The 69,682-nt window shown below is 49.7% G+C and overlaps 4 protein-coding genes across 7 annotated transcripts in view; all 4 read right to left on the reverse strand.

Moving 5' to 3' along the window:
• Positions 1 to 2,915, reverse strand: part of TMEM275 (transmembrane protein 275) — a 9,352-nt gene extending 6,437 nt beyond the window's left edge. The window contains exon 1 of the mRNA XM_058551972.1: positions 2,781 to 2,915. The gene's annotated coding sequence lies outside the window, so the exon portion shown is untranslated. The remainder of the gene's footprint in view (positions 1 to 2,780) is intronic.
• A 4,585-nt stretch (positions 2,916 to 7,500) lies between these two features.
• Positions 7,501 to 10,487, reverse strand: KNCN (kinocilin). The gene is made up of 4 exons (XM_058551973.1): positions 10,337 to 10,487; positions 9,168 to 9,236; positions 8,421 to 8,495; positions 7,501 to 7,580 (listed from the first exon to the last, which is right to left on the reverse strand). Exons 1-4 carry the CDS (start codon positions 10,485 to 10,487, stop codon positions 7,501 to 7,503), a joined length of 375 nt encoding a protein of 124 aa, XP_058407956.1.
• A 6,013-nt stretch (positions 10,488 to 16,500) lies between these two features.
• On the reverse strand, positions 16,501 to 59,156 carry MKNK1 (MAPK interacting serine/threonine kinase 1). 4 transcript variants are annotated; one of them, XM_058552324.1, is made up of 13 exons: positions 59,059 to 59,141; positions 58,439 to 58,657; positions 40,221 to 40,322; positions 37,962 to 38,059; positions 34,851 to 34,930; positions 33,203 to 33,276; positions 30,406 to 30,510; positions 27,082 to 27,137; positions 23,377 to 23,472; positions 21,347 to 21,541; positions 20,500 to 20,664; positions 19,212 to 19,255; positions 16,501 to 17,862 (listed from the first exon to the last, which is right to left on the reverse strand). In XM_058552324.1, exons 3-13 carry the CDS (start codon positions 40,318 to 40,320, stop codon positions 17,628 to 17,630), a joined length of 1,248 nt encoding a protein of 415 aa, XP_058408307.1. In that variant the 5' UTR covers positions 40,321 to 40,322; positions 58,439 to 58,657; positions 59,059 to 59,141; the 3' UTR covers positions 16,501 to 17,627. The 4 variants fall into 4 exon arrangements, with proteins under 4 accessions (XP_058408307.1, XP_058408306.1, XP_058408309.1 ...); XM_058552323.1 differs by having other exon boundaries at positions 58,439 to 58,654; positions 59,059 to 59,112; XM_058552326.1 differs by lacking the exon at positions 58,439 to 58,657 and having other exon boundaries at positions 59,059 to 59,156.
• A 2,948-nt stretch (positions 59,157 to 62,104) lies between these two features.
• MOB3C (MOB kinase activator 3C) overlaps positions 62,105 to 69,682 on the reverse strand; it is an 8,769-nt gene continuing 1,191 nt past the window's right edge. Inside the window, exons 2-4 of the mRNA XM_058552327.1 lie at positions 66,922 to 67,393; positions 64,449 to 64,651; positions 62,105 to 64,129 (exon numbers count right to left, since the gene is read on the reverse strand). Of these exons, the coding sequence (XP_058408310.1) occupies positions 64,100 to 64,129; positions 64,449 to 64,651; positions 66,922 to 67,339 (651 nt within the window). The 5' untranslated portion in view covers positions 67,340 to 67,393 and the 3' untranslated portion in view covers positions 62,105 to 64,099. The remainder of the gene's footprint in view (positions 64,130 to 64,448; positions 64,652 to 66,921; positions 67,394 to 69,682) is intronic.

A 69,682-nucleotide genomic window follows, 5' to 3' on the forward strand; every position in this document is an offset into this window, starting at 1 on the left:
GGCAAGGGGACTGGGGCTTTGGTCCAGATGTCAGCCACTGGTCCCAGCCCCCCACCCTCCATATGAGACTGAGTCCCTCATTTGCTCAGTCCGAGCTCTTTACCCCTCACTGTGAACCCCTCTGTTCCCCTTAGTCTTAGCCCTATGGTTCCTCTTCAGTCCCTGAAAGTCTAGGCCAGCCCCCTCCCCTGGCTGCCCCCGGGCCTAGCGCTCTATCCCCAACCTCCTCCCCTCCACTACACCCCCACCCTCAGGGAACCTCCCACGTCACCATTACTCATAGCCGGCTATTCACTACCCTGGAAGCTCTCAGCTTCTGCAGACTGAATTTTGCCTCCCCGGAGCTCCAGAGAGCTGCCACCACCCCACCCCCGCCAGCCACACACACACACTCACATGGATTCCCCAAGCTGGAAACAAGGTTTAAGAATGAAGTCTGAAGGTGTGGCTTCCCAGCTCCTGTGTCTGACACCTGGGCCCCATGATCCTCATCCCTGAGTGTATGTACACACACATACACACACACACATGTACATTCAGTGACCAGACACATCCAGACATACAAACACAGATACATTAAACACTGACAGTTGCAGACACAAGCCAACACGTAGCCAGGCAGACAGACACTCGCTCAACTGCTTGCCTATCTGGTGGAGATGAGCTTCTGCAGCAGGTGCCTCTGGAGACTTCCTTTTGCCTGGGACTGCGGAGGTGGAGGGAGGTAATTTGGTGGTGAGGAGAGCTGGAGCCCCTGGGAGGGGTGATGAGGGTAGGGGTTCCGTTCCAGCTGCTCTGCTGGTGCCCTCCCATTTACAATGGGCCCCACGCCTGCAACAGGCGAGCACTCGCAGTTCCCCGCACTGGGGCGCAGTTTTCTATGGGTAAAGAGGGAGTTTGGTCTAGCTGGTCTCTGTAGGCCCTGCAGGTTCTGGGTTCCAGCACAGCTGAGGGACCCGGTGACATGGGACTCTGCAGCAATCAAGGCTCTGTGTTCTCCTGCCGTCAGCCAGGAGAAGGTGACCCCGGTTGCCCCGGGCCTCCTGCTCTCTTCTGGTCCTGCCTGGCGCTCTCAGACTTGCCCACCAGCCTCCTTGGGCCACAGCCCCCAGCAGGGCCATGTCTATGGCCAGACTTGGTTCTCCAGCCTCAGCCTGGGCCTCTGCCTCCACTCCACCCATCTCAGCTGCCTGGAGCCAGAGGGAGGGCTGGAAGTCAGGGACTGGAGACTGGCTGGGGTGGAACTGCCCTTCCTGCCCACCTTCTTCCGAGGCTTTGGGACGAGCTCTCTCCCTCCAGCCCTAGTCCTACCCTCCCTGAGGGACTTTAGCATCCTTTGCACAAGTGCAGCACCCTGTGCCCTCCTTGGCTCCTCATCGCCAATGCCCAATTCTTCCATTCTACTTCAGCTTCCCTCCTCCCCCTACCGTCACTCCGGGACTTCATCACTCTCGTCATCAGCCTGAACCATTCAACCTCTGAGAAGCCTAGACATCCTGCTCTCGACAATAACCCCATTGCTACCACTGCAGAAACACTTGTACAGCGCTCCTGTGTGCCAAACACTGCGCTAAGCCCTTTATATTACTAACTCATTTAGGCCCTGTGACAACTCTATAGCTAGATGCTACTGCCACCTCTATTTTCAGATGGTGACACAGAGGCTCAGAAAGGTTGCATCACTTGCCCAAGGTCACAGACAAGGTGATAATATGTGGCAGAGCTGGGATTCAAACATAGGCTGTGTATCTTCTAAATCTGTGCTCTGCACCACGACTCCGCAGCGCCTGCTGTAACTGTTCTCTGATCTGCTGTGATCCTGGAACTCCACTAGCCTCTTGCCTCTGCTTCTTTCGGCCTCCATCTGGGAACCCGCACTGCCTTACTTCAGCTATTCTCTTGCAATTTACCTTGTCTGGCAACTTAACTTGTTCCTTTGTCCTTCTGCCAAAGCTGCCCAGGAAAGTGCCAACCCTGCCCCAGTCCAGCTTTCTGCCTCCTCCAAGTTTGTGCCCAAACTGCTAAGCCTCGTAGGTGAAAAGAAAACCAGCAGCTGGGCAGCATCAGCCCTCTGTGCATCCCCGTCTCTGGCCGGCCTTAGGCCCACAGGGCTCCCAGGAAAGCTCCTCCTTCCTAGTCAGTGCTCAACAACCCTCCCCACCGTGCAGGCACCTCCTCCTGGAGGCACTTCAGCCTCTCCCTCTTACAACAAAAAAAACCCCTCCTTCAACCCCACGCCTGCCTCCGTTTAACACTCTCTCCCCTTCTTGAAAGCACTGTCTACACTCCCTACTTTACCTCCTTCTCAAGAGTCAATCCACTCCAATCTGGTTTCTGCCCCGTTACGCTCCAACTCTGCTCTCTCCAGGGCCACCAGCTGCCTCCTTGTTGCTGAATTCAATGGCCACTGTTTAGTCCTTAGCTAACTTGACCTCTCCATAGCTTGGGCCCCACTGAACCCTTGCTCCTGGAAACAGGCTCCTTAAACTTCATCTTTTCCCGCAAACCCCAGACTCCCAGCCAGAAACCCCGGCTTCATCCTTGCTCCTCCTTCTCCCTCAGGCTTTCCTCTACACACTTCCAATCCCATTCATCACCCAGCCCTGCAGAGTCTTCCCTCCAGATTCTCTAGAATCCATCCCTTCCTCTCTAGCCTCGCTGCTAACCCACTCCTCTCCTTCCCCCATCTCTCCCTACTGGTTAAAATCCCTCCTGGGCTGTCCAAGCCCTGGCTCCCTCAGGTGGCCCTCTGGATTTTGCTGGAGTGGAGCTGAACTCACCAGATGTGGTTGGGTGAATACTTTCCCTTCACCTGGCTAACTCCAGGTCATCCATCAGACTGCTGCTGGGACCGCACTTCCTTCAGGAAGCCTTCCTTAATTCCCCAAATCAGCACAGTGATTGGTGACGCCTGTGTCCAGGTCTGCATCCTGCAATGGTCTTCCTTAAGGACCAGGATTATACCCACCTCGTTTGCTGCCACATCCACCTGGAGTGCCTGAGTCTCCCCAGGTGCCCAGGGGATAGTGGTGACACAGACGGTGAAGGAGGAATTGTCACAGGGGCCACTGATGTGTCTCCTGCCTTCCTCGCTTCATCTGTCTCTTGGATTTGAAGTCGCTGGTGCCCACTTCTCTCTGATTGCCTCCTCACTTTGGGCCTTGGGCGGTGCAGTGGGCATCTGGGTGGGGACTGGAGGTGGATTCTAGAGCACATTCTTTGTGAGTTAAAGAGGGAAAAGGGATCAGGAGCCACTCCCTGCTGTGTGTCTCCCCTTTTCCTGTTTCCCTGTCTGTCTTTCTCATCTCTTTTCGGAGACTCTGTCTCAAGGCTACAGGTTCCTGACCCCTTGTCTCGGCACCCTGGGGTTTACAGCTGGATGGCTGGATGGAGTATCCCCTCCATTCCTTAAAGCATCCCCTCCTCGCCTGCCCCCTCCCGTCTCCTCTCATCCCCCTGCCCTCCCTCCAGCCTCTCCCAGCCCGTGTAGCTTTCACTTGCCTGAGCCGCTCCGTGGACACTTCTCTGCCGGTCCTGCCCGGCTGCCCCCTGAGCCCCCAGGGCCAGCAGGCGGGAAGGATCCGGAGAGGGCGGGGATCCGACTTGGCGGGCGGGTGGGGCAGCCGGTAGGCTGGTCCCCCTCGCTCACCCGCCTGGCGGCTTGAGATCCCGGGGCGCAGTGGGCGGGCCCAGGAGGCGCGCGAGGGTAGAGCCCGCGGCTCTGGCGCCCCGGAGACCCCGGCGGGTCCCCGCCCCTGGCGGGCGCGGGGGGAGGGGCCGAGCGCCGGCGGCGGGCGGCGGCCGGGCCTCCTCTCGGGGGCGCGGGATTGCGGCCTCTGGGCTCGTCTGACCCGGCAGGCGGTGGCTCCCACGAGGTGTCCTCCTCCCTCCCGCTCCGCGCGGCCTTCTCCCTTTCCCTCCTCCAGGTTTCGCGGGTTTCAAGCACCTGGCAGTGAACTCCCCGCCCGCTCACACCGTCTCCAGGCTGGACTTTTCCGGGGCGGATGCACAGCCACTCACTCTAGAGCGAGGGGCGCAGGTCGCACTGGCTCTGTCTTCAGTCTCACGCGGATTCCCCACCCTCTCTGGAAGGGGAGACGAGCTGTGGGGGCAGGGAGATTTTTCCAGGGATGGGGCTCGTTTTCAGCACCCCTTCCCCAGTCACCTTCCACCAACCCTGCACCCTAGAAAGAGGTGTGGCCACGAGCCCCTTCTACAGATGACTGCAGGTCCTGGGGGGATTTGTAAGGGCCTGGGGGTGAGGGATGGGGAGGGAGCGCTAGGCTCAAGGCCCCCCTCCAGGCTGGGATGTGTCAGAGAGGGGCCTGGCTGACTTCTCAGAACCTGGAGGAGTTCAGCTGGAAGAACATCTCCTCCAGCCTTGCTCTTCCTTCGCTCACTCATCCATTTATGAACTCGAGGTCAGGTGGACGCGTGCCAGGCAACCTTCATCCTGGCAGTGTTCTGAGGGGGACCTCCCATTTTCCATTTGCAGGTGATGAAATGAGGCTCAAGGCCCACAGCCTTTTGCCCAGTCCCTGGGGGCAGAACCAGGATGTGAGTCTTATCCCTAGACTCCAGCTCCAGCCTGCTCAGTCCTCCAGGTTGGCCAGCAGGGATGGGACTTCCAGGGGGCTACCTGGACCAAGCGCTCCCAGCCTTCTGTGTGTTCTCAGCGCCCAGCCGCTGCCGGCGGGGTACAGCCGCAGTCAAGGTCAGAACAGGGCTATTGGACAGAACTGATTTCACTTATGGAGCAGACTCTGGAGGAACTGGGTCCAGTGACCTGTTCCTGTCTGCATGCCCTCCCGTGCCAAAATATTGGAGGGTTCTGGAGCTGCTCAGAGGTGAGACGGCACTTCCTCCTATACTCCCCAGCCCTCCACCCCACCAGCTTGGCCCAACCTCACCTTCTTCCAAAGCATGGACGGGGAGAGGGTAGGTGTCTCCACATGGACCGCTGCTAGGACCAGGTTGAGGGGGTGGGGGGTGGGTAGAGATATACTTAGGGAGGAAGTATCTGGACATTCACCTGGACTGGGGGAAGGAGGTCTCAGGAAGCCCATGGCAGGGGAAAGAGGAAAGAGGCCCAGGCCTGGAGGATTCCCATAGTTTCAAGGGTTCTTTGCACCCCCACCCAGTTCTTCCCCAATGTACATAGCCCTTGCCTTTTTATGTGTTTATTCCTTAATTTATTCCACTCTGTTCCCTAGTAGCACTCTGTGCCTGGCCCTGCCAGGCATCAGGGATACCACAGCCCTGCCTTGGGGAGATCATGGCTAGGAAGTGTTGATGGTGGGCAAGGGGGTGGGGGACCACTCTCCCTACAGCTCAGGCTCCACTTTCCCCCTCCCACTCCCTCCAGCCTTGGCCATCTCTTTGGGGTGCTGCAAGTGAGGACTGAAGATGGATAGGAGGAAGGGTTTCCTTATTGATCAAGGAGGGGCCACTATGCCCGAGTTATTGTTGATGATAATGATGTTGAGAGAAAAGAGAAGGGGCAGGGAGCAGGCAGGAGGGAGGTAGAGAGGAGGGAAATGCAACGAGAGGGGAAGTTGACTTCTCTCAGGCTGGAGGAACCAAAGGCTCCACGACTGGCCAGCATTTGTGAAACGGAGCCCCTTCATGAAAGTCTGTCCCACTGTGGTCAGGGAGCTTGTCCCTGTGGCATGTGCAGAGGACAGCAGAGGGTTGAGCCTTGGATGCAGAGAGAGAGGAGAGCTGGATGCAAGGCTTGGCTCCACGACCTCTCACTGTGGGACTCGATGAGGCCTTTCCTGCTTTCCCATCTGTACGATGAGATGGTCTTTCCCACTTTTTTTTTTTTTTTTAAAGATTTTATTTATTTTATTTTTTCCCCCCAAAGCCCCAGTGGATAGTTGTGTGTCGTAGCTGCACATCCTTTTAGTTGCTGTATGTGGGACTCGGCCTCAGGATGAACGGAGAAGTGGTGCCTCGATGCGCACCCGGGATCCGAACCCTGGGCCACCAGCATCGCAGCGCGCGCACTTAACCACCAAGCCACAGGGCCGGCCCGTCTTTCCCACTTTTGATTGGGTTTTCCAACATCCACTGGGTACCTTCTGTGTGCCTGGCCCACTGCCCCCCACTCTCGAGAGGAAGAACTAGACAAGGGCCACTCAGAGAGATGTGGGCTATCATGGAGGGAAGCCCTGGGGCTGTGGGAGAACAGTGAAGTCAAGGGAGGTTTCTGAGAGGAGGTGTCATCTGTACTGATCCTTGGAGAATAAGACTCTCCCTTGCTTGTCTTCTGCTCACCAAACCAGGATAGAGGCCAATGGAACATATGTTTCCATAGAGGTCAAATAACTCTGCTTCATCTTGAGGGTGCGAGTGTGTGAGGAGTGGTGTGAAGGAGAATGTTTTCTGCACAGCCGCACACAACTTGGCCAGGTTTTCCTGACCCTAAACCCTGTGCATACATTGGGCCTTGAAGTGGCTCTCAAGGGAAAGCCAAGGGAATTGTTTTTTCCATTAAATTTAAGCCATTAACATTTATTGAGCACCTACTGTGTGCCCTGATGGTGACTGGAAAAGGGTCACATAGAGTAGGTTTAAATAGGATTAATAATTGTTTTGTGAAAAAGAAGACTGCAACCTGCCTGGAGGGTGTTGAGAGAGGGAGACACAGGTTGGTGGAAGAGGACGAGGAGGGCATCGTGGTTGTGGGGATTCTTGGAACTGGGCCTTTAAAGGTGGGGGTTTTGATAGGGAGTCGGGTGGGGAGGGGCCCCCAGGGGCACACAAGCCAAGGCTTGGAGGCCAGAATGTGTTCAGATTGCTCAGGAGCGGTGAGAGGGTCGGGGAGAAGAGGGAAGGCTAGAGGTCTTGTCTGGAGGCAGATCACGAAAAGCCTTGAATGGTGAAGTCAAACAGAGTCTCAGCTCAAGAGCCACCTCCTCCTGGAAGCCTCCAGGCCCGTGCCTCACCTTGCTTCTGTCATGGCAGTGACCACCTTGTTTGTCTAGGGTATGCCTCCGTCTGGTTCACTGCTGCTCAGGGCCTGTCTCTGAGTTGCCTGGAATTTTTAACATTCTGGAAAGATTCTGGTCCAGTCCCTCTGTCCAGCCAGTGAGCTCTAGAGACCCAGGGCCAGGCCTTGGGGGCTGAGGGGCTCAGCCAGGACCCCATTTGTGGCTCCTGTAGACCTGTGGTTCACTTCTGTGGCCAGGCTGGTATCCCTGGGCCCCAAATTCCAGAGAAATCAGTCAGTAGATCAAAAAGGGAAAGAAGCTGAGCTACAGTCCAGAGAGAAAATCCAGGCAAGAGCCTGAAACAAAGGCCCCCAAGGTGGCGGGGACCTCCAGGGACTCCTTGCTTCAGGCCCCACCCTGCCACATGGAATCCATTTCCAATAGTCTTGGCCCAGGAATGCAGGTCTGGCGTCTCCAGGGCCTGGTTCACCTCTGGTTTGGCCCTAGGAGGGTTCTGAGATCAGGGTAGCGGGCAGGAAGGGAGGTCAGGGCGGGGGGCAGCCCCTCAGCCCTCCCCAGCCCCCCGGGCCCCTGGCTTCAGCTTCTCCAAGGTCCTGCTCACGGTGGACAGGCTGCTGCGGGCTCCTGGGGGAGAGACCAGGACAGGGCTGCCTGAGTAGACAGCCCCAGGTCAGAGTAACCCAGAGGGACCCAGGGGCAGAGGGGGATGGAATGGGGAGAGAGGGGAGTCCCAGGGGGCAGTTTCAGCTGAGTTTAAAGAGGCACAGATGGTCAACAGGGCCCTTCAAGAGGATGGCAGCACAGTGTTGGGGTGAGAGGCAGGACTCCGGGGCTGATTGCCTGGTGTTGGTTCTGGACCCACCACTTCCCTGCTGCATGACTTAATCTCCCTGTGCCTCAGTTGCCCCATATATAAAGTGAGCTGTTTCTAGTACGTCCCTTGTACGGTTGTTCTGAGAAAGGAGCAAGTTAATATATGTAAGGTGCTTGGGACAGTGTCTGGAACGGGACCTTTTGCTGAGTATTAGGTATCCTGGTGGCAGACACTGTGGGCTGGGCCATCTTTGAGGGACTCCTGCCCTGGAATTTTCCAGTGTGTGGGGCGGGGGAGGAGGAAGATTCCCAGTTTCAGGTACAAGCTCTGAGAGTTGGATTCCGCAATGGGAGAAGAGAGTGAGAAAATACTCTTGGCCACGGGACCCAGGGGAGAGGAAGGGGCAGCGTGGTGTCCTCTGTCCATGCAGGGCACGACAGAGAAGCCCTGAGGATAAACAGGAGCTCAGCTCAGCTTGGAGCAAGAAGGGTTTTGACTGAGCTCATGGAAGAACTCCCAGCTCTACTGGCTCCCTGTGACTGGGGAAGCCCCTTCTGTGTGTCTCTTCTCAAGGCTTCTCCTGGGTTACACAGAGCTGCTTACTCAGAGAGGGAAGAGGGAAGAGGGATTCTAGAATTTCTGGAACTTACCCTCTTTATTGCCATTGGCACTGGATCTTCTCTCCCCATGGTCTGGCCCTGGGTGGGGGTGGATTCTCAGGCTCCCTGTAGGATGAGACCACCCCAATCCCCTGGTTACTAAGCCATTCTCAAGTCAATCCAGCTTTGGGAAGAGAAGTCCTTGCTGCTGCCCAATCTCCATCCCTGCTGCTGTCTGTACTCCACTGCAGTCCTTTAGGTCTCCCACATGATCTGGGCTGATTTCAGAAGAGGGTGGGGGTGGAAGAAATGGACCCTTGAAAGAGAAGATGGCAGGTTTTTAAGGAGGTGGGAGTTCTGGGGAGAGCTAGGGTCCTGTGTGTAAAGCCCCACAGGATTGATGGAGGTGGGAGCATGAATGTGGGAAGCTGAGATGAGGTGGGAGCTGTACAAGAGTCCTAAGGTCTTTATGGGGGCTCAGGGATAAAGTGGGGTGATCTGGAGATCTTGGAGGCTTTGGGGGAGACGGAAAATCCCTCGGGGGAGATAGGAGTTCTCGGTGCTCTGAGCTGGCTCAGGCACTTTTGCCGCAGGCTGGAGTCTGCTGCACTGTAGTCATGGCAACCTCTGTACGAGGCACACACACGCACTCACATGCAGCAACTCCAACACACATAGCCAGGAGCAGTCACACATGTGGGCTCAGCTCCGCCGCACAGGGGGCCACAGACTTACACGCAAAGAGTCTCACACAGTCCTGAGCAGAGAGGTCCTCTGGGGGTGGGGGAGAGGACTCACCTATCGTAGGCAGGATGTGGTCCAGGTTGAACCGAGCCTTCAGGAAGGGGTAGGCCAAGATGAGGAGCCCTGAGAAGAGAGACACAGAGGGGTTCTGTGATGGAGAGGGGGCCTGGTTAGTTTGAGCTGCATGGAGCTGTGGATGGGCTGTGAGCCTGGGGGGTGGTTTATGAAGGTTGTATGGATGTGCATGGGAGGAGCATGAGTGGGCAGAGTTTGGACTATGGGTGTGTAAATGAGCCTGTGAGTGTGTGCGTGGGGCAGCTTCCCAACACTCAGCCCCAGGAGGGGGCAGGGAGCAGTGCCTTTCTGGGCAAGGGGCTGCAGGCTGTGAAGGCCCAGGCTCCTGACTCCACCCTGCCCAGGTGATGAGCAGGTTGGCTTCCTTACTTCTCCACTGGCTGGAAATGGGCCCAGCTGATACCACCACCACCAACTCTCCCCTGCCTCACCCTTCCCTAGAACCCCCAGGGCAGGACTGGGTGGCTCCTCAGCATATTTCTTTCTACTCAGACCTGGGAAGGGAGGTTCAGAAGAGCAGGTCCTGCGCTGCCCACTCCCACTTCATCCCCAGACCAAGTGTCAGTGGCCCTTGGCTGGAGTTCACAGGTACAGGTGCCCAGAGCCCACCAGCCCCATGCTTCTGGTTCTGCTTTGGCCCAGGGTAGTGGAGTGGGGTAAGGGATGGTACTCAGTATCACTGTGGGGATGTCAGCAGGACTAGCCCAGATAGAGAGATGGACAGATACCTGAACAGACAGATCTGCTGCTGAGACATACAGGAAAAGGAAAGGAAACCCTTTGAGCTGTCTTGGCTCAAAGAGGGTCCTGCTGGGAACTCTGTTCTCTTTCACCTGCCATCCATCAACCCACCCCCAACAGGCTTATGAATCCCACCACAAACCCACGAGCCTGGGGCTTGGGACTAGAGAGCCAGAGGGGTAGCAGCCAGAGAGGAGTGTGACAGCCAACTCCCTCTTCCATGTCTCCTTGCGCCCAGCAGTCCACAGAGGGAACATCGCCCCAACCTTCCTCTCCCTCCCTGTACACCCATGGCTGCCTTGCTCACACCTCCTCCCCAACCAATTCCTGTTGAGCCAGCCGTTCCCTCCATTTCTCGTTCACCTGGCCATGCCCCTGCCCCCTCTCTGAGCCCAGCATCTGCTCACCCAGACCAGCAGCGCCAATAAAGATACCACCCACGGCAGCTGCAGCTTTGGACACGGAGACACCGATGATGATGCTGCCGGCCACCAGGCCGAGGGCCACACAGGCCAGCTGCAGGCAGCGGAAGTCTCTGCTGCTGATGGGGATGTCCATGCAGGCCTACCCAGGGCACTGCCTCCAGCCAGTGGGGCCTGTCTCCAGAAAAGCCCTGGAGGTCTCGATCCTCTTGGATGTCTCCTTTTTGGAGCTCCACCTTCAGGGAAGGAGTTTCTGGGCAGTAAGGTTCTGGGCTGGTAACCCTTAGATTTATCTGCAACCCTATCCCACAGCTTCCTAGGGGCCCCTGCCCCACCTTCACCTAGGATCTCTGCCAGGTCACCCCAGCTTACTCTTCCTCCTCTACAGGCCGCTGAAGCTGGAGATCACTTTCAGGACTCCTGCCTGGCCACATCCTGCCCTGGCTGCCAGAGCTCTGGAGAGCTGGGCCTGCCCCACGGGGTCCTCCCCTGCCAGCCTCCTCTTGGGAAAGCTCAGCCCGAGCTCCCCTGCTCAGGACATCCTGCCCCACTCCCTGGAGCCAGTTCAGCTGCCACTGAGACTCAGCCTATTAAAGTTTAAAGCACTGAGGAGGCTGGTCCAGGGGACACGGTTCCTTGGAGATGTAGGCAGCAGGGAGGTGCTGAGTTATTCATGAGGTTGCAATGTGAGCTGCTGCCTGGGTCCCAGAGGCCCACTAGGGCACTCAGCCGAGCTTCCACTGTTGGTCCCTGAGGGGGCAGGATGAGCCGGGGGTTAAGCAGCCAGGGATGTGAGAAGACTCTTTGGCCACGTGCTCAGGGTCCACTCTGCTGTCCCTTTGGCTTGGAGGTGCACCTGGGGCCTCTGCTTGGGGACTCGGGGACGAAAGCATGGAAGGAGACCTTGACGAGGCTCAAGAGACTCAAGGAACAGCGACTGGGACAGGAGGAGCAGAGGGCGAGGTGTCCCTCCAAGTCCACTCTGTGCCGCTGTCGCTCCCTCCCCTCCCCGCACCGTCCCATCAACTCTGGGCTCCCAGGCAGGGCTGAGGGGTCCTAGTTTGAGGCCGATTTCAGGGGACCCCCTTTTCCTCAGGTAGGCTTGGTGCCCACCCCCCTTTTAGTTGCCAGTGGGCTGAGAGGGTGAGTCTTTCCCACCGCCCTGGGATCCCTGGGGGGGGGCTGACAGGGAAGAGTGGTGGTGGGGGCATGGGCAGGAGGAAACGCATGTGGGCTAGGGTTGGGAAGAGGAATCAGCAGGGGCTGGGTGGGCGGCCAGTGTCAAGAGACTGGGACATGGCTGGCGCCTCCTGACCTCTGGACTGAGCTCCTCTGCCCAGCCTGTCTGACCTACTTGTGGGATCCATCAACTCATGGCCAGACGGTGGTAACCCAGCCCAGCCCAGCCCTGTCCCACCCCCAGTTCTAGCCCTCATCACTAGTTGCTTTCTCTGGCCCTTTAGGGATCAGGGCCTCTCTGATCCCAGAATATGGCCTTGGCCCTAGCCCTGCACCTAGGCCGCTGGCACAGTTTTCAGGATCCCATCGCTGGCCCCACTGGCCTGTCTTTGGATCACCCTCGTCTCTTCCCACCACATTAGCAGTCCAACATAGCCAGGCCCAAGGTCCCCTGCCTCCATCTGCCTTCCCAGCTGCCCCCTGCTCCTTGCCCCTCCCCTTCTCTGCTGCCCTTCTGCTGAGTGTCTGCCTGGCCTCTACCATGTGGAGAATGCCTCCTCATCCTGCAGGAGCCTGCTCAGCCACCCCGACTCTGTGAAACCATTCCTGATGGTGGGTGAGTTGGTGGGCTGCCTACCACTGCTGCCGTGTCCCCGCTCCGAAGTGCCTACCGTGTGTCCTTGTTCTCTCTGTCTCCCCTGCAAACTCCCCTTGAGGGCAGGTTCAGGGAGTGAGCGCCACAGAGTGCTGTGGCTGGAGGGACCTGGGCTAGGCTTCTGGACACAGGACAGAGTTCAGGGAGGCCTTGGGCCTGCACGACCACCTCGGGCCGGCAGAGGAGGCCCAGCCGCCATGGACTTCTGTCTCTAACAGAGGCTTTCCTTGGTTGGGAATGAGGGCCTAGGAAGGCCAGGGTCACCTGACTGAACTTCAGCTGAGGGAAGGCACTGCCAGGAAGCTGGAGAGAGGCCTGGGTGGGAACAGGTGTGAACTCAAAGGTGTGTAGAGAGGAGAAGTGACTGCAGAGCACTGAAGGGCTCCTGGGCCGTGTTCCTGGCCCCTATAAGAGGAAGCCCTGGAGGTAGGCATTCCCCAGCCACAGCCACTGCTGCCAGGATCCCCTGTGCCTTTCGCCAGGATGAGGTCTGATTATTCCTCTAATTAGGCATCAAATGACAGCCGATGTCTCTGTCACACGTAATTGATCCCCCACTGACTAGTTTTAGAAGGAGCCGTCAAAATAATTCTCCATGGAAACATGTTCCCAAGATGTCGAGCTTTGGGAATCTGAACACCCTCCACAATGCCCCCCTCCCCCGTTCAGTGTTTGCATAACTCTGGACAGGCAGAGCGTGTGCCGCTCCTCTCATGGTGGAAGGCTGAGGGTGGCACTCCCACTATCAGCAAGACAGGGACTCCCGGGCCACATCTCCCACCTCACACTGTGGGACGTGAATCCGCCACTCTACCTCCCTGAGCCTCACTTTGCTCATCTGGTGAATGGGGATAGGGATGACAGTGGCTGGAGTCAGGGATGCCTGTGCATTGTGAGTTTCAGATTCCAGAAGAACACTCTGACCTCTAAAAACTGGAGACCAAATTCTAAATTGGAGTTTTTCTTTGACATTGTAAATCCCTCAGGGCATAGAGTTAGAGGGGGAAATATGGAGGAGAGACACATGAAGCCATTCTCAGCTACAAGATGAGAGAACCACAGAACCATCCCAGCTCCTTTCTAGAACAGATGGAGAAACCGAGACACAGGGAAGTGGAAGGATTGCCCCAGAGTCCTTGATAGAACCCGAGTGTCCATATTCCCTGCTCAGCTGGGAAGTACTCGAGCATATCTCTGCCCCTGGATTTCTAAAGCGTCTTCTTTGAGGAGGGAAGAATTGGCAACCCCACCATCAGAGGGAGACATTGTGTTCAAAAGAATCAGTCAAGGCTCACATCTCTTCTCTCATGACAGGAGAGTGTCATTAAAGGCCACTCGAAACTTGTGTGATGCCCGCTCCTCCGCTGATTACAGATGTGGAGAGGGAGACTTGCCAGTTCTTTCCTCAATGTAGGCTTATCATCTCTGCAGAAGACAACACGTGCTTGTCCTTGGGGGCTATGCGCACTATAATGGGTAAATAAGATGCACGGCCAAGGTGCTAGAGCCCAGCACCCCACCCGTCCCCACCCCACGCGCAGCGGAGCACTCCTCGCTGAGGCCTGGGTCCTCCAGCCCGGACTCAGGGTGTGGCTAGGCCATGGTCACTGCTGAGCTCCCTCACAAAATCTCTCCTCTTTGTCTCCTGGGCTGGGGGGGTGCCTGCCTGTGCTCTTTCCTTCCCAGAGGCGCCAAGTGCAAGGGTGGCGTGGGGTTGGGAGGAAAAGTGGGCGAAAAGGCCTCAGCTTGGTTTCGTTCTGTTTATTTTCCTGGAGGGGTGAGGACCCTGGAAAAGAGCATGATTAATTCATGGATCCCCTGGGGGATGGGCAGCTTTCCTGGACTGTTTGGAAGCTGAAATCGCAGAAGCAGCTTCCAAGGCAACTGCTACCATGGCAACATGAGTGCCAGCTGGGGGGACCTTGCTCCTCACTTCCCTCCAGACCTAAGCAGCTGGAGCAGCTGGCACAAGACCAGGGCACTGCTGTTCACGGAGCTGGGTCTGGGGAGGGCAGTCGTCCAGGAGGGAGGAGGGACCCCCAGAGCTCAGGCAGGTGGACACTGGAGGGAGAAAGACTTGAGCCCTGTGTCCCGGTCCCTAGATGGGGCTCAGACAGGGGTCCTCAGGGTCCACTTGAACCAGACGAGCTGGGGCCGAGGCCTGTTAACTGGATTTGAGGCAAGAGGCCTGAGGTCCAGGACCCTCTGGCTGGCTGGAACCAGTTCTCACCTGAGGCTCAGCCCAGGCATGAGGCCCAGAGCTGGGGACCTGGCTGCCACAGTTCCAGGTCCCAGAGCCTCCCTCAGTGTGTCTCTCGTATCTGCCTCGGCCCAGCAGAGCCAGGCACACGGCCTGGTCCTCAGAAAGGGCAAGGGGCTTCCCAAGGTCACCTAGTGAACAGTGGCAGACGAAGGACTAGAACCCAGGGCCCCTGGCCCCCAACCTCAGACTCTTCCCCTGGTACCACAGCTGCCCCTCGGGGACAGGGACCCCAGGCCAGAGAGGCAGAGCAGTGTGTCAGAAGAAGGATCCCGCAAAGGGCCAGAGGCCAGGCCCATCTGGAAAGGCCAGATCCATCTCCACCCACACAAGCCCAGGAAAGGGAGAAAGCTCATCTCCATCACTGGGACCCAGTGAGTAATTCCACCCCAGGAGACAATACAAATAATTACAATTATCATAGCTAACGTTAATGAGCACTGTGTGTGCCTGGAACTGCTCTAAACACTTTACATTTATTAGTTTGTAACTTTCACAATAGCACCGGGAGGTAAGCACTGGCGTCCCTAATTTTTGGTTGAAGAAACTGAGACCCTTGGAGGTAAAATAAGTTGCCCAAGGCCCAAAGCTGGGAAGTGGCAGAGCTGGCATTTAAACTCGGGCAGCACACCTCTGGGTCCTGAGTCTCTTTGGGAAGAATTCAGTTCCACTTTCCCAGCTGTACAGCCCCAGGCAAGCTATTTTTTCCTTTCTCTCCTTGGTTTTTCATGTTAAGTGGGATAAAATAATAGTACCTTACCTCATCTGACTGCTGTGAGAATTAAATAACGCCTGTAAACTTCTCAGACAGTACCTGTTAGTAAGTGCACAATAATGCCAGCAAAACCAAAGTAGGCACAGTAGCGTTTGAGCAGAGCCGCGGAGGAAGAGAGGGGCCTTGCCGGGTGGACTAGGGTGGGGAGGCAGGGTGGTAGGGGGCACAGCCTAAGCAAAGGCACAGGGGGAGGAGAGCCGGCTGGAGCCGCATGGAGGTCAGGGAGAGTTGGGGTGGGGAGCGGGGAGTGCTTGATCCGGGAAATCCTTGGAAGTCACATCCCTGCTGGGCCAACCTGGAGGACTGACCAGGCTGGGGCTAGAGTCAGAGACAAAACTCATACCCTGCTTTCAAGTCCCCACGGACTGGGAGACTTTGGGCCAAAAGGCTCAGATTCTGCAGGCCTGTTTTCCCAGCCCATCCCACTCCAGGTGGATGAAGAAGGGATGTGAGGGTGGTAAGGGTTACTGCAAAGGGAAGACCACTGTCAACAGAAGTCATCAACATGGAGGCATGCATGGTGCAGGACAGCTGGTAGTCTGGCCATTACCTGCCCCCACAGAGAAGAGCCCCTGATCCCACCTCCTCTCTGCTGACCCCAGGGAGAAAAGCCACCAGCAGCACCCAGCGTACTGCCCTGATGCTCAGACCTCCCTCTTACCACCTCTTGGGAACTTATAAAGGCCCTCCCCCTGCCCCCTAGTCCTCTCCAGTTCCGTTCTGAGGATTACACAGGACAACGCACATTAAGCCCCCTGCATGATACACACGAGGGCTGCGGAGGTGAGGCACCACTGTTCTTTGTTGCCAACTCTGGCAGGACCAGCCCAGCACTGGGCACACAATGGAGCCTCAAGAAAGGTGAAGTACTGCTTCAGACACAGGGGAGCTTTGTTCCCACTGGGCGGGTGGGCTGGCCTGGGGACAGGGCACACCTATGAAAGCACTGTTTGAAGCCAGCTTGTGTGATGGCCACCGACACTCCCTCTTCCACTAGATGGGGAGATCCTAAAAGGCAGAGGCTGTTTCTCACTCATTTCTGGGTCCTGGCACATAATAGGAGATTGACAATGGTTGATGAATTTCGTTTCCTCACCTGAAAAAGAAAAGCGATGATGTCTCCTTCGCCTTGTTTCATGGATCCAATGAGTTGCTATATTTGAAGGTCCTGACAAGGGGCACTTTCTCCTCCCCACCCTGGCTGGACTCAGCCCCTCTCCAGAAGGCCTGTTGCCTCCTCAGGCTTGCAGGTGAAGAAAGGACCACCAGGAAGGCCACAGTGAAAATTTAAAAGTTTTATTAAAACAAGCACAATGTATAATAGCGTGGTGTTGTAGAAACGTCTGTCTGACATACGCAAATCGATTTTCTTTAGGTAACTCAGCAGCTCAGCGTATCTGACACTGGATGTTCCTCTGTGCTCGCGACAGCAGTACCACATGGCTCAGACCAAGGCGGCCAGGCCGCCTCCAATCCGGCTCCACATCAGGCACAGAGCTCCTTCTAACTGCCCTCACACCAGGCCAGAGGGACCAGCAGACATGGGCTCTAAGTAGCTCATCATCCGAACAGCTTAAAACCAGTTAGAATAAAAGGAAACAGCTGATTAAAACCTTTCAAATGCACGGACATTCAGGAGAGAAGAACGAGCCCTTACAGCTCTGAAAGTCCATGGGCTTCCAGTGGGAGTTTCAAGTCCCATCTTTGCTGGAAGAGCATGGTTAAAAAAACAAACATTTTTTTTTAAAAGAAATAATACTGACTTTAGCAGCAATCTCAAACAAGGAAGAAGATGATAAATGAGGGACACACTTCGGTCATGGCAAAGAAAGATTAAATGCTTCTCTGTGCTACAGACTGGAAGACTGATCTGGCTTCCCGAATGCAGAAGGCTCCCTGCCCTTCCCTGAATTGAGGGGACGGCTTTGCTCAGCCGAGGGGAAGGATGTCCAGAGGACACAGGAAGGTGGAAGGACTGCCAGAGAGGGGTGACAGTGCAGAGAGGGAAGAGCTTCTGTCAACTGACACTTCTCAAGGCTGGCTCCCTGAAGGCTGCAGCCCCAGCCCCACCGCTGCCTGCCCATGAGAGCAGGCTGGATCCTGGATCCGCAGGCGAGTGAGCAGGTGGGCAGGAGACCAGCAAAGAGATGTCCCTGCCGCAGGCGATTATGCAAAGTGACGAGTGATTGCTTTCCTTTTCAAAGACAACCATTTCGGAAAAAGCTTTTTCCTTGAGGACTCTGGGGATGGGGGGTTAGGTGGGAACCCAGGGTCTTCATGGATGAAAAGGCCTGCATGGAGCCGCAGAGCAGGTCCCTCTGCCTGCTCTGCAGACTTTGGCCTCACAGGTTTCCAGGGGGGCAATGCCCGGACAGGCCTAGGGCCTGGAGGGTGTGACTGGAGTGGGTCAGCGTGCTGTGGGTGTCGGGCATGGTCCTGCATCTCCACTGCGGCCTGCCTGAGCCAGGGCCCTCCGGCGAGCCAGGCGCGACTTGGAGGGAGGAGAAAGCCTCACAGAGCAGAGGCCCTCGGCCAGTGCCTCTGACTCCTTTGCCAGTTCATTCTCCTCGTGCTGAGACAGCTGGCGGTTAAGGGCGATGGCTTCGGCTGCGAAGAGGGTCAGGTCCATTGTGCTGCTATTTCTGCAGGGATAGGGGAAAGAACGGAAAAGAGGGAGGCAGGGCTCAGTGGGGTCAGCCGGGCCAGCTCCTCGACACCCCCACCAGTTGCTTGGTTCTATACTCCCACTGGGTGTTTCTGAGCCGGCGTTTTCCCAGCCCAAAGCAGTTCTTGCATGAGTTTGGAATCTGACTTCACTGAGGCTGGAATGGCTTTGAGCCTCAAGTACAGTCCCTGGATGTAAGAATCGGGACAAACGCCCCCTTCTATTCAGAGCTCCCTCCTCTGAGCTGGGCACACAGCTCTACCAGAGGAGCCGCAGCACAGGAAACTCACCCATGTGTATCCCTTTTCCCTGTCAGAGCAGGGGGCTCCAAAAGCAGGAGCCCTGCCTTTATGTCTGTGTCCCCAGAACCCAGCTCAGGGCTAGCACATAAGGGGCACTTTGGGTTTGCTGAATAAATCTTCTAAGGTGGATCTGAAGTTTGGAGCCTCAAGATATCTGGATGCAGCTCTAGAGAATCAGGTAGGAACCCAAGCTGGGCAGCAGCATTCTGGATCAAATGAATGAGACTATAAAGGAGTAAGACTTCCCTGTGCAACTCTGAGAAACTGACTATGAGGTTGGTTCCCACAGTGCTTTGGCCCTGGCCCTTTAGGAACAGGGCGGTGCTCACTAGGAATGGGATCTAGTGTTAAAAGGCACCAGAGTCAAACAGATCAGGTTCAAAATCCAACTTCCAAGGCTACTGTGTGGCCTTGAGTAAGTTAACTTGATCTCTCTATTGCTCAGTTTTCTTATCCATAAAATGGGGTAATAGGAACACTCTCTTTTAAATTTATCGTAAAGATTATGGATATAATATATGTAAAGCCCTTAGCACCAGATCTGGCAGTGGCCATTATGATTACCATTTGTCTAGTAGTACATGTGACAACTGGTTCCACTGCCTTACAGTGCCCTGATTCCTGCCACTATCAGCAACCCACAGCAGCAGAAGGAAACTTGGTGAGAATAACCCATAGAAAAGGTCTCTCTCTGGGCTGTAAATGGTGATTTCTAGTTAGGATTCAAGTGGATATGCAAAACAGGCTTTTCTCCTGCAAACAGCACAAGGAGGGGCCTTCAAGGTGCTGGAGGGCAGGGGAAGCCCTCCAGGTGGAGGAAGAGACAGAGGGAGATGGACCTACTGTAGAGGGCAAGAGAAGAAGAGAAGTGGGGAGAAGGGCCAGGGAGCCCCTTCAGGAGGAGGACACTTGAGCCTAGAGATGGGCTCCCCAACCCCACCTCCACCCCAGTGGGGCTGAGAGCTTGAGGGAAAGTCAAAGCCAAAGAAGGGAGGGCGCTGGGTGTGGTCGAGAGAGCATTTACCTCTGGAGGACTTGCGGCGTGGGGAGTCCCCTTTCTGGAGCTTGCTAGAACGGGAAGGACAGACGTGTGGGTAAGTGCTGCCCCTCCTTCAAGAGCTAGCCCCACCGATGCCAGCACTGAGTGGACAGGTTACCACAGGCTCTGGCCCAGCACAGGGACTTGGCCATGCTTGCCTGCAGGGTCAGACCTTCCAAGGAGAGAGCAAGCGAAGTATGGCCCCTCCCCCGCTGCCTCTGCGTGGAGAGCCTTCTGTCTGAAAAAGTCCTAATCATCCTCCAAGAGCCAGCTCTAGGGTCACTGCCCCTGTGAGACATTCCCCTGCCCTGCCATGTCTCAATCCCATCTCAAGCAGAGGTGGGTGCTTGTCCTTCAGTGTCCTTAGCACTTTTGATACGCATTTGTCACAATCTCCTGTCATTTATTCCCTTGTCTCCGTCTCCCCATTAGAACACGCAGACAGGGACTGGGTCTCACTCATCCCACTACTGCCAGGGTCTGGCACATGGCAGGCACTCAGGAAAGAGCACAACTCTTGTGTGGCTGTGAATTAGCCACTCAGAGACTCTTGGATTGGGTCTCGCCCTGTACCATGGGGGTGGCAATGCTTGCTTCCTTCCACTGTCAGGGTCACTGAGGCTGGCTAGGGCCTGGCAGACCAAGGATAGACAGTAAATCACAGGAGATCTGGCATACCCCTTGGAGGGGCAGAGGTCAGGAATGGTGACTAACTGAGGAGGATGATTAAAAATGTTTCCTAGAGAAGATGTGGATCCTTAGTTTGGGGCAAATACCACCATCTGCCTTCCAGGCAAGCTGCACACAGACGCCCAGGACCACAAGGAGAACCAATGTGCCCCAATGGAGCCACACAGCACGCAGGGCAGCAAGGTCCCACTTATGGGTGCTCTCAGCTAATGAAATTTTTGCATGAGGGGATGGTAGTACAGGTCTGAACGCCAATACTCGGCTGCTTCCTGGGCTGTGTGCCTCTGTGTGCCTCTGCCAATAGTGGGATGCGTGTGCTGAATCCCCCAGAGGCCTCTGTCCCTTCCAGAGAGGCATGCGTCAGGTAGGGGCTTAGTTTGTGGCCAAGGTTAGAGCCAAGTCTGTGATCAGTAAGGGGCTCAGTCTGGGGTTAGGTTAGGAGTCAATTCACTCTACGTGCACAGGGACTGAAGCTCCATACGATCTCCCTCCAGCTGAGGTCAGCCACCTGGGTATGAGAGCTTCCTCACGGCCATGCTGCAGGCCTGAAGAGGAGGAATGCCACCCCTCCCAGTTCACTCACCCCCTGTACCCATGGGTGCTGCAGAACTTGGGCAGCGCTCAGTCTCTGCTTTGCATCTCGAACCAGGAGCTTGGAGATGAGGTCTTTGGCCTCACTGGAGATGTGTGCCCAGTCCTTGTCAGGAAACTCATACTTGCCTTCCTGGATGCTCTCGAACAGCTTGTTCTAGGTAAAGAAGATTCCTTCTGAGGCCACACTGGCCAGGGGATGGGCAGGATGTGCCTGCCATTGATCTGATCGCCCTGGGTCTAATCAACCTCAGCTGAAGCTGTAGCTCATGGCTTGGGTATGCCACAGACCAGGGACCCTTCCCAAACCACCCCCCGTCCCCTAACTCATCCAGCCACACAGAAAACCCTTGGCAGGCTGGGATGGCTATCAAGGAACATCAACTAGAGAACAAAACCCATGTTCCCCGGCCCTTCACACAAGGCCCTTCATGAACAGGCTCCCAGCAACCTCTCAGGTCTCATCTACCCCCACAGTCAGCCTTATACTCCACTCTTCTTCCCTCGACACAAGTAGCTGCTTCAAACCTCCATGTCCTTGCTTGTGCTGTTCCTCCTACTTGTATTTCTTGCCCCTCTTCCCCTGGGGCAAGACTCATCCTTTAAGACTCAGCTCAGGGATGATGTTCTGTAACCATCCTACCCTGAACTCCTCGCTAGGCTGAGTGCCTGATTAGCATTATCTCACCTTGTGGCTGCCCTTGGACAGAAGAGGGAGGGGGCACTATAAACCCCCTTCCAGATCAGGAACAATCCCCAAGCCCAGCCCTGCTTGGCATCCCACAACCACACTGAACCCCCAGCAGGCCCCATGCAGTGGGTCCTGGGGCTGTGCTCACCTGGCACACCCTGCAGACCTCTCCCCGGTCCCAGCCACAGTCGGCCCCACAGTGACCTACAAAGGGGGGGTAGCCACTCAGCATGATGTAGAGGACCACGCCCAGGCTCCACAGGTCACAGCGCTTGTCGTAAAATGTGGCCTCGTCCGTGAAGACCTCCACCACCTCGGGGGCCATGTATTCTGCCGAACCGCACTGTGGGGGCCAGGGTTGGGGAGGGGGAAATGGCAGAGAAGGGAGAAGCTTAGTCACAGGGAGAGGGGATGGCAAAGAGCAAGAGGATGGAGTTGCAGAGCAAGAAGCTGGCAGGAAAGCCAGCTAGAGAGCTCGCCTGATGCCACCAAGGCACTGAGGAAAGCCGGGCCAAGTGAACATTTGTAAACTGAATCCTACCATTCCCCACGACCCACATGACCATTCCAGGTCACCTTCTTATCTTTTCAGGTCCTTCTCCAGTAGGCAGAGACCCTTGGTCAGAAGCTCCAGGACTCTCTCCCTGCCTCAGCGCTCTGTAAACAGTCACTTTATGTACAGGTACTTCCATGTACCAGGAACATGGCTCTGGGAGGGAGATCTGTGGAGATCTAATTCCATAAAGCAAGGATTTCTTTTTTTTTTTTTTTTTTTTTGTGAGGAGATCAGCCCTGTGCTAACATCCGCCAATCCTCCTCTTTTTTTTTTTTTTGCTGAGGAAGACGGCCCTGGGCTAACATCTGTGCCCATCTTCCTCCACTTTATATGGGACGCCGCCACAGCATGGCTTGCCAAGCAGTGCGTCGGTGCACGCCCGGGATCCGAACCAGCGAACCCCGGGCCGCCGCAGCGGAGCGCGCGCACTTAACCGCTTGCGCCACCGGGCCGGCCCCATGGATTTCTTAATCCTTAAAGTGAAGTCCTGCCAAGCTTCCCTGCTAGCTTAGAGCAAGGAAGTATAATAATTTAGAATTAAGAGACCATCAAAGCTAGGAGAGCTCTTAGAACAAACCCAATCTCCTAGCTTCTCCCATTTACAGTTGGGAAAACCAAGGACTAGACTGGGACAAGGATCTGTTCAAGCACATCAGTGGCAAACCCAGGACAAGAATTCAGGATTCCTTCCTGCTGTCCTTGCACAGAAAACTGCTGACAAAAACAAAAATTCTTTTTGCTCTCCTCTTCATTGTTTCAGGCTCCCCAAGAGACAACCTCCCCCCACAACACACAACTAATTTGATGGGAAGATGGTAAGTGGAGAAACAACATTTTCTGTGTTATTGGCAATTAGAGTTAATGACTTTGAGAACAAGGTAGCTCAGTGTAGTAGAAGCTAATACAGAAACATTTCTAATAATGTTGCTCAGAATAAGACATAAGCATATTTAAATGCATGCCTTAAAAGAAGGTTATTAGGAAAATTCACTTATGAAGCATGTAAATCTCAAAAGAATCGTAATAATTATAGTATACTGAGTATGTATAAGAGATGTCTTAGGAAGAAGCAGCTGCCAGCAGCACCATCTGGGCATGAAATGTGGAGTGAGGGAAGCAACAGAATAATTTAGCCAGTAATCCTACGTGCAGAGAGCCCGGGACCTCTTGGTTCCCGCCACAGAGACCACACTCCCCGTCCTCCATCACAAGGTGGATGCGCCATGACCCGGGCAGTGGGAATGGGACTCACAGAGCTCTCCACGTGCTCATACGCAAAAGCGCTGGCCTGGGAGTAGTCTCTACCTTTACCTGGGTCAAAAGTTAGAGTTCAGCCTGTTCTTATAGAAACAGTTTGTCTGGTTATTGGCAGAGGACCCAACCCAAACTAAAAGCTCTAATGTCAGTTTCATTAGCAACTAAGCACTAGGGGTAGAGGGATGGGGGCAGTTATCAACACAAAGCAGTGAGTCAAATGACAACTCAGGGGCAGGAAGTGGTGTTGCTACACTCAGTCGTCCTTCCTTAGCCCTCTGTTCTGGATTCCAGAGCTTTGGGTCAGGTGCACACCAAATGTACAGGAGCTCAGAAGGAGGTGGCACAGGGTGCCCGGCCACACGTACTGGAGTAGTCAGCTCTGGTGTGCTTATAGGAGTGCAGGAGTTGTTCACTTTCACCCCACTGCCCAAGTCAAAGTCACAGATTTTCACTGGAGACACCTGAAAAGAAAAGCAGAAAGCAAAGGTTACAAATCTAAGAAAACAAGGGCGTGAGGAGCCCAACACGACTATGGGTGCACAGCTGTGCGGCCGCCACATTGAAGCCCAGCTTTATCTGTCAGGTCACGTTCACTCTCCTTGGGTTAACTAGAAATCACCTGAGGGTTTATCCTAAGGTGTCTTCTTCCGCATGCTCTCTCCTATTTCCTGACTAAGAGAAAAGGTGTGCATTCCATGGTGTCAGACCGTTGTGAACTTAGTACAAAACAAGTAGCAAACCTACAGAACTCTTGCTGACAAATGATGGTGTAGGTTGCAACACAGAAGTTAGAGAAGTTAGCATGCATTCCTGAAAGACTCTTTGCAGCCCATTCAGTGGAGGGAAAAGGAGTTTTGAGTAAAACCCTTGACCCCCTCAGGTGGCTGAGGGTGACCAACCTGACTTTGCTTGCTTGGGACTTTGTTGGTTTAAGCACTGAAAATCCTGTGTTCTGGGAAACCCCTCAGGCCTGAGCAAACTGGGATGGCTGGTCACTCTAGGTGGCATTGACACAGCAGCCAAGCCCCCCAGAAGTGGATGCTTCACCTGAGACCAGAAACAGCATGGGTCACCTCTGGAGCCAACCAGGAGGGCAGTTTGTATGCACGCATGAGAACGGCCTGCGTGGTGGAAGCAGCACGGTAAGCAAGTCAAAAAGGCTGGTTCTGTTAGTCCCAGCTCAGCCATTTACCTGCTGGGGAAGCCTGGACAAGTCTCTCAACTGCTTTTTCTTTCTTTCCTTCTTTCCTCCCTCCCCTCCTACCTCCCTCCCTTTTTCTCTCTCGGACAGTCTATGTTTCTTCTTTTTTTTCGCTGGGGAAGATTCGCCCTGAGCTAACATCTGTTGCCAATCTTCCTCTCTCTTTTTTTTTTCCGTCCCCAAAGCCCCAGTACATAGTTGTATATTCTAGCTGTAAGTCCTTCTAGTTCTTCTATGTGAGCTGCCGCCACAGCATGGCTACTGACAGACGAGTGGTGGGGTTCTGTGCCGAGGAACGAAACCTGGGCTGCTGAAGCAGAGCGCGCCGAACTTTAACCTCTAGGCCATCAGGGCTGGCTCTCTCTTTCTTCTTTTCTTTTTCACTTAGCCTCTTTTTTTTTATTGTGGTAAAATATACATAACATAAAATATGCCTCTTTTTTTTTTTTGTGAGGAAGACCGGCCCTGAGCTAACATCTATTGCCTATCCTCTTCCTTTTTTTCCCTTTTTCTCCCCAAAGCCCCAGTAGATAGTTGTATGTTGTAGTTGCACATCCTTCTAGTTGCTGTATGTGGGACGCCGCCTCAGCATGGCCGGAGAAGCGGTGCATCAGTGCGCACCCAGGATCCGAACCCGGGCTGCCAGTAGCGGAGCGTGCTCACTTAACCGCTAAGCCACGGGGTTGGCCCCTAAAATATGCCATTTTAACCATTTTTAAGTGTACAATTCAGTGACATTAATTACATTCACACTGTTGTACAACCATTACCAGTATCTGTTTCCAAAACTGTTCCATCATCCCAAACAGAAATTCTGTACTCATTAAGCAATAACTCCCCATTTCCCCCCTCCCAGCCCCAGTAACATCAATCTACTTTCCATCTCTATGAATTTGTCTATTCTAGATATTTCATATAAGTGGAATCACATAATATTTGTCCTTTTGTGTCTGGCTTATTTCACTTAGCATACTGTTTTTAAGGTTCATCCATATTCTAGCATGTATCAGAATTCCATTCTGTTTTATGGCTGAACAATATTCCACTGTGTGTATATACCACGTTTATCCATTCACCTGCTGATGGACACTTGGGTTGTTTCCAGCTTGTGCTTATTGTGAATAATAGTGCAATGAACATTGGCATTCAAGTTCAAGTCTCTGTTTTCAATTCTTTTGGGTATATACATAGGTGTGGAATTGCTGAGTGGTATGGTAATTCTATGTTTAGCTTTTTGAGGAACTGCCAAACTGTCTTCCACAGTGGCTGCACCATTTTTACATTGCCACCAGCAATGTACAAGGGTTCCAATTTCTCCACATCCTCATCAACACTTGTTATTTTCCGTTTTTGTTTTGTTTTTTATAACCATCCCAGTAGATGTGAGGTGGTATCTCATCGTGGTTTTGACTTGCATTTCCCTAATGACTAAGAATGTTGAGCATCTTTTCATGTGCTTATTGGCCATTTGTATACCTCCTTTGGAGAAATGTCTATTCAAGTCCTTTGCCTATTTTTTAACTGAGTTGACATTCTGATGTTGAGTTTTAGAAGTTCTTTATATATTTTGGATATTAAACCCTGATCAAATATATGATTTGTAAATATTTTCTCCCATTCTATGGGTTGTCTTTTCATTTTCTTGGTAATGTCTTTTGACACTCAGCCTCTCTTAATTTTAGTTTTTCAACCATAAAAAAGGGTCAACAAACCTGTGCCATGAAGATCACATGAAACAAAGGACATGAAAGTACACTGTAAACCAGAGACAGTATAACAGAGTAGTTCAGAGCACCCATGGAGTTCTGGGGTCAGACTACCTTAGTTTTAATCTATACTCTACCACATATCAACCAAGTGACTTTGGGCAAGTTTCTTAACCTAAGCTTCAGTTCCTCATCCATAAGATGAAGATCATACTAGTATCTACCTCATGAGATTTTATAAGTACTAAATAAAATAAGAGCCTGGCACAATGTAAGCACTCAAGAAATGTTAACTATAATTATGATAACAATGATAAATTATAAAGTTTTATGCCAGATAGGAAGTCACAAGATCTTATTTGAGCTAATACATTACTATTCCCCAGAAAAGAGTTGTATGGAGCAGGCTGACCATATATTCACTCACAGCCATTCCTTATTTATGAGCTATCCCTTAATTCAGAGCAAGATACATGTGTTCATGCATATGCACACGTATACACACATAGAGCTATCAAAACCACCAGGGCCTAAATCTTTCCTAACAAACACAGAATTTGTCAAATTCATACATGTTTATGGAAATGCAAACACTTCCCTTACTAGAAGATTGAGTTAAGATAAAGTTTAAAATAGGTCACATTTGCTCAACACCAAGTATAAATGTTTTCTTTTTAATGGGCACTTTTGGAAATAAAAATGGAAACAGAAACCCTTTTCAAGAACTTGCTTTCTAATTATTACTTCCTAATTATTACTTCTAGTGGTGGACACCAGCTGGGCATATATGCCATAACAGAAACATCGTTTATAGGCAGAGATTTGCTTCATATAAGATAGAGCTGTTCTTTATGAGTCACATCAACTGCTCTAAAGGTAGGTGCATTGCACTAGAAAACACTCATTTTGTGCAGGTCTCATATTTTACAAACTCTCAGGCTTAAGCCAATCACACTGCTGATAAAGAGCAAAGAAGGGACAAGGATTAAGCTACTTGGATTGTAGAAACACTACACATCAGGTATAACATTCTCACGTGGCCATAGTAATCAGTTCAAGTTGGTACCTGAGATGGAGAGAACTGCTAATGACCTATATTGAAAGCAAGGGTGGCTTCCCTGCATCAGTGTCAACTGTGACATCCCAAGTCAGGCCCTAAGTACCTTTTCTGGAGATTCACACAATATATTTTCTGGCTTCAGATCCCGGTGAGCAATGCCTGAAATGACAAAGAGCAAAGAAATGGTTACCATATGCACATAATTATCAAACATTCCACACCCAATTAATTTCTTCCAAATGCTGTTGTTCGCAGATTAATTCCCAAGTATGGTACATTAAAAAATCAACGAGCTGCAGGAGGCAGAAGTAACCAGAGACACAAACCAAAAACACAGTTGATTCTGCAAGTTCTTTTGAAGCAGAAGCTTTAGAAGTCTGGCAGGGATAAGAAGGGCTCAATGAATCCCAGCCAGCCTACCTCTCAGCACTCGAGTGACAACCAAGAATAAGGAGCCTAATACGAAGCAGAGCAAAGAGCTCTGCAAATGGCCATGCTTGGAACAGCAGTGCAGAAATGATTAGTGCCTTGTTTAAGAGCATCTCAGGGGGCTGAGACTGCTCTACCTCATTTCTTCTTGTGTGGCCGATTAAAAAAAAAAAAAAAAAGATTCCTTTAGTGGGACTCCCTGAATGTTCAGAGGATCAAGTGTTAGTTAACAAATCTCCCCGAGCATGTCCCATTCCCTTCTCATCTGCTCTGCATGTCCAAGGCAGTCTTGCCAGAAGCACAGCAAGGACTGCTTTGGCCTGAGGATGCTGCTCTTAATAGACACCTCCCCTGCATTTTGGCCAGACCTCCTGAAGGAGACTGCAGATAGCAGCTTACCCCATGAGGGGCTGAAAGCTGCTGACCTGGCCAAGAAGGGACCTGGAGGAAAACCACCTTCTAGCCAAAGATAGAGACAAAGCAGCAGCTCACAGGGCCATGGTGTTCTGGTGGCAGACGCAGAAACCTCCCATTCCTCTTTCCTCCTGCAGAATGTGTGGCACAGAGACAGGAGGGCTGGAAGGTGGAACAAAATCCACAGCTACTGCTCGGAAGTATTGGGAAGCGGCAGAGGATTCTTGGGGTAACGGGGAAAGCAGAACCTGCTTTCCTAAAACTCCCTTGATGACCAACTTCTCAGGCAGCCCACTGGAGGCACCACACTAGAGAGTAAAAACCTGAGTTCCAGCAGGCTCAGGAACTTCATCAGCCGCCTAATTAAATGAGAACCCAGAGCAACTCAGTCCAGGCTGCACAAATTGAGTCAGGCTACAGCTCATCCCACTAAAAGTGAAAGATATTTTCTATTACAGCAAGTGTTCCCACAGAAGGATCACGAGCCACACATGGAGCCCTGATCTCCAAATAGGTGCCCATGGCCCAGAGGGGCCTGAGAACTGAGAGCCCTGCTGTAATAATGGGCCTGCCTCTGTGAGCACACCAGCCATAGAGCTGCTCTGGTTCATTTCCCAGAGGTTAAGCAGCAGTGTGTCTGGTATTTAAAAGTATGGAACTTGTTTCGGGGCAGACCCATTCTTGCCCAATTCATCTTCCCAGCGTGAAGTTATTCAGAAAACAGCCAAGTTCAGCTGGAAATCGTTTTTCATCCCCTCCAACTTCTAGTCATGTGGGCAGCTAGCCAGCTAGATGTTAACAAGCACTTCAGAACTCCTAAGACACCACTAGCCACTGTTTCCCTTAGTGCATTCTTGTAAAATAAATAAATAAAAAATAAAACCGCCTTTACCCCCCTCCAAGGTATGGATCTTGTAAAAAGCGTGACCCAGTTTTTGCAATCTACAGAGGCAGCTCAGGGAGTAGTTGTAAATCTTTGTCAAGCAGGTGTTACCCACATGCACCCCAGCTTTCAGAAATAGAGCTACTGCTATTCATCATGCTATGGAAAGTAGAGACACCCCCTTCTAGGAACTTTCATCCCATGTGCAAGTCAGGCCCCCAACACAGGTACTGTCATACTGTCAGTATGGAGATCTCTCTTCAGTCACTGGAGGAAACGATGTGGAATCAATGAACCTGAACTTCTGCACACATGCCACACCAGTCTGCACTGCATTGCTGGCACAAGGTGGGATGGGTGAATGGCATGCCTACAATTGGTCCTGAGCACTCACAACCGATGTGGCTGTGTCCACAAAAGTGAAGGGAACAGAGCTAAGTCACAAATTATTCACTCCACCCCTACCAGGCAGAATGCTTTACTTTAAGGGAATTAATATTAGGATTAAAAATGCTTTCTGCCTGGTGAGGGACAAGGGTGGAGGAAGTAACATTCTTGAAGGACCACTATGTGCCAGGCACTATGCTCCAACTATGTTTTACCTATACAATACATACATAAGATACACACAATTATGTAAGCGAGTTTATATAAAAGGCTTAGAACAGTGTCTAGCACATAACAAGTGCTAAGTGTTAACTACTGTTGATGATATTATTATCTCTCTTAATTCTCTCCATAGCTCTGTGAGGTAGGTTTATACTACTAAGAGAGCACATAGGTGGTAAAAAGGTGAAGCCAGAATTCATTTTTTTCATGGCACTGCTGTTAGACAAATTTAAAAAATGTATGTAATAGTCAAACATATTTATGGAAATACAAAAACATTTAATTTTCAAAAAGATTTAATATATTACCAAAGTTCTTAAATAATTAGTCCTAGATAACAGACTATACACTAAACTGTAATTCAAACAACAGCAACCTGCTATTTACCATCATGATGTTCAACAGATACCTCAAGTGTACCATGTTAATATCAAAATGAATTTTCCATTTATTGTGAGCAAGATATAAAACTACATATATACTATCATGCCAATTTTTAATTTTTATTTATTTTTATTGCAGTAACACTGGTTTATAACATTATATAAATTTCGGTTGTACATCATTATATTTCGATTTCTCTGTAGATTACATCATGTTCACCACCCAAAGACTAATTACAATCCATCACCACACACATGTGCCTAATCACTCCTTTTGCCCTCCTCCCTCCCTGATCATGCCAATTTTGGAAAGAGAGATAAAGGTGATATATTTTAAAAGACTAGGAAGAATAACACTCAAATATTGATACTGGAAAGATTGTATTATGCATGCGTTTTGTATTCTTCATCAGGAAAGGAAAGATCATCCACATGCACACACTCACACATACCTGTTCAACATGACATTTATTCTTTTTCTTCCCTGCTCTTTCTCCTGTATCCCTAGCCTGCTTAATAGCTCCACATGTACCCACCATCCACACCAGAAGCCCAGGAGCCATCCTGGCCTGCACCCTCACCCTCATGGCTGGGCCTGCCAGCTGCACCTGCTCCTGGCCTGGCCCTCTGCCCGGCCTGCCCCTCCCCTTGCTCCCCAGAGGCTGGCCAGCCCAACCCACCTGCCAAGGAAGGCAAAGGCTTGGCTCACCTTTGGTGTGCAGGAAGTCAAGGGCAGCAGCAACATCCTGCACCACTCGGCTGGCATCTCGCTCATTGAAGTGCTTCCGCTTCTGGATGTGGGCCAGGATGGAGCCTGGGGAGCAGAGGGGACACAGAGGAATGCCTTTTCAGCCTCTGCTAAGTATAACTTCTCAGAAGCCAAGTTTTCACAAGTTTGGGGTGGTGACAGAAGCTTATTCATTGCTAAATGTTCAGCAAGTGTGGTGCCTGGCACAGAGGAGGTACCAGCACAAAACTGGACTAAACAGAACTGGACTGCCATCTTATGTAGCTGACTCTGATGAGCACAGAAGGGAGAGAGAACAATTATTTAAATGAGCAAAAAATATTAATGCCATTGGGGCAGATTTGGCTTCTGAAATCAAAAAGAACTAAAAGTGAATCCAAATAGGACTGGAGGCCTCTCTATAGGAACTTTGACTCCTTTGCATCTGATCTCAGACCCAAACAAGAGCACAAGCCTTCCAATGGAAACACCACACTCTCACTGATATGTAAAGGTCTAGAAAAAACTGCTTTTTCCCTTGAACTTTCCCATTTATTATCATTATTTTATTGGTAATGGCTAACATTTATTGAGTAGTTATCATGTGCCAAGGACTATGTAATACTCTTTAAATAGATTACCTTATACTCATTTGTTAACAGTACAAAATGTACAAAGTATAGTTATCTCCATTTTATAGATGGGGAACCTAAAGCCAAGGATGGTTAAGCAACTTGCTCAAGATCACACACCAGTAAGTGTGTGTGGACTTCTTAAGCCCAGTAAGTCTGGCTTCAGAGCCTGTGCAGACTTCCCCTCAGCAGGACTTGTGGCCTGACTGCTGGGGGCTTGGTTGCCCTGAGCCAACCGCACTCTCTTCACTTACTGCGTCTGGCCTCAGCAGAGCTGTACTCTCAGTGATATGGTTACCGTTGACCCTGCTGCATCTAGCATTTCATTTGGAGTTAATAAGCCAGACTTACTGGGCTTAAGAAGTCCACACACACTTACTGGTGTGTGATCTTGAGCAAGTTGCTTAACCATCCTTGGCTTTAGGTTCCCCATCTATAATTTTGTGTATGGTGTAAGGTAAGGGTCTACTTTCATTTTTTTGCATATGGCTATCCAGTTTTCCCAACACCATTTGTTGAAGAGACTTTCTTTTCCCCATTGTATGTTCTTGCATCTAGCATTTCAGACATGCAATTCACAGTCCTCGTGTGTTGGGTGGCGCAGGGGCAGGCACAGGCATAAACATACAGCTTGGCTCCATGTGGTCTATGCTCACTACTGGAAGCCAGTATTTCTGGGCTGAAGGTGTCATCTCTGTGTCCTAAAAATGGCACATGTTTACTTATTATCTCTGGTTTCGGGCATGGGGAGGGGATCAAAGATCTTTTATTTGTCAGATTAAACAATCAAAGGATCTCAATATCCTAGGGAACGTTCTGAGAAAACTGGCTCCTGGCTAAGTCTCAGGCTTGCTCTACTGTAGTGGGTCTCTTGTTTCCAAATTTATTAAAAGGGAAGGAGGAGGGCCGGCCCTGTGGCTTAGTGGTTGAGTGCGTGTGCTCCACTACTGGCGGCCCGGGTTCGGATCCCAGGCGAGCACCGACACGCCGCTTGTCCGGCCATGCTGAGGCCGTGTCCCACATACAGCAACTAGAAGGATGTGCAACTATGACAGACAACTATCTACTGGGGCTTTGGCGGGGGGGAGGAAAGGAGGAGGATTGGCAATCGATGTTAGCTCAGAGCCGGTCTTCCTCAGCAAAAAGAGGAGGATGTTAGCTCAGGGCTGATCTGCCTCACAAAAAAAAAAGGGGGGGGAAGGAAGAGCGTTCCATTCTACATACTTCCAAGCTAGCCCTCAGCATACCTACTTGTTTTATTAACAGCTGACATTCATTGAACCCTTAGTGCCCACTGGGCACTGTGCTAAGCATTTCACATGAATTATTTCATTTAATCTTCACAGCATCCCAAGGAGGTAGGTGCTGTCATTATCGCTGTTTTACAGATAAGAATACTGTTTGGAAATGTTATGTGACTTGCCCAAGGTCACACAGCTAATAAGTGATGGAGCCAGACTTAAACTTAGCTTTGCTGGTTTCTAAAACACACTCCCTTACCCAGCAAGCCCCTGTGTGTAGCTGTCCACTCAGCCCTGGACATTCTCCCTAACCTTCACCTTGCAAATGTGTCCTAGGGTTGGGTGAGGCATGGGTAGGGAGAGGGCTTCTCTATCCCCTTCTCTATGTCAGAAAAGCAATTTGAATATACATCGCAGTGATTATGTGTGTGGGTGATAGCAGTAGTGGTGATGGTCAAGACTGGCATCTTTCCATCTGAAGGATGGCACATTCTCAGGCCTCCTCTCTATCTGGGTCTGTGTCCTAAACAATGGAACCCTCCTCTCCCCCAGTGAGCCTTTCTGGGCTTCACAATGTATGCAAGAGCTTCCACCCCATAATTAATTTCAATAGTGAATGTGTCAAAACAATGGATTGATAAATCGATGACTAAATGTATCTATATATGAGTTCTGTTGTAATGAGGAGGCATTTATAGAATGCCCACACAGGTGACATTCTAAGCTCTGCAAAATGCTAATTATCATCCTTCCCTCCGGCCTCCCTTCTCCCAAATCAAGGGCAGTTTTAAGTCCTTCATCCTTTTTATTAGCTTGACTCATTTTAGAAGTCTCTGGGATTCGTGATGAATGATCACCACCCTGGGTCTTAATCAGAAGTCCAAACACATACTCAATAGTAAGTACCTCCTTGCAATTTCTCAAAGACCAAGTAAAACCTTGTGTCATCTTCAAAGAATTCAATCAGCTCCAAAATGTTCCTTAAATAGGGAAAAATAGGAGAAAAGGGAAAAAAAGGGGAAATGGCATTATATATTAAAGCCCACTTACAAATATAAAATGAAAAACAAATACAATGCCCTGTAGCAAGGCAGAAATCAATTTGAAATCAGAATGCTTATTAAAGACCCATGTTCGAGAAGTAGCCAATGGTGTTAGTAAGATTCAGGTCACCTTATCTTTCCATAATGTTTAGTCTCTGGTGTTTTCACCAAGTCTGTGCTGTCAAACCCCAACCCTAAAACCCACTAGGTAGAGTTATAAAAAAGTCCCAGTCACATTAAACTGAATAAAATCTGCAGCCGACTGGAAGCAATTGCGGCTAATAACACTGAATGGTAGGTGTGTGTCCTGGAGGCAAGCAGCAAATAATTACTTGCCCTCCCTCTTGCCCATAAATCATGGGGCAGTATTTACATTGCCTGGAGAAAATAGAAACATCTGTCAAATAGACTTGGGGCCTAACGTGGGCACCGCTAGACCCTAACTGCTAAGTGCTGCTTAATGAAACAGCCGTGTTCCCGCCACCATAGCACTTGTGGCCTTCCCCGGTGAGCACTCTCTGCCTGCCTGAGCATTACCGTGCTCTGCCAACAAGGTCGTCTTGTAACTCAGTAGGGAAGCCACCAGCCTGGATATCGGAGGTGTTGGGGGCTTTTTTCCTTTTAAAGAATGAAATAAACCAAGTAGAGTCTCTAATGCTGAACTCAGAAGCTGCAGGGCTGAAAATAAAAATCTGTCCCTCATAAAAAAATGCTGACCACTTTGGGAGAGACCAGGCTTTTACTAGTGTGAAGTCGTCCAAATAAGATGGCCAAAATGGCCTAATTTGAAAGAAGATTGTAGAGGCAGTGGCTGGAGTTAAATCAACAGCAGCCCCCATCCTCCAGGCTTAATGACACAGCCATCAATACTGGGCCACTGGTTCCCTGCTGACCCTGCCATGGAGGGAGAGAGGGGGAAGCGGAGTCTTAGAGGTGACCCTGATTTAAAGCCATGGTGGGAGAGCCACTCTTTTGGAGCTGGTGGTGAGCAGACTAAGATGGGGCTGGAGACCACCTTGGCCCAGTTATCAAGCAGAGTGTTAGACCAGGTTTCAGGGTCCTCAGTAGCAGCTGCACATATGTAAATAAGCTAGGAACAGAAAGCAGCGAATATTCCGAATAGTCCTCGTCATCCTCATCTATTAATTAAAGCAGGTCCCTAAAAATTTCCACTAGGTGACACTCAGTCAGCCTAGTTTCCACGGGTGCTTGAAAGAAATAAAACCCCATTTTTTCCCAAACAGCCACTGATTCAAATTGCTCACTCTCCTAACTTGCCTGAATTGCTGATATTTTTACAGTATTTCAGCCTAAATGGAAGATAGCTTCTTTGCTGCTGCTGCTTCTCCTCTCTCCCTTTTTTAAACATTGAAAGATGGAAGGAGTTATACGCAGTTATGGCGGAAGGAGTGTCAGCTAAATGCTGGGTCAGGGATGGTAAGAAATAACCTCCTTTTCTGTGGCCAAGCATCCCCCCAGAGAAGCAGCAAGTAACCCAACCCTGTACTCACTTGTTTCCTTGACACTGATAGAGCGTCTCCACCTCTCGAAATACCCTACTCCGACTGTGCCCTGCTTGTTTTTCGATGATCTGTGGGAAGAATAAAATGTGTCATATACACCCACCTGACCTCAGCAGGAGTCCCCTGGGAGAATGCAAGGCCAAATTCAGCCCAAATCCAGCGTCAAGCACAAGTCTGGAGAAGGCCTTGGTGACAGGCACTGTGACTGTCAGACAAGCACTAGACTGCGCCTAAGGGCTTTCCAGTCTGGCTGGGCCTGTTCCCACTCTGCGAAGTACACCACCAAGAAAGCATATGAGGTCACTGCCCCCCAGCTGCCCCTCAGTTGCCCAGGGGAGACTGAAGCAGCCAGCAAGACAAAGAGCTATCTTTACCCATTCCTACCCAGAGGGCATCTCTTTCTGCCTTAAGGGTAAGAATTTACAACCTCTACTGAAGGATCTTCTGGTGCTGGAGGAAGAGCCAGGGGATGAAGGACACAGTAGAGAGGGACTAAAGCTCCAAGGCCAGCTCAGATGCCGCCTCTGCAGTTCTTCTGAGAAATTACCCTTGGGCAGGCACTGTATTAAGTCATTTAGGTACATAATCTCAGCTAACCCTCACAACACAATCCCAAAAGATAGAAAGAGGTAAAATATTTTGCTCACAGCTCTGATAAGTGACAGGGCTGGAATTTCAGCCCAGAGTTACCTCCAAAGCCCTTGCTATCCTCTATCTGCCTATATCCTATACAGCTTCTCTCAGGGAACCTAGAAGCTTTGTCTCTCCTGCGACACTGTGGGCAGCTCCCCCTCCCCACCGACACCAGGAGATGCTTGGCAAATACTGACTGAACGAATGGATGAGCCAACAGAGAAGCAGGTGGTTTACACAGGGCCTGGCTGACTCGGAACATCTCTACAGACCCATCCAGAGCCCCAAACCATTGTAAGTAGAGCCTGCGGGCAAGTCTCCTGCAGAGCTGGCTCTGCCTTACAGTCCCAGGTGCAGAGTGGGCAGCACAGACAATGACATGCTGTTCTTTCATTCCAAGACTGCTGTGTAGAACACTTCAAACTTCTCCAACATGTTGCAGCACAAACATGCATGACCAAGTGTAATTTTCTAAGTAAGTCCATGTCTGTTAGTGAACCACCGTGGACACATTTTCTGAGCCGTCAGAGAGGTGCAATACTGGGGCACAGAAGCTATTCAACTTGTTTTTTTTTTTACCAAGCATTTCAGATCAAACTCAGGAAGAACTTTCCAGCAGGCAAGCTATCCAGCAATAGCATAATTTTCTCTGAGAAGGAAATGGGCTCCTGCTATCAGAGAAGGGGGAGCAGAACATGGACAACTATGTGAGGAGTTACAGAAGAAATTCAGGACCAGATTATCTTGAAATTCCATTTCAACCCTGAGACTCGAGGCTTCATCAGTGGGATGCCTGTAGGGAAAGCCCTAATAAAACCAAGAATTGTGGAGCCATGCTGCGAGAAGTAGCCCATCTCTAGGGAGCTTTCAAAGAACAGATGAGACATGAGACATGAGCAAAGCTGCTGAAACCAAAGAATTGCCAGGCCAGGGTCCAGTCGTTGCCCAAAATGCCAGGGGGCATGGAGGAAGGGCCAGGTTTTCCTTTTGTGATCCAACCTTGAAGAAATAGGGCTTTCATCCATAAATGTATTCAAACATTTGAAAATGAATTTACATTTGTAGTTTTTACCATACTTAGGCATATCTTTAAAAAATTACTTATAATTTATACTGATCCGTTTCCAAAAAGGAATCGAGGTAGTGCTTTTGTTACCATATGAAGCAACACTGCAGCAAAAAGGAATACGGCTTAGCAGAAGTGTTCTCCTTTATAAATCCACAGCTGGGACTATAGCCAGTTGGTTAAAAGAAGAAACATTTCTTTCGGGAGCCAGTTTGGCTGGGTTTGCCTGTATGAGGCAGCACTTGGGCCTGGTGGCTCAGGTGCTGTCAGATGATTTGAAATAAGCTTGGCTTGCCTCCTTGGATTTAATAAGACCTTATTTCTAGATCAGTGGTTCTCAAACTTTGGTGAATATCAGAATCACCTGGGGAACTTAGTAAACATACAAAGACCCTACCCTCTATCAGGAGACCTGGGTCTATGTGCTCTTTGTTAGCTCTCCGGGTGATTCTGATACACGCTAAAGTTTAACACTGCCCTACATCAGGGCTTCTCAAACTTTAGTGAGTATCAGAATCACCCGGAGAGCTTGTTAAAATTCAGATTGCTGGGTCCCACTCCTAGTTTCTGATTCAGTAGATCTGGGATGGGGCAGATAATCTGTATTTCTAACAAGTTCCAGTCAGTGCTGATGCTGCTGGTGCAGGGACCACACTATGAGAACCACTGCTCTGGATCCATCTCTTCTTCCATGGGGAGTTGGCAAATGGAAGCATGAGGGGTGAAGTGAGCCACTCCAAGGTCACTCAGGTAGAAGCCACCTCTCCTGCCCCAAAGCTGAGTGCTCAGTCCTCATTATCATGATACTGTACATCACTTGTCCAGCATTTCATAATTTGTAAAGTGTTTCTACTTCTACAAGTTCATTTTTATTTTCATCTTCATAACCACTCCATGAGACAGGAAGGGCAAGTATCATTGTCTTCATTTTAGAGATGTGGGAACTGAGGCTCAAGGAGGTTCAGTGACTTGACCAAAGTCAAATAGTAGTAGTTTGTCAAAACAGAGATTCAGGTAGGCCTTCTAATTCCAAATCTGATTGTCTGCTCCCTATAGCTAACGTCATTTGTCAGAATAAGAAGCAGCAGCTTACCATGAGCCATTGTTCTAAGCACTTTACACATATTAACTTGTTTAATCCTCACAATAATACTAAATAGGTTCTGTGATTACACCCATTTTACAGAGGAGGAAACTGAAGGACAGAGAGGTTAAGTAACTTGCCCAATGTCACACAGCAAGTAAGTAGAGAAACCAAGATTTGAATCCAGTGACTACAGCTTTGGAGCTCCCATTCCTACTGAGCCACTGTATTGGGGAATATAAAATGTATTTATTTTAGGACAAGCTAGGACTGACTATTTGCAAAGTAAAGCCTGGCATCCAGATAAGACACTCACTTTGACAGCATACTCTTTGCCATTCTGCAGGCTCACGGCACCTTGAACTTTGGCATAGGCTCCCTCTCCAAGCAATTCAGAGGTCAGCTTGTACGTATCTAGAGGTGAAATTGACGAGACGAATAACAAGGTGAGTCACCCCTGTGCAAGCTAAGGTGGAAAGAAGTGCTTCTGTCACTCAGCTTCCCGGGTCTGATAACACAGGCACATGATGACCCCATAGTGCTCAGGGACGAGGAAGACCATTAGCTTTCCCGGCCATCTCAGAGCTCAGATTCTCAACAACCAGACCACATCGAAGGCATCCTGTTCCTCATTTTAGAGATGAGGTCAGTGAAAGGGTTTCAACTCGGCGCACATTTCCTGAGCACCAACCATGTGCCAGATAGCATATTAGACTCCTAATAGGGACAGAGTGAGGAATAAATATAGTCCCTGCCCTTTGAGGGTCACAGTCCAGTGGCGAGGACAGACACGTACAGAAGTGACCCCAGAGTAACCCAGGCAGTGGTGAATACTATCACAGAGGGACAACACACAGTAAAAAGAGCAGGGGAAGGGAAACAGTAACTGTCCAGGGACTCTGCGGGACGCTCACAAAAGGGGTGTGATTTGAATGGACATCATCCATTCATTTACTCATTTGCCAAGCACCTACTATGCACCCAGCTCTGTGCTAGGCACTGGTGACACAAAGGGGAGTAAAGCACTGTTTTATTTTATACCACACACAAACGAGGTCATCGGAGGTTTTTAAGACGTTTCCAGGAGTCACCCACAAGAAATAGGAGACAGAAGCAGGATGCAAACAGATGCCTTGAGGTTTTTAGGGTACTGAGTCTAACAGAGTAATAGGCCTGGGTTGAAAGAACATTTAGTTGACCTGCCCATGGTCACAAATAGCACAACCTCTTTGAGCCCCTTCCAAAAGAAGCTACAGCTCCATCACGGCCTCTGCCAAGCTGACCTCCTCCTCCCTTGGCCCCCATTCTTCAGCTTTTTCCTCTTGAGGAAGCCTAGCATTTAAACCCAGAGAATGAGCAAAATACTTTTTAACCATGAAATTAGATTTTATCATTCTTAGTCATGAGAAGTCCTATAATTGCACAAATTATCCTTGAATAACAGGAAATACTCTCATGTTCATCAAAAGAGCAAGACCTGTTGATTTGGAAACTACTGTAAAAACCTTGAGACTTTTGTGCATCCCTCCTCCCTCCCCCCATACACACACATCTACTGTTTGAGTTAAAAACAGACAAAACCCTGCACTAAGTACCTTCCTGGTTCCATCACAGTTTGGTCTTGCAGCTATGTAGACGAATGCACACTGTTGTTTGTAAGTATTTTAAATGATGTGCTTCTCTCACAACGGACACTTTGGTATTAGCCTTTTACACATGTCAGGCTAGGTCAGTGGTTTGAGGTCCAATACTCCTGACCCATAAAGGGCTTGTTCTTAGAACCACTCTACAAAACAATCCATTCACTACTGTATCTGCAATGTTGGAAAGAGGGACCACAAGGAGAAGCTATTTCAGGTCTCATAATGAAAGAAACAAAATAGATAAAGGGGGCATGTCACTCCTAGGAGCAGCTACTGATCCTTTCAGTCCTTTGCACAAGTGTCCAATATTCACTTCATCCCATCACATGCCCAGTGATAACAGGACCAGCACTGAGCCTGGTGCCTCACACATAGAGCATGTTCAAAATGTTTGATGACCCAACATTGCATCCCCTGAATATAACATGCATTCTTAAAATGGAGTCAAACTCATATAGCACAAGCAGCTGCAATCTCTAGGAGTCAAATTCTCTGCTTATAGAAGATTGAAGTTTCCTTTGTAGCATGGCCCTTAGTGTTCTCCCATCCTCTTACATGGTTGTTCTGCCTCTCAGTAGCCCCTCTAGCCCCAACAGCTGAGGGAAAGATCACATCTGAGAAGGGGCTGAAACACACCAGGCAATCTTACTCCATGTACAACTCTGACAGGTTGGTCTCTCTGTACACTGGTGCAATGCTTGAACCATTCAGAGGAGGCCAGTGCACCATCTGCGAGTTTTTCCATTTCTGCTCTCTCTCTCTCACTCCTTTGTGTAAATACTCTCACCCCTGTCTTTTATTCCTATCACACAGATAACCATGAGCTGGCTCTAAGGTGATGCAGCCTGTGATCGAGACCCATGGGCTTCCAGGATGCTCCTCCCATGCTTGGGGAGCCACAGGCCTAGATCTAAGAGAGTTGTGTGACCAACCTTCAAACCTTCCTGGCAAGGAATCAGTGGCCCGGGCCTTCCGCTTCTTCTTCTTCCTCTTGTCACTTTCTGCAATGGGAAGGAGTTCACTGCTGCCCATCTCTGGAGAAAAGAGGAGATGTAAGGGAAATATCACTGTACTGATCAAGCCATAAGTTCACCCAGAAGAAAAAGGTTGGGGGGCAGGAGCTTTACACTGATGGTTTTTAAATATCTGTGAGGACTATTGATTTGTTTTGACCCAGGAGGCAAAACTAAAGGCAAAACCATTACAGGAGATCACTAACTGTAGAGAGGAACTCAGGCAGACGGGCTGGATTAAAGGAGGACAGCAGAAGCCTGCTTTAACCAAGCTTATTAGCACATGGATTTAGATCTGTCGCCAGTTAAACTACAGTCCCCAAACAGAACAATGAATCCATGAGCAGAATCCCACCCGTAACATCCTCCAGCCTCAGCATCAGAAAGGCAGGACTGAGGGAGCTAAGCAAGAAGAGGGGTGTGGTTGGGAGGGGTCCACGCAAATGAAATCATATGCTCAGTAACCTCCCTGTGGATGTGCCTGGGGATTCAAAAGGCCTTCAGTGGAGATTGCTTCTGTGAAGGTACAGCAGGGCAAGGGATGGGTTTGAGGATGGCCCTAAGTTACTTCATGTCCAAGAGTACAGACCTGAGTGCCTGTGGAGCCCAGAGCTTGCATACTCTCCCCTCCTCAGCTCCTTATTTGAAAGGATGCAGGTAGGGCCCATTCAGGAGTCTGCTGTCGACAGGCTCTACATCAGACTGCTGGATGAGGTCATTTATTGCAAAAACATTATTCTCTCTCCCTGGCAAGCACCTGGCTCCCCATGTTAAAGGGAGGATTTGTGAGGCAGACCTTCAGACACTGGACTGATCGGGCAGAAAAGGGTAGGGACAGAAAGAATAAGCAGGAGACTGAGAGGGGGAAGAAAAAAGGAGGAATAATGAGCCAGTGCCCAATCACAGTACTGTTTCTAAGACACTCTAGATAGGGCCTTCCCCTGTTAAAGATAAATTACTTATAGAACATGTCATGCCCCTGATCCAGAGCACAGCCTTAATACTCTTTGCCTGCAGTTAGAAATAATAAGATTTCTCCGAAGTCTCTGGGTCTAAATCCCCACCAGGGTGATTAAACCTTTACATCCTTCTCAAATAGAGGCACTCCAGTGCTGATGGGGCATATGATGTGAGAGACTTTTAGACCAACCTTCAATAAACACAGGCTCTGGGTTGTTGGATTTTTTTTTTTTTTCCTGAGAGATTTTGAAATGGAAGCTGGCTCTTTGCTTACTGAGGGGAAAGGCCCACTCTCTTCTCAGAGGACCCTGGCTGAATGTGATCAGAGAAATGGCAAGTCTGCTCAGGAAGATTGATTGGAGTTGATGCATGTCTTCTATACACTGTGCTCAGAAGCAAGTACACAACAGTCATTAGGAGGAAGCACACAGAACAATGGCACTTTTCAACATCACAATCCAGAAAGCATGGTTAAGCAGCCAAGTGTCTGACAGCTCAATTTAGGTGCAGTCTTCCTTCCATTTTTAGGATCTGAGGACAGCAGATTTTCAATTATACTTTAGAGAACAGACAAACACATGGATAAAAGGAATCCACAGAGGATCTCAAAATATTACTCTAGCCAACAGCTTCAAGGACAAGATATATCTGGGGACTGCAACACGCTATGAATTCAAAGAACTGACCTTAAATATCAGCACCCAACTATCCATTCTTACCAAGGTAAATTACAAGGAAAGAAGCTGCCCAACACAGTGAGAAACTCCACGGAAATAAAACACAGGGTCACTCATCTTCAGGAGCTCAGGGAGGGGGCACTGGCCATTGGGACAGCAGGCTGAGAAGGAGGGACCGCAGTCCCTCTTGCCCTGCCCTTATGTGCAGTCCAGTGTCAACCCTTGTTCCCATCTATTTTCTCACAAGTACTGCGAGCCAAGTGCAGAGTGGACAGATTTCGGATTCACTTCTCTTTCTCCTTCCCCTGCCCACACTCTGATGGAGGGCCTAAGGACAAGCAAAATAGCCAAAAGGCAGGCAATGTAGAGGAGCAGCAAGAGAGCTGGTGGCATTATAATTCACAGGGGATGCTCAGACATACTTATGGCTCTAGCTAGAAAACCCTGTTAGCAGCAATTTATACTTGGTTTTTACCACGGCAGGGCTGAGGGAGCCTCTTGTGGAAGAAGCATACCTCTGAGCACCGCCGCACACACAATATTAGATTTTATGGCTTCACACACACAAAAGATAGAGTACCTGGTCTATTCTGCATGGATTTCAATGGAAGAGGGTACACCAGAAGGGACAAATGGTTAAGACTTTCCTTGGAAACAGAACTTGTTGAAGGAGAGTTGTTTTTGAAACTAGGAAGAAAAAATGTAGGAAGACAGTGAAGTGGAAAAACATGCTTAACTTCCCTATTTACACTGGGGGTGGGGAGGAGAGGTATCATAATCTTACCAAGGGGTTGATAGTTCCCCATCTGGAGCCTGTCCATACACTCTATTTTATCACAGACAGTCCACTAGCAGGGTCTGTGGGACCTTAATTTATTATGCATGCAGTCATTCAATAAAAGCTTCCTCAGGGTGCAAGCCTCCACAATCAAGCTGGTCCTTGGCTCACCTCCTTCCCTTGGCCTGAGAATGCTTCTCAGCCATCAAAACCCAGCTCAAAAGTCTCCTGCTCTTTGAACGAGTTAAGGTTTGTGTAAACACTGTGGACATCAGACACTATGCAAATAGATAGTATGACTACACAGAACTAGTAGTTAGTGCTTCATCCTTCGCTCCCAAACACCCTGCTAGAAGCTCTATTAGAGCACTGATTTTATTTGGCCTTGAGCTCTCCCCAGTGTTCCTCAAGGCCAGGACTGTTGCCTGTTCATCTCCGCATCTCCTGTAAGTCATGGAACAGTGTCAGACACATGTCAGCCTTCAAAAAACATGCACTGAAGTGAAAATATGAAATGATGCACATACAGTCATGTATCACTTAACGACGGGAATATGTTCTGAGAAATGTGTCATTATGTGATTTCGTCATTGTGTGAACACCACAGAGTGTACTTACACAAACTTAGATGGTATAGCCTACTACACACCTAGGCTATATGGTACTAATCTTATGGGACCACCATCGTATGTGGTCTGCCGTTGACCGAAATGTCATTCTGTGGTGCATGACTGTAGTTAATGTTTGGTGCGGTGCATGTCACCCAGGCCCTTTAACTACCAAGTGCACCCACTGAAAGAAATGTGGGTACACCTGTGCCCTGCAGAGTAATGCTATTCAGTTCTATGACTTCCCTGCCAAATTCCCTCTAAAAAAAATCCCCATGATCCAAAAGGTTCTTAACTTTCTAGCCAGAAGTCTGGTTCTTGCTATAGGATTGGGCAATATGTCTTGTTATTTCAGAGGAGGAAGTAAGCACTTCTTTTAAATTTTCAGGCAGACACCGGCTACTGTGGAGGCTCCCAGCACTTTCACTGCCTCTAGCCCTTGCCTTCCTCTTGGACAGGGCTTGGTGATCTACCATTTGTGTGTTGGTGGAGGTAGAGCTGGAGAGGAGGCACACTGTGGACAGGGAAGGCACATGGGCTTCGCATCAGGAGACCAAGGTGAAAGTCCTGGTTCCAATATTACCAGACATTGCACCAATGCCAAGTCACTTTGCCTCTTAAAGTCTCAGTTTCCTCATCTACAGAATAGGTTTAAAAATGATACCTGCCCTTTCCAGCAACCTGTGAGGACCCAGTGAAATACTTAATATAAATGCATGTCAAAAAACATGTGTATGCAGACACAACAGAGAGAACACTAGACAGAAATACACAAAAATGTTAATATTACTACAATTTGAAAGAGTGCCTACTATGTGCCAGGCACCATGCTAGGTATTTTACATACATTATCTCTAATTTTTACAATAATCCCAAAAGGTAAATATTTCACCATATTTCAGGTGAGGAAACTGAGGCTCAGAGCTTAAATAATCTACTGACCTCCAAACATCTAGTTAGTGGTTTAACTGGAATTCAAACTCAATGCTGTCCTTTCAAGTCCAGGCCATTTCTAACCTATTAGTTTTCTCTGTGTGATGGGGTGATTTTTGTTTTCTTCTGTATATTTTTTAGTATTCTCCAAATTGTATACAATGAAATTTATTACTCTTTTATGCTATTATTGTTTTAGTCAAGTTTTACACACAATAATTTTTCTCCAATACATGTTGGAATTTAGAATCTGATTATACAGTATTTAAAATTATATCTAGATTTCTCTGTATTGAAATTTGACATTCAGTGAGGAAAAAACATTTCAGGAATATTGGTGCCTTGAAGATATTATTTTTATAATTTTTAAAAATAAAAAATACTATTGTAATTTTCATCTTTTTTAAATGCTATTTTTTAAAACAAAAAACTTTCTAAAAACAAAACAATGCATTGAACATTCAAGCCTGAGAGACACCAGTTTAAATCCTGGCTTTCCACCACTGCATGAGCTTTGGCAAGGTGCTTAGCTTCTCTAAGTATCAGTTTTTTCACACACAAAATGAGGGCAGAGTAAGGCCTGGGCTGCCTACATCATCAGGCTGTTGACTTATTCATTCAACAAACACTATAGTTTTTGGGCACCTACTGATTGTCCAGTGCTAGACAGTGAGAATACAAGAGAAGAGAGTCTCTGTCCTTAAGGAATTTAAATCCACTGACACGTAAAACAATTCCAATCCAGTGGGACAAGTGCTGTGACAAGGAAGTCCCAGGTGCTGTGGGGCAGAAGACAGGCATCTAACTCAGTTTGGTAACTAGAGGAGGAGACGGCTAAGCTGACACCTGAAGGATAAATGGGAACTGGCCAGGGTAGGGGCTGGGTAGGGAGTCAGAGGAAGGGCATTTGCCAAGCCTGAAGGAGAAGCAGCCTTGCCAGTTAGTGTGAGTTAGAGAGAACTCACAGTTGAGGAGGGCCGAAGACTCTCACTCAGTGGGACTTCAACAGCAACAGATATTCCTGACATGCAAGTACCGATCCATATCTGGTTTCCCCCCGAAGGTGACCCCAAGTCCTGCCTTCTGAAAGAACTGTGTCATTTCTCCATGAAGTCTCTGAGCCACACTGCCCCCAAAGTCACTGGATCTGCTTTCCGTATTTTGGTAGAGTCTATAGAGAACTAACCAGCTCCTACATCTGGTATGTGATACCAAAGATCATCATTTTTCCCCTAAGAGCATGACTTCGCTGGCTAACTCAGCTCGGCCAACCTAGCTCATGCTCCTCTGCTAACCACTCTAGCATTCTCCTCAAGATCTATGATTCACTCCTCTTCCTAACCTGTACGAGTTACTTCCCTCAGTCACAAGAGCTTTCTAGAGACAGAGCAGCAGTCAGAGCAAGCTCATGAGTATAATTAGCAATTCAGCTGCCTTCTCAGTCATCAGCTGGCTGAGGGCACCCAAACTAATGGAGAACTGAGAAAACGAAAGGAAAGTGAAGAAATGAAAGGAAGGGGGATGGACACTCTTAAGGAAGAGGCCAAGACTAAGAAATGTGAGGCAGAGGAGGCACCTGGGGAGACTGAGCCTGAACACTTTCTTTTCTAAAGTGGTAGTAGTAGTTACAGTATACACTACTACTACTAGGGACAGTACACACACACGTACGTGGTGCTTACCATATGCCAGGCAATGTTCCAAGCACTTTACAAATACCACATTTTTACATATACTTATTTAACTTTATTATAACATAATTTATTTAACTTACTTAATCTTCACAACTCTATGAGGTAAGCATAATTATTATCCACATTTTTTTTTTTGGTGAGGAAGATTGGCCCTGAGCTAACATCTGTTGCCAATCCTCCTCTTTTTGCTTGAGAAGATTGTCTCTGAGCTAACATCTGTGCCAATCTTCCTCTATTTTGTATGTGGGACGCTGCCAAAGCATGGCTTGATGAGCGGTGCATAGGTCCCCGCTGGGGATCTGAACACACGAACCCTGGGCCACCAAAGCAGAGTTTGCCAAACTTAACCATTACACCACTGGGCTGGCCCCTGTTATCCACATTTTACAGATGAAGAAACTGAGGTACAAAGAGATTAAGTAATTTGCCCATGGTCACATAGCTAGTAAGTGGCAGAGATGGGATTTAAATCTAGACAGTCTGGCTCAGAATTCAAGCTTTTAACTAAGGCAGAGCGGGTAGCCAGTCAGACTTAGTCAGGCACCAACAAGAATACTTTTATTTAGAAACCTTAGCACAGAGCTTCCCTACTGATGTGCTGTGAATTAGACATTGATCCTCTCATCAGGCTGAACGATATCATTTTCTGTGCATGCTATGATGTCAAAAAGGTTAGGCAGGGGGCCGGCCCCGTGGTGTAGCGGTTAAGTGCACGCGCTCCGCTGCTGGCGGCCAGGGTTCGGATCCCGGGCACGCACTGATGCACCGCTTGTCAGGCCATGCTGTGGCGGCGTCCCATATAAAACGGAGGAAGATGGGCACAGATGTTAGCCCAGGGCCAGTCTTCCTTAGCAAAAAGAGGAGGATTGGCATGGATGTTAGCTCAGGGCTGATCTTCCTCACCAAAAAACAAAAAAAACATTAGGCAGCACTGCTCTAGCTTACATAATACAAGGGCATTATTACCACATTATCATTATTATATTAATCTAAAGCCTAATTTATCAGAAGTTCCTTCTTCCTGCTCTGAGACAGTTTTGTATTTTGTGTTTTGGCACATTACATATGATGAGCTACAAACCAGTCCACCACATTATCTCATGGCAGTTCTGGTATCAGGGACAAGGCTACATTGTTCTATCTGACCTATTAGTTGGTTGATTTGGTTTCTGATGATATCATTACTATGCAAGGGACAAGGTCAAGGAAAGCGTACACTCAAACAGAAGCTAGTCAAATTTAACGCATGATGGATGAAAGGAGCCACCTGTGAAATCAGCTTGATCAAAGGATCGTCTGTCTGCGGGTGTGATTCCAGAGGGCTAAGGTATTTCACAGGTTTTTCCCAGGAGTCCTGTGTGTGGTGAGGCTGGGCAGTATTATGCAGATTTCAGTGTCTCATTCAACTGCAGTGAAGGCAGTTTGAGGCCTGCTAAGGTGCCAGGAGGGTGATGATTCACAACACGCCTCAAACTGGGCTGGGATAGTAGGATTCCCAGAGGCAAAAGGTCTAGATTCAGGCCCATCTTCTTCCTCTGTTCTGATTCTGGGATCACAAGCAGCCTTCAGAGCTGTCATTGCATCTCCTGGTGGAAGGAATGACATGAGGAAGGGTTGAGGGGGTGAAGGAAGTAAGTGCTTAAGAAATGGCAAACAGGAGTAAAGGACTGGATTTGCGTGAGCAGGATAGTGTAAAAAGCTGAAAAAGGCAGGCTGAAGTCAGATCATCCAAGCTTATTAATATGGCCTACAGGGCCCTCCAATATCTGGTCCCCATCTACTTTCCAGCCTCACCAACCAACAGTCAGCAATTCTTTCAAGTAAAAACGAAAACAGGGGCTAGTTCAGCCTGCAATTCAAAGAATCCCACAAGTGCATTTCCTGAGACAGCCAGTGTCCTTTGGTACGCAGCAGAAGTGCTTTACGAGCATTGCCATTTTGTCACACAGCATATTAAAAAGATGTTTACTCAAGGGTTGAGATTCAATAAAATTAATAATTTTTACTGCTTCATCAAAGACATTCTTGAGTGAAAATGGCACTTTTTGAAAAACTGAGTGTGTGGCAGTGAAGAACACAATGATTGCTAGTACAGCTCAGTGCCACTGCCTTGTTTCGTGCTAAGGCACCAGCATTTTGCCTACTGTTGCTTTGCAACAACAAATGACACCTTAGCACTATTATGAAAGTAGTTTTGACCTTGCAGATACCCTGAAAGGGTTTCAAGGACCCCCAAGGTCTGCAGAGCACACTCGTGAACCACTGTTCTAGGCAATGGGGAGGGACTGGGGACGACTGGAGCTTGCTTCAGGGCCATCGAACCAGCTGTGATGTGCAGAACAAGCTGGAGGCTGGAGAGGGACTGGAGGGCAGAGTGAGGCTCTGGCAACTACCCGGAGGAAGGCCAGGAAGGCCTATAACTGAGGCAGGGATAGAAGGGAAGAGAAAGAAGCGAGGGGATGAAGCCAGAGAGGGAGAACTGGTGCTGGTCCTGCCAAACAACTGGAGATGGTGGAGGAATCCAAGACGCCTACGCCCCTTGAAGGAAGGGACAGGGTCTAATTGCTCTCTCTCCCCACTGCCCAGTATGGAGCCAGGCACAGAGGGGGACCTCAGTATATGTTCATTAACCAAAGTCAGGTAACCATAAGGGCAGTAGTACCACCAAAGGAGAGGAGAATTCAGGAAGGGAAGCTGGCTGGGGATGGGGGACAGGGGAAAACAGTGTGCCAACGGGAAGCTTCAGATGACGAAGGGTGACCACAGAGCAGCAAAGTATGAAAACTCACAGATCATGCTAAAACCCGTCTCACACAGCCCTCATCTGACCCAATCTACAAATGATGCATCATTTATAACCTGCCAGGCATGATGAAACCTCAGGTTAGAGTGTCATACAGAACACTTCAAAACGTCATCATATGTCACCTATAAATTTAATAAATATGAAAAAAAAAAACCCTGAAAAAACCCTGAAAACCCAAGCCATTATTAACAATGGTTACTTTGGGAGAATGAAAATGGGTGGTTACAGAATTTTACTTTTTATACTTCTGTTGTATTTGATTTTGTTTTGTTCTGATACAGCTGTTTTACTTTTTATAATTAAAAATAAATATGTTTTACTGCATGGTTTTCCTTATGACCCTCTCTGCCATTTTATTCTGGTAGAAATGTGCTCCTCCCTACTAAGTAACTGTCTTAGGCATGCCAGGCAGCCCAGCTAATCCTAGCTGCCCAGCTGAATACTGAAATCTCTGACTCACTTCTTCCTCTGGAAATATCAGGTAATTTCAACCTGAAGCAATCTAAAAGGCTAAGTAAAATGTACATCCAATCTTAGCTATAGTTTGTCCAAATTTGAGAAGCGAGTCCTCTGTAAACTTGAAATTCCAAATAAAATAATGCTCCTGTCAGTGGGTTGCTGTCTTCCAGCTACAGGAAGTATTTCAATGGCCTCTGTATGTAGCAGACATTCCTTAATTCTCCATCAGCCTCTGCTTCATCATATCTGCCATGAAAATATTCAAAAAGCACAAATAGAAAGGATACCGAAATGCTGACTTCTTTAAAAGGACCAAAGAAGATAAAGATCAACCAGAGAAGATAAAGATCAACCTAAGTGTTCCCCAAACCTATGCATTACACCAATAAGTAGATATACACAAGCCAATCACAGATTTCCCCAGTCTATAAAATCAGACATTTGAGCATTTGAAAATGCTGACACTAAGCATTTGAAGATTTGACAAGGGTCTGCGTAAAAATTTAGATTCTGTTTCCACTGCAGGATTCCAGGCATAAAAAGACACAACTGGACCTGGATGACAGATATGGATACCTCTGTTTGCTGAGCAGTCTCATGGGGAAGGTAAAAATTAACACTTTTCTGTTGTCCACTTTTCTAGAGATGAATGAGCTCTTGCTCCATCTCCTAGTGGCCAGGTCCAAGTCTCACAGGCAGGAGGCAATAGAACCAGAAAGATAAAGTAGATGCAGAGAGCAGCAGGTGGCATGAACGGGAACAAGGTTTTATGCCAAATGCACAATTATTGCTAGTTTTCCATCTCATGCAACTTCATTTCTGTATGTCCACTGTTATTTTTAATCTTGTGGCTCTAGCTATCATGTAACAAAGTTGATTTGTCAATTTCTCTACAAAATGAATATATACTTCCCCTTTTCCCACTGGAAAAGCTCTGAAAATGCAGTTTAAATCCAAATTACTAGTCCTTGTGCCAACATTCTAAAATGGTTTTCTAACTGGAGGCCGGATGTGTGTCACCATTACCTCAAATCACGTGTCCCAAACTGGACTCATCCCCAACCCCCACCCACCACCTCCTTCCTCCTTTCTCTTCTTCTCTATCAGATTATATCATACTGCCAGTTTCCTAGCCACAGAACCTTCATATCATTTCTAATATCAAGTCTCTTTCTCCTCCAATCTCGTAAGCTCCATATACTCACAATGTCAGGCTTTCCCTGTCTGGCATGTAGGTCCTTGAAAAAGAACACCTATTCACCCTTCAAGGCCCATCACAAATTACTGAAAGTAGTCCCACAAACTACAGAAGCAGTCCCAGACTCTTTTTTCTACTTCATCCAGCATTTAATCAAACCCACAGTATGCTATTACACTTAGAGTTGGCTATACACATGCATATGTGGCTCTCCCACGAGGCCATAAGCTCGTCAAAGGCAGGGATGTAATCTTTTTCATCTTTGTATTTCCAGCATCTAACATAGTATCTGGCACAAAAAAGGGCTCCAGTAAATATCTGAATGAAATACTTCATCCACAAAGCATTTCTTTATTGTCTCATAGGGAATGTTAGCACATAGAATAATCCTTCCTATTGTGCTTTTTACTCCCAGACAAATCTCTGTGGCCCAAGGAAACTATTTCCAGGGCCCAGAGATGCTCAGGTTACACTCTCCTTATGGCCACAACACTTCCAGGGACAACTCTGAACATCCTTGAACTTCAACTCTTTGGCTTTAGTCCTACCACAGGTTTAAACCCCTTGGTCCCTTCGTGTTGCCTATAATAGGGGTTGGCAAATTTGTTCTGTAAAGGGACAGATAGCAAATATTTTAGGCTTTGTGTGTCACATGGTCTCTGTTGCAACTACTCAATTTTGCCTTTGTAGAGCGAAAGCAGCCACAGACAATACACAGTAAATGAATGATTGTGGCTATATTTCAATAAAACTTTATTTATGGATACTGAAATTTGAATTTTCACACCACAAAGTATTAATCTTCTTTTGCTTTTTCCCCCCAACCATTTAAAAAGGTAAAAAGCAGTCTTAGCTTGCAGTCCATACAAAAACTGGTCGTGAGCCAGGTATGGCCTGTAGACAACGGTTTGCCAACCCAGCTTATTTCCCCTCCTCACCAACTCCATTCCTCTCCCCAACACACACACACACACACGCACACACACACACTCGCACTCCTCTTCATTTCCACCTCTAGCAGGCCTACAGTAAAACAACCCTCAGAACTCCTTTATGGACTTCGGATTATTCTGCTGTTTGGAGCCACTCCAGGGCTGGGGAGGTAGAAATTTCACAGGCTTTCAAGCCACTGGAGCCCAGATTCAGATTCTAGCCTTACCATCTACTAATGAGGTAGCCTTGGACATAATACTTAACATCTCTGTGCTTCATTGTCATCACCTATAAAATGGGGCAATAACACCTACATCACAGGGTTGCTGTGAGAATTAAATGAGCTAATGTATGTCATGTTCATCGCACAATGCCTGGCATATAGTAGGTGCTCAATAAATAGTAACTATTATTCTAGCTTGGGATACGGCTTCCCCAGATCGGCTGTGGCCCTAGAAAGCAATCCAGCCACTCTGTAAACTACAACTGGGCAGCAGGAGGGAATAAACTGATAGTCAAGTACAAAGGCAGAGAAAGAATTTGGAGGTATTCAGATACATGAGCCAGGATCCTAAGTGCCTGGTTAGTTCTGATTCCTCTGGCACCATTCTAAATTCCTTTGGGCCTCTTTTCTTCCCCAGCAAGAACTTCTGACTCTCACTCTGCATGAATCTTCTTAGCATTCCTTACCAAATACCCAGATAAGCCCTGGAACCCTCTCCTCATTCCTGCAGCTCTTCCTGGTTTAGGGCTGGGGAAGGGTGAATGTGGCCAGACCAAACCTACACAAATTGGCCTGCCACTGGGTCTTCTACAGGCTGGGCACCCACTTCTCTCTCAGTTCTTCATGAATTGCCTGCTGTATATGGAATGAAATTTTTCCAGAGCTCAAGAACTAATCTTTCTACAGAAGTTTTAGAGCAAAAAAACCAAGTATACAAAGAATCCATCATACCACTTTCAAGACAGAAAACATCAGTTGGGGACAGATAAGACTAAGGCTTGTGGTATCTCTGTCCTCGGTCCAAAAAGCCAGATTTGAGCCTGTCATTTTCTTGTTCCAACATCTCTAATGGGTGTCCCTTGCCTCTGGAATAACCAAGCTCCTGGGCTGTGTCTCAGAGCCTCCACAATCTTGCCCCAGACTACCTCTCTTGCATTATGTCTTACCACTCCTCTACAGAAGTCTTGACCTGCAGTCCAGGCAAAACAGACTATCTGTTTCTACCTAATTGTCCTAAACAATTTCCAGCTTCCCACACTTGTGCATAATTCAATCATAGGACCAGTAACATTTTATTGCACATCTCCCCCTAGACTGTGAGCTAGGGACAGGGTACAGACTATGTCTGATTCATCTCTGGGGTCCTACACCTTGCACAGGCTTGGCGCAGGGCAAACACTCAATAAATGTTTGTGAATGAATGGAAACATCTGAAGTTATTCTTCCCTGAAACTGTTTTAGTTGGACTCTTATTAGCAGACAAAGCACAGTCTGGGTCACTGCCAAGAAGTAGAAAAACTGAAGAGAAAGAAAAGAAGCATGACCAATGTGATCCAAGCAACGGAAAATAGGTTTTAAGAGTGAGGTAAAAGAAACCAGGGCTGTTTAGCCTGGAGAAGAGAAGATGAGGCCTAACTCGATTCTGGCTTTAAGTACACAAAAGGATCTCATGAGAAAATCTTGATGTCATCCTCCCTTTATAATCAGAAGGAACTTTTCCATATTCACGGAAAATGGAACAAGAAGAAATGGCTTAAGTTCCAGCCAGAGTGGTTTAAGCTGGAGAGAAAGAAGAATCAAATTAGGCACCACTTTCCAGAGATACTGTTATTGTACTTTTTGGCAAGTGAATTGGAGGGGTCTTGCTTAGCACTTTTGTTGAAGGATGTGCAAAAGGGAATAAATATGCTGCTCTGCTCCTGTTTACTGGGGAGAGAGCTGGGGGAAAACACAAGTCAGGTAAGATTTTCTAATGAGCCACTGACTTTGACCCTTTTCCTATAGGCACTTTCTGTCATGTTATGCTTTGCAACCCTGTGATGGAAGAATCTAGTATTTCAAAGTTTCCTGATGGGGCAATGGAAAGAAAGAGAAGGCGGCAATGTCAGAGTAAGACAGTAGGGAAAATGGCCCTAATAAATATACTTTGTATAAAATCAATACCTAACTGGACATTAATAATAATTGCTAATATTATTACTATTAAAGCTAACATTCATTGAGCACCTACTATGTGCCAGGCCCTGTGCTAAGTGTTTAACATAAATTATCTCAATCCTCATGACAACCCCATGAAGTAGGCAATATTTGTGTCCCCATTTTACAGATGAAGAAACTGAGACGCAGAAGGTTAAATAACTTACCCAAGTCACACAGCTAGCAAGTGACAGAGCCAGGACTCAAACCCAGGCAGCCCAACTCTAGAGTCTATACACCTAACTACCCTCTCCCTACAAGAAGGACGAGAGCCTGGAATCTAAACCCTAGTCTCCCTGAATCCAGGTTCATTTTCTCAGCTGCTTCCTTCTACTGCCCCAAGCCAGGAAGAGCAGAGCAACACACGACACTAGCAAGAGAAGAGATCTCAAAGTGAACTCAAAGAGCCAGTATATAATAAAGAATCTGAGATTGAGGACTCACAGATGATAAGGAGCAGAAGCAGGACCTGAATGTCAACCTCTTGACTCCAAGTGTCATCCTCTTTCCTCCATTATAGATTCTTGTTGAATTTCAGGGTGAGAAAATGAAGGAACAGTGTGTCCCAATGGGTTCTCTCCCCAGATATTGTTGTAATGAACTGCTAATCTCACCTTAGAACCTATGCCTGAAAACAAGAGTGCCAGCAGCCTCTGTAAACTGATCCTAAGATTCTACTAGCTAAGGATGGCAATGCACTGATTTATGGTACTACAGTAGCTGCCAAAATGCTCACATATTAAACCAATCAAGCAGACCTAGACCAGGCAGCTTCCATACTAGGTCAGTGGTTCACAGTTTAAGCCTGAATTGGACTATTTCAACAGCCTCCTCATTGATGTCCCCATTCTGGGATCTTCTTTGGTCCCGACTAGCCTCCATTCTGCAGCCAGAGTACACAGAGCCCTAGTCATGGCATTCGGAGCCTTGCAGCATAATGGAAAGAACAAGGGTCTTTGAATCCAACACTCAGTTTGGACCGAGCTCTGCCACTTACCTGACCTCGGGCAAGTCACTTTAATCTTTCTGAGGTCTGGTTTCTTCATCTTTAAATTGGGGATAGATATTCTCATATTAAAGGAGTGTGAGGGGGCCGGCCCAGTGGCGCAAGCGGTTAAGTGCGCGCGCTCCGCTGCGGCGGCCGGGGTTCGCTGGTTCGGCCGGGGTTCGCTGGTTCGGATCCCGGGCACGCACCGACGCACTGCTTGGCAAGCCATGCTGTGGCAGCGTCCCATATAAAGTGGAGGAAGATGGGCACAAATGTTAGCCCAGGGCCGTGTTCCTCAGCAAAAAAAGAGGAGGATTGGCGGATGTTAGCACAGGGCTGATCTCCTCACAAAAAAAAAAATAAATAAAAAAAAAATAAAGGAGTGTGAGGATTAAATAAATTATAGTGTGTAGAGCATCTAACATATTGTAAGCTGCAGAACAGACACTCAATAAATGTTAGTGTCCTTCTCCCCACTCCCTTCTCTATGTTTTGGCCACAACCCATCATTTCAGCTTATTTCCCCTCCTCGCCAACCCCATTCCTCTCCCCAACACACACACGTACACACATGCACACTCCTGTTCATTTCTACCTCTAGACCACTGCTCAAGCTGCTCCTTCTCACAGGAATGAACTTCCTCCAAGGCCCAGCATAAATTTTCCACCTTGAGGAATCCTTCTCTGGACCCCCTCTGGTCACATTGGGATTGACTTCTCCTTTTCCCAAGCTCCCACTTTGTGTACATTCCTTACTACATTTACCATAGTCAGTCTGATTTCAGTTATTTATGTACTTCTCTGTCTTCCCAACTACCCTGAAGGGACAAGGCTCTGAGAAGACAATTACATACAGGAGGGCGGGAAATGTGTTTTCCTCTCTGCATATTTCTCAATGTCAGGGTCTTGTACACAGCGAGAGCTCCATATGTGTTTACTGAACTGAATCTTGCCACCCTTGACTGGTAATCTTTACAGAAAGATCATGGACTGAGTTTATTCTAAATCTCTGCATTTGCAGCCTGAATTGATAAACATGTAATTTTTCAAGTATACTAATATTCCTAAACTAAGATCCACTGACAGGCATGTTGGCTGTTTCATTCCTTCATCCATTCTTTCAACATACTGTGGACTCCTTGCAAGGCACCGCTCCAGGATATAGGAGACATTGCTGGGAGGACGACTCTCACTCACAGTGGTAGAATAATCTGGGAGCGTGCTCTTTGGAGAACTGTTCCATCCCACTGGTTAGGAGATGACTGCCATTAAAACCACACTGGGGGCCAGCCCGGTGGCGCAGTGGTTAAGTTCGCATGTTCCGCTTCAGTGGCCTGGGGTTCACGGGTTTGGCTCCTGGGTGCAGACCTACACACCACTCATCAAGCCATGCTATGGTGGCGTCCCACATACACAACAGAGGAAGACTGGCACAGATGTTAGCTCAGGGACAATCTTCCTCAAGCAAAAAGAGGAAGATTGGCAACAGATGTTACCTCAGGGCCCACCTTCCTCACCAAAAAAAACAAAAAAAAAAAACCCAAACCACATTAGGCCCAGCCCCGTGGTGTAGTGGTTAAGTTCATGTGCTCCGCTTCGGCAGCCTGGGGTTCACAGGTTTGGATCCCAGGCACAGACCTACGCACCACTCATCAAGCCATGCTGTGGCGGCATCCCACATACAAAACAGAGGAAGATGGGACAGATGTTAGTTCAGGGCTAATCTTCCTCAGCAAAAAGAGGAGGATTGGCAATGGATGTTAGCTCAGAGCCAGTCTTCCTCACACACACACACACACACACACACACAAACATTAAAAACCAGAGTTGTGGAATCAGAAAGTAGATCGGAATGATTCCTATCTACCCAGTTTCCAAATTTATAAAATAGAGTTTTGAGATGTTACACATAAAGCATTTAAAACAGTATACGCCATATAGTAAGCGCTCAATAAATAATTATATTAACAACGTAGTACACTGGAAAAAATCAAAGAGTCAGGACTTTTCACTTCTAGTACCATCTCCACCAATGACTGGTTCCTTGTGCAATCTTAATGAAGTCCTTTCCCCTCTCTGGGCCTTTCCCCATGTGAAAAATTAAGGAAGTAGAACCAGACGGTTCCCAAGCTCCTTCTACATTCAACAATATATATTTTTCTGTGATCAACAAAGAGCCTTCTGTTTCATATGCTGAAGCTGTTGGCAGGGAAAAATGTGAACTTGTAGCTGCTGGTTCCCCAGATAGTAGGGGCCAGGGCCAAGGCCAACAGCAGGACAACTGATCAGTAAACCATCTGTGTGCTTTCCCCTGCGTGAACTATATCACACTAAGTGCAGGTCCCTGAACAGAGCACCACTTCCCTTCCAACTAAACTCACAGCAAAGGCAAGACAAGAGCTTGAAAACAATAGCAACAATGAAGAATCCTGCCTTGTGCAGAACTCCTGTACTGTCTTGCATTTGATGCCTGTAATTAGGGCATCATTAATCTAAACTAGGGCTCTCCTTAGGCACACAGAGAAGGAAAAACACAAAGGCCCACTCTGAACCTGAAAGCTCATAAAACAAAGACCAAAGCAAATAAATAAAAAATGTCACTGACTCATTCAGCCACAAACACTGCAGTGCCCTACTATGTGCCAGGTAGAGGAGGGATGAAACAGACCTGGTCCCTTGCCACCAATGTACTCAGAGTATATACGGGGTGACATACCCCAAGGCAAATTGTGATCAGAGCTATATTCGAAGAGCAGCCTCTGCTAGAGAAGATGGGAGGGTGGCAACTAATCCAGCAGGGGGATCAGAGAAGCTTCACTGATGAGGTCACGGGCCTTGAAAGATGAGAAGGAGGAGGGAACTCTAGGAAGAGCGAACACAAGCAAAGGAACACATGCAAGGAGTGTGAGGAACGAAAACTAGTTTATTTTGACTGGGGTGCAGGGTGCAGGTTTGAAAGAACAAATGGAAACACGGCAGACGACAGGTTTGGGAACAGATTATGGAGGAACTTGTCTATGAGACTGAGGAGTCCAAACTCTATATAGCAGACGACAAAGCCCGCCAAGGTTTCTGAGCAGAGATATAACATGATGAGAACATTGTCTCAGGAAGATCACATAGGTACCATAAAGAGGATGCAAAAGGAACCAAGTTACTAGATTACTATGGGAACACATTACAGGGGACCACAAGTGCTTCCTAAGCATGTGCTGGAATCCAACTGCTCCTGTTGACAGAGCTTCTCTCTCCCAGGGCTCAGCTTCATGCAACCGGAGTTTAAGAGGTGCTCACTTGCCAGGCCCTCTAACCATCAAAATCTGCTAGGGAACAGGCCTCCCAGACAAAGTCAAGAACCCAATTAACTCTCTGGATCACAGAAAGAGAAGCCCGAAGGTAGAGAAGCTGGGGGGTGGGATGGGGATCAAAGTCTCCAGCTGGCCCACCCCATATAAAAAACCCAACCCTGGGTCTCCTCTTTACATCACTTCCAGCCTAGCCCTCTTGAGAGGGCTGAAGTGAAGGGTAGTGGGGCTGAAAGCACCTGGCTGCTGGCCAAGGATCCAGTGAGACAATGTACACCGACTGCCCAGCACAGTGCTTGGCACACGGACAATGGTCAATATGCATTAGCTCCCTTCCCATCCTGCAAGGTCAGTTCCACCTATAAATCCCACTGAGGCTTCAAGAGCTACCTCACCTCAACTGTTCCCCCAGGGCCTCTCTACAGTACCCCAGTCCAAAATCACCTAGTTCCTAGGAATCACAGCTGCCATGTATTCAGCACCCATTTTGTGACAGGTGCCATACCAGGTGACACATGTAAATCCTATTCAAACTTCACAAGGACCCTACTATGCCATTTTACAGGAGAAACCAAAGCTGAGAGAGGAAATGACTTACCCGAGGACACACAGCTAGGAAGTGGCAGAGGGGGGATCCGAACCCAGGCCTGCCTGTCCCAAAGCCAAGCACTTTCAGCACCTCACTCCTGTCACCCGCCTGACCTCGGATCTGCTACTGGCCATCTGACAGGTGGCCTGGAAACTCCCACAGAGAGAGACTGCACCTGACACTAGGACTTCTCTCCACTCTACGGCCACCCGCGCATGTCAGGAGCTTCTAAAGGAAAACAGTTAACTTTAAAATAACGTAGTACACAGAATAAATTCCTCACATGAAATACTATTCATGATGTTGGACTTCCTGAGCCCTGAGCCCAGCCACACAACCCGGTAGGGACTGTCTCAAACCGGCCACAGGCTGAGCTGCGACCTCGGACACCTGTCACAACCCACGCCCGACCCCCCAGGCACCGGCTGAGCCGGGACGGGGGACACACGCTGCGCCCTGAGCTCGTCAGAGACGGAGCCCTGAGGACAGCCCTAAAAAAGTGTCTCCTTCGGCGGTCCTCTCGCAGCAGAATCGGGTCGTGACCGCGGGCCGGTCTGAAGGCCGACACCGCCCCGTCCCGGGCACACCGACTCCTTCAGACCCCCGCCCCATTGTGCTCGGAGGGATACCTTGCCGTTCTGCCTTCACTTCAGCTGACTCGCCACGTCCCGGTTGGCGCGCACCCCCACCTGCAGATCGCTCCGCCGAGAACGCGGAAGAGGCGGTACTAGACCCAGGGGGCGGGCCCGGCTGGAGAGGGGCGTGAGGGGGCGGAGCTGCGCCTGCGCCTTGACGGCTACTCAGGGAGAGGGTGGGGCGGGCTAAGTAAATTGCGCAGGCGTGATAGAAAGGGGCGGGGAGATTGCTGGGGTAGGGGGTGGGCCTTAGCTCCGTTCGACGCTGCCTTTTCCGAGTGAAATCGTGGAAGCCAGGGAAGCGTCCCGGGGAGGAGGTCTGGCAGCGGCAGGTGTAATTAACATTTACCGAGAGCTTCTGCATGCCAGGAAGGCATTTTTAAATGCCTTTTACTTATGGGGAAATGCTGCCAGTCTTTTCTAATAAAAGAGCTAATTCTGTAAAAACTCTTAATATAAAATTACATGCCTATAATTTCACCATGAGAGTTTCTCCTTGAGTAAAGCATTACCCCCAGTAGTTTAAAATAAAAAACTTAAAAGTTCATTTCTTGGAGAAAACCAACTGCAAATAAGGTAGTATTTCAACCATGCCCCGTCCCTCCCCCAGGCTGCAAGTGTGATGAGAGAACGAGAGCGCTGACTTAGGTTTAATTCAGATCCTGACTCGAGTGTTTCCTCCGCTGTGAAATGGAAGTCAGCATCCCTTCCCTGCTTGTCTCAGGATTGTTGTGAGGGTCTGGTGAGCAATGCTAGTTAAAGAGCCTCCTGGACTTCCTTCCCATCATCCACCTGACAACCGTTTGTTGCCTTTCCCCCTCTGGGCTCAGTTTTCTCATCCTTTTGATGGAAGGAGGTCGGGAACATTCAGGGCTTTGCTAGATTGCTCAGTCTGGGTGAAGACTGAAGAGGGAGACCTTCTTCCAGGCTTCCAGAATCCCTCAGTCTGACCTGAAGGCCCGTGTATACCCTGACCTCTCTCACCATCATCTTCCAGGCTCACCCAAGCTTCATGTCCTCGGAGGCCATGCTGGTCTGTTCCCCTCTCTGTTCCCTGAATGTCTCAATAGCTAGCTGGCCCTGAGTCACTCAGGCCTGTGTTCCAATCCAGGTTCTCAAAATTTTTATGTCCCCCACATGGCAACCAAGTTCAGTTAACGCCAGAGATGAGGGCTCAGGCAGGGATCCCCCAAATCAGGCAGAGCTCCACATAGCTCACAGAAGTAGGGATGGGAGTGGCAGCAGGAAACCTCAAAGAAGCTGCAGTGTTCTTGAGGGCCAAGGGGGGTGGCAGCCTTGACTCAACAGGTGGATGCTCTGCCCCAAGGTGGGAGAATGGTTTGCTTCCTTGTTCCCTGCTCCAAATATTTTTATGGATCCTGAGCCAATGAGAAAACAAAGCCTTCCGCAGCCTGGCTGCCCCCACTGTCCCTCTATTCCCAATACACTGCTTCTCCTAGCACCCTCTCCTGCCAAGTTTTGCCCTACAAGGGGCTCTTTTCTCTGTGTTGCTGAGAACCCCAGCTCTCCCTGCTGTCTCCTCCTTTCTCTCTACATCTCTCTGGTCTTCTCCAAGCATCCCTCTCTGAATTTTTCCAAGCAGTTTTGTGATGGCTTCCTAATGTACTCAGAAATTCCCTTGTAAGGTGCAGGGCTTGGCCACACGGTTCTGAGATAAATCTATCCTCACTGCCATGGTGTATTTCAAAACAACTATGGGCCCAGAGCTGGAACTCTCTAAGAGTCTGAGCTGTCCAGTAATTGAAGAGGTAATAAGTGACCTGTCATAGGAGGTGTGCAAGCAGAGCCACCTTTTAGAATGCTGGACCCGGCCTCCTCTGGTGAGCCAGAAGAAGGGGCAGCAGAGTGGAGGGCCTTAGAGATCCTAGAGCAGTGAAGGGAGGGATACTGGGAGCCAGGCAACTAGCCCAAGACAAACTTGATTCAACAAGCTATTATATGTCAAGCATTTAGCACTGTACCTGACACATAGTGAGTATGAGCAATTATTGTTATCATTGTGAATGATCCACAGACTGTGAGTAATGAAGTTTACAGATCAATCAGTTCCTCACTCCCACACCTGGTCAAGAAATAGATGAGGAAATTGAGGTCTAGAGGGGAAAGGGCCGGCCCTAGTACCTCAGGGGCTGGGCGGGGACTGAAACCCTGGCCTCTGCCTCCCAGGAGGGCACGAAGCCAGGCTGTCTCCCCAGGTAGAGGAGAGAGCTCTAGGTGGGCCTTTGCTGAGTCTTAAGAACCAAGCTGGGCCAGCCCCGTGGCTTAGCTGTTGAGGGTGCGTGCTCCGCTACTGGCTGCCCAGGTTCGGATCCCGGGCACGCACCGACGCACTGCTTGTCCGGCCATGCTGAGGCGGTGTCCCACATACAGCAACTAGAAGGATGTGCAACTATGACATACAACTATCTATTGGGGCTTTGGGGAGGAAAAGGGGGGAAAAAAAAAAAGAACCAAGCTGTTTTTCAACTCTTGTCTGGGCACTTGATGGTAACCAGCAGTGGAATGACAGCAAGTGTCTCCCGGGAATAAGCTCAGGAGTCAGCCCCGTGTCCTGCCACCCCCACTTTGAGCTCTGGCCAGCACCCAACAAATAGCCTTTTCTTGAGAAGGGCTTCCTCTGCTGTGATTAGGATTAAGACTATTTCTGCTGTCGCTTAACCCATTAGCTCCAATAAACCACCCAGATTAAGGGGGTTGGGGAGGAATAGCCAGTGCCAGGTGACCTGAGCTGAAACAAGGAGACTCTCCCAAGAGACTGAGTTCCCTGAAGGCAAGGGCCAGCCCTCCCTACTCTGAGGGTCCTAGCCTAGCCCAGGAGTTCTGGGTCCAGAATTCCCAGAGGCCTGGGAAAACCTTGGTGTCTCCACCCAGGAGAGCTAGGCCAGACCAGACCACACTAGCCAGCCCTCCACATGGCCGAGGATCTCAGGACAAAAAGCCCTCCCTGCCCCATTTGGCCCAGTTCCTTCCACAGCCTGCCCAGGAGCCATGTGGCACTCAGACCACAGCTTCCCACCAGTGCCGCTTTAGTTTGCCTCCTTTATTTTACCAAAAATAACAATAATAAAGTCTTCCCTCTATTTCACAAAAATAGATTTCGCCCCTACCCCCGTCTGCAATCAGCAATGGCCACAGCCTAGAATTCATCTCCCAGTGCAGTCCTCCCTGGGGGAATCTCTGACCCACGCCCTCACTCGAGAGTCTCTGGCAAAGCTGCTGGGCCAGTGTGTTTCCAGGGAAACTTCTCCAGAGGCAGCAGTCCCAGGTGCAGCTGGCTGGCCCCAGGAGCCCCATCTGCTTCCCCAGAGATCAGGCAGCTGCTGGGCCACGGAGACAGGCATGATTTTGGAGGTTTGGCTCAGCTGACAACCTCAGCAGACCCGAGGGGTAGTAGGGCACTCTGGCATCAGACTAGACATCCTTGCTCAAAGCAGGAACAGCTGTGTCCTGGAGACAGCCTGTCAAACCCTCTTTCCACGTGCATCTCATCTTCCTATGTAGCAATCCACAGGCCCTGGGTGGGAGTCAGGACCCCTGGTTTCTACTCCAGCTCCACAAAAACTTTGCTGTGAGGCCTTGTACAGCTTCTCCCTCCTTTCCTTCTGGCTTCAGTTTCCTCCTGTGTACGTGGATGATTCTGTGAGTGAGACTGGATGATCCTCAGGTCCTTTCTGGCTCTCTATCTGGCCTCCCAGTGTGGAGGCTCTGGGAGGGGAGAGCCCTGTCTCTGCCTCAGTTTCCCCACCTGTGGGTCTGGGCACAGGGCTGGGCAGGGGCCTGCTGAGTAATGGAGTGCTGAATGAACACCCCAGTTTCTCTGTGGACAGCTATGCTCTGAGATCCACCCAGCTGGAATATCTCAAGAATGGTTGGGAAGGAGGCAGGATCTTGCAGAATGAGAACTCTCCAAGCCTGGAAGAGTCCACTCACTAGCTACATGGTCCTCGATGTCCCACGATGGGAGACAAGTCTCCAGATTTCCCAGTTCAAGTTCCACTAGCTCCTTGGGTTGGAGGATTATCTTGTGCTGGGCTTCAGATCCTGGGAGCCAAGTCTATAGATTCTAGGAGCTAGACTGGAGCATGATTCCCAATTTAAGGACCAGGAGACCTTTGTAAACATGACAGATCACTCCCAATCCCCAGGAGGCTGTCTATAATCAAGCCTTCCTACAGGCAGAGGGATGAGTGAAAGGATAGCTGATGAGCATTTCCGGCTGAGCAAATCAGAACCTGTGACTGTGGTGGGCCAGGGGTTTAGGTACCCAGGGCAAGGCTCCCCTTCCTACCTCCCTGCAGCTCCCCAGAACTCATGCTTACGGAAGACAGCAGCCTGGAAGGTTCAAACATAGAGCTACATCTACAGCCACATTTTGTGTACTTACACACATGGTCAGACACACTGAGTGGGGACACTGACCTGTCATCACTCCTACAGTGGTCACGGTCTGATGGTCCCAATCCCTGCTCACTTTCTTCTTTCCTTCCTTCCTTCCATGTACCTAATATTTATGGAGGGCCTACTGTGTGCCAGGGAGGGTCAAGGGAGCTAGCTGTCACAGACATACCCCACAGTCAAAATCATGCACACACATACACACACACACACACACAGTTATCTGTGCTTACTCACACACAGGCTGCTTTCTTGTATCTTTCTTGCCATCACCTCAGCCACATCCACATTTTCCAAATACACTTGGGAACCACCATGGAAGGGTCAAGTATCAGAGCAGAAACTCTCTAGCCTACCCCGCCCCTAGACTTCATGCCAGAGGGTTAGCTGTTCCTTCCCTTCTCCTTGCCCACCTCTAAGCTCTCCCCTTCCCCATTCATAAGCAGTCGGGGAGACATGTGGGCAGACTTTTGAGAACCAGAAGTCCAGGGGCTTTGGGTGTGTGGACGGGTCCCAGGGCCTGCAGGTTCCTCTGCCACCAGACTCCCGAGGGTCCTCTCCCCTAGCCACTCTGTACAGAGATAATCCATCTGACGGGCAACAACGTCCAGGCCTGGGCTCAGTGACAGATCCGCTCTGTCATCTCCCTCTGCAGAGACACAAGGTGAGAAGTGGTCAGTCAGAGCTCACCCTACCAGACAGCCCCTTCCCAAACCATAGGGCCTGCTTGCTCTCCTGCTTCAGCCTGGCGCCTCCCTGCCCCGCTCCCAACTCCAGGCTGCAGATCTGGGTTTGTAAGCTGACACTTGAATGAATTCTCTATTAAAGTGCAGAATCCATGGTTAAAAGAGTTGCCTTCCCCTAATTTATCCACCTGGGTACTGGATTTTCTTAAAGCAGGTAGCCTTTGGATCTGAAGACACAAAGGCTAGCCCTGCTTGGGGAAGGCAGTGGGGGCCTGGCCTCACCAGTGGCTCCAGCTCCCGCTGGTCCACCAGGCTGAACTCGCGGATGAAGTAGTAGAAGTGCTTGTAGCAGGTGTTGACATGCGCCTCAGCCCCCATGCTGAGGATGCTGTCGAAGTGGTGGATGTAGACGTGGACAAAGACACGGAAGAGGCGGGTCAGGATCTTGGTGCAGACCTGCTGGAAGTTCTTGGGGAAGGGAACTCCTAGGAGCGGGGATGGAGAGAAGTGGGGGGATCAGCACCCTGATGATGAAACTCTGCCCAGCCCTGCCCTCCCCGACACAGGCAGCCTTGGCCCAGGATGCCCTCCTCCCTAGCACACTTCCCTGTGAGAGACAGAGAGAGATCATGACCACTTTCTCCCATCCTTCCCTTTTCAATGAAGCACAAATTTGACTGTGCCTCTCCCCTGCTGAAATACAAATCTTCTTCCACATTTTCCCCTCACCCCGAGCAGGACTCTGCAACCTTGTTGGGGTCACTGACTGACCAACCCTTCTTAGACTATGATGAAAGTTATGTCCAAATTCTCCCCAGAAACATGTGCATCTGCAGATGTTCTCAAATGATGCCCTTGGATACAATTCCAAGGGGAGTTCATCAACATCTGGGGTCCACTTTTAAGACCACGAGCCTCAGGATTAAGTCCTGACTTCCCAGCGTGGCGCCTGCACAAGGCCTTTCATGATCTGATCCCGACCTCCCTCGCCAACCCCACCTGGCTCCTTCCTCTTCACAACATTCACACAGCAGGCCTCAGATCCCAATCCTGAGAATTACTGAATCTGCAAGAACTAGTTCAGACATCTCTCATTCATTCATCTATCCAATCACACTTAGAAAGAACCTTCCATCTACGAGCCAGTCCCTCTGCTGGGCCCTCTGTACCTTTTGCCTGGTATGGTAGCCATTCTACATATGATAAGATGGAGGTACACAAAGGTGGAGCCACTTGCCCAAGGCCTCATAAGTATTCATCAGTATGGACTGGAGGCAGGATTCAAACCCTCCTTGCACTGCACTGCAGCACCCCTCAGAGATAAATGCCACACACCTTGCCTGAGAGAAGCTCCAGGACCTGTGAAAAAGGCACAATTTCTACACAGCCCCCGACACTCAAGGTGGAGATCTTGGTGGCTATGCCCTCTTCTCTGCTGTGGCAGAGCCATCCCAAGGTTAAGGCACAGGCAGCTGGGGTCTCACCAGCCCGGGGGGTCAAGGCTAGAAGGGAATAAGAGCCCAGACACAGCCCCACACTGGCCCACCCCACTCCATGGTGCTCTTCTCCTTAGGTGGGGTTGGGTGGAGTTGAGCCCTGCCTCCCTGTGAGCCCTTCCAGGCCCAGCCCAGGTCCCTCAGACTTGTCCTGCCCTAGACTTGGGCCTGGACCCTAAGAGACCTGAGCTGCAGTTCTGAATCCCTCCTGATTCAGTGTGCTGTCCCTCTCTTGGCCTCGGTTTCCTCCCATGTGAAATGAAGATTCCCATTGTTGGGCATGATAGTGCAGGAAATGGCAGGACCCCAGCTGGGGAGGGGCCGTGGGCACTGAATTGTGACTCAGTGCCCAGCTTCCCTCTACATTCAGACTTCTGCCCTCTGGGCTTGACCACCCTGCCCCACCCATCTCTGATTCCCATAGCCTTCACAAGGATGAACATGAGGCCAGGTGGGGGTGGGGCTGCTGTGATGAACACAGTGTCATGCCTGCTCAGCTCCTGGGCCAACACCCCCTCTTGTTGCCCTTGGGTGGTGAAGCCTGGCCAGGGTGACATCACTCATTTCTCCTTCCCACCCGCACCTGCCCAGGCTGCCCAGCTGAGATAAGAGAAGGCCCCATGGCTTGGGCCTAACAAGGGAAAATTCTGCCCTCAGAGCCCTCTGAGGAGATACCACCTGGCCCACCCAGTCCCCAGCCCCTTCCCTTTCCTGGGGCCAGGAGTCAGAGGGAACTTCCAGGAGGCTGCAAGTCAGATCAGCCCAAGCTTGGCAACCTGCTAGGAGCACTCTGAGCCACCTGTTTTGGAAGGTTCTGAGAATCACAGTGGCCCTGCCAGGTGGTCCCTAGAGGGACATTCAAGTTTCAGACAAGAAGAGCCCCAAACTGGGAGTCAGTCAGTCCCAGCTCAAGATGCCTGACCTTGAGCAGACACTTAACCTCTTTGAGCCTCAGTTTTCTCCTCTATAAAATAGGGATGAGGGGCCAACCCGGGGTTCGCAGGTTTGGATTCCCGGCACCAACCTACACACCACTCATTTAAGCCATGCTGTGGCGGCATCCCACATACAAAACAGAGGAAGACTGGCACAGATGTTAGCTCAGGGACAATCTTCCTCACCAAAGAAAAAGATAGGGATGAAAATCACCCCCCCACCCCGAATTGCTGTATCAAACTCCATGCCTCATCTGTGAAATGGGTTCCAGTGGCTCTGTCCCTCCCTGGCCAGGCCTGACCTGCCCATCAGGTGGCACTCACCAATGCGTGTGGGAAAGACATCCTCGTCATTGATGAGGCCCTCGATCCAGTCCATGAGCAAGGCCATATAGCGTGGCGCCGAGAGCTTGGCAGGCCGCCGGTACTGGCGCTCGTCCTGCCAGCGGTACTCGTAGCGGGGCCCTCCGGCCATGACCGGGCAGCTGGTCTCGCTGCAGCGCTCCGCCATGGTGCCGTAGATGAGGTTGATGCGGTTGAAGAAGTCCACCACGTGCACGGCAATCCAGTCATCGATGTTCTCGCCAGGGGGCAGCCTCACCACGCTGCGCAGGTCCAGGCCTGACTTAAGTGATGCCTGTGCCTTCTTATACAGCTCAAAGCGCTGTGTGCCAGGCTCGAAGCGCTTCCGCGGCCGGAATGTCTTGTCTTTGGCGAACACCTGCTTCAGGCACAGCGCCATGGCCAGGCTGGGTCGGGGGCCAGGGGTCCAGGGGCAGGACCTGTGGATGCCCCGCTGAGGCCAAGGGCACAGGGGAGCATGGTGGTCAGATCCTTACCAAAAGGGCTTTGACTTCCCAACACATCATTTCCCTCTCACTTCTGAGCTTTTGGCCAACCTCTGCAGCCTCTGTCTGCAATCTAAATCTTCCTCATCCCCTTGGTCCAGCACCCCTGCCCTATTTCCAGGCTACCCTAGCCCCTGCTGCCAAGCGCCCACAGCCCTCCCATCTTGTTTTGTTTCCTCTCCACTTTCATTGCATCTTACAGAGGGCTGGGCCTGGGCTCTAAACAGGTGCTCCTCAGACTTGCGGTTGACCATTAGAGAGGTGGCAGAGGCTTCCTGCAGGCCCCTCAGGAGGCAGGGGCCTGGACGTGACAACCTCTGGGGGCCTCACAGGCCAGCTGGTGCAGCGTGGGAGAGCTTGGCCACATTGTGCTAGGGGGAGGGGATGGGGGAGGGCCCCGCCTTTGGCTTCCTCTGGGATATCCCGTAGTCCATCCGGCCACCGGGGATTCCCAGGGAGCAGGAGAGACTTTTCTACCAAAAATGTCCTTTCCTTTCATTACCCTGAAAGAGGAAAGAGCTCTCATATGGCCAGCTGTGTGGCCTCTGAGTGTGGCCACAGGCACTGGAGGAGAGGGGAAGGGTGGCAGGTCTAGAAGGGAGCCACTTCCTCCAACAGTGGCTGGAGATCCTGCCCCCAAAGCTAGCCTCCTCCAGCCTGAAACCCAAACCCAAACCCAAACAAGCCACTGGCCCCTGCCACAGCCCCTGCCATTCAGGAGACGTTCTAGAGCACCTACTATGTGCCTAGCACCGGGAGGTAGGAAAATGCAGTCAGATCCACCCAGCTGGGCCCATCTAGAATTCAGACAAATTTGCTTTGCCTTTTAGAATTGAAGGATCTCAGACTCAGAACAGACTTTGGGGACAACAATGAGAGCCCGAGGCTTGGAGGCAGGAGTCCTGGGTTCTAGTCCCAGCTCTACCATGGCTGGGTGACCTCTGTAGCAGGCATGGAATTGGCTCATGCAACTTCCTGGGTCACTCTGATACTTCCTGGGTCACTCTGGTACAGGCGAGGTTTCTGGGACTCCTGGGGCAGTCATCTCACATCTCATCTCCCCTGTGAGCGTGTGAGCTCTTGGGAAATGCAGACCTAGGTACCTGCTGAGACTGGAACTTAGGCACAAACTGAGCACTGGCCCTAACCCCAGACTGAGAACCGAGCTCTGGCTCCAGGCTGAACTCTGACCTTGCCCTGACCCTGGTCAATGTGAGTCCTGGACTCTAGCCCTGGACTGAGGCTTGAATACAGCCAAAAGCCTGGCCTTGGCCTCAGAGCTGACACTGGAGCCTTTTCCCTTCTCATATCTCTAGTAATGCTGCGACAGGACTGGGGAAGGAATGATGGGAACAGGGTGACGACTGTGTATAGCCAAAGTCACAGCACATATGGGTGGGGGGGAGGTGTCACAGCAGGTAACAAGTCAAGGTAGTAGAGGAGAAGTTTGGAATGAAGGTTCTTCCTTGTACCCACATCAGGCAGGCCAGGAGGGGAGAGTTAAGTAAAATGAGAGGAGTTTGGAGAGTAGGGGCAGGTCTCCCAGCAGAATCTTGTCTTTTTGAAAAAAACCTCAAAGATGTGGCAGGTCATCTTATCCATCCTCTGCCCCTTGACTTCTCACCCAAAGAAGTCCCCAGAGTGGGACCTGAGCTTCCTGACCCAAGAGGAGATTTCCACGCTTTACTTGCCGCCTGTGTTCTAAATTCTGCTTGGGCAGGTGCTTCCAAAATCGCTCACACTAAATTCAGGTGAGGTTCCTGGCTCTCCACATTCACACAGCCCCCTTGACTGAAAGTTACTAATAGACTCTCACCCTGGCATTCAATACCGCACCCTACCTTTCCTGCCCCACTTCCCTACACCCACCACCCTGGGCTTCCTCCCGATCCCTGAACATGCCCCCCACCCTCCTGCCTCTGTGTGTTTTCTTACATTGGTCCCTTTGTCTGACTACACATGGTCAGGTGGAAGGCTACCTCCTCCCACAGGCCCCTCTTCTGAACCCAGAGCTCCTTCTCCTTGGGTGGACGCTGCTCCTTGGCCATTGCTGTCCCCCAGCCTAGGTCAGAGCCTGCGACACAGTTGATGCTCAGGCTTCAAGGAAAGCTTAGAATAAAGAATCTCGGGGTTGAAATAGGCCTGAGAGATAACTGGTCCAACCCACTTCTTGTACAGATAGGGAAACTGAGGCCCAGAAAGGGGACTTGAGGAGACTGTGTTCACATAGCAAGTTA

This window comes from Diceros bicornis, chromosome 13 (assembly GCF_020826845.1).
Source record: "Diceros bicornis minor isolate mBicDic1 chromosome 13, mDicBic1.mat.cur, whole genome shotgun sequence".
Lineage (NCBI taxonomy): Eukaryota > Metazoa > Chordata > Mammalia > Perissodactyla > Rhinocerotidae > Diceros > Diceros bicornis.

Bases quoted from the DNA above. Each gene is read 5' to 3' on its own strand.
- MKNK1 (XM_058552326.1), bottom strand. From the start codon at position 40,320: ATGGGCAGCAGTGAACTCCTTCCCATTGCAGAAAGTGACAAGAGGAAG. The intron at 34,931-37,961 runs GTGAGTGTCTTA...TTCTTCCCACAG, and splicing joins GCAAAGAGTATGCTGTCAAA to ATCATCGAAAAACAAGCAGG. The intron at 20,665-21,346 runs GTGAGCACAGCC...TTCTTTACCTAG, and splicing joins AGGTCTGCAGGGTGTGCCAG to AACAAGCTGTTCGAGAGCAT.
- KNCN (XM_058551973.1), bottom strand. From the start codon at position 10,487: ATGGACATCCCCATCAGCAGCAGAGACTTCCGCTGCCTGCAGCTGGCC. The intron at 9,237-10,336 runs GTGAGCAGATGC...CTCTCTTCTCAG, and splicing joins TATTGGCGCTGCTGGTCTGG to GGCTCCTCATCTTGGCCTAC. The intron at 8,496-9,167 runs GTGAGTCCTCTC...CTCATCCTACAG, and splicing joins CCACATCCTGCCTACGATAG to GGAGCCTGAGAATCCACCCC.